This window comes from Gossypium hirsutum, chromosome D09, assembly GCF_007990345.1.
Source record: "Gossypium hirsutum isolate 1008001.06 chromosome D09, Gossypium_hirsutum_v2.1, whole genome shotgun sequence".
NCBI classification, from domain to species: Eukaryota; Viridiplantae; Streptophyta; class Magnoliopsida; order Malvales; family Malvaceae; genus Gossypium; species Gossypium hirsutum.
The window spans coordinates 9,751,954-9,824,042 of record NC_053445.1 but is presented as its reverse complement, the minus strand read 5'-3'; the positions used below and the strand labels follow the sequence as shown (position 1 = coordinate 9,824,042).

General features: G+C 31.4%; 3 protein-coding genes, 2 long non-coding RNA genes and 2 other non-coding genes across 11 annotated transcripts in view; 4 read left to right on the top strand and 3 right to left on the bottom strand.

Moving 5' to 3' along the window:
• The window catches only part of LOC121221136 (uncharacterized), a 2,812-nt gene extending 2,131 nt beyond the window's left edge, over positions 1–681 (top strand). The window contains exon 4 of the long non-coding RNA XR_005918523.1: positions 494–681. This is a non-coding gene — a long non-coding RNA (uncharacterized lncRNA). The remainder of the gene's footprint in view (positions 1–493) is intronic.
• Positions 682–23,918: 23,237 nt separating this feature from the next.
• On the top strand, positions 23,919–27,755 carry LOC107892246 (uncharacterized). 4 transcript variants are annotated; one of them, XR_005918522.1, is made up of 3 exons: positions 23,985–24,606; positions 25,275–26,563; positions 27,488–27,755. XR_005918522.1 is itself a non-coding variant. In XM_016817269.2 (2 exons), exons 1-2 carry the CDS (start codon positions 24,544–24,546, stop codon positions 26,370–26,372), a joined length of 1,164 nt encoding a protein of 387 aa, XP_016672758.1. In that variant the 5' UTR covers positions 23,919–24,543; the 3' UTR covers positions 26,373–27,486. The 4 variants fall into 4 exon arrangements, 2 of the variants coding, with proteins under 2 accessions (XP_016672758.1, XP_016672759.1); XR_001682543.2 differs by having other exon boundaries at positions 23,988–24,606; positions 25,272–26,563; XM_016817269.2 differs by lacking the exon at positions 27,488–27,755 and having other exon boundaries at positions 23,919–24,606; positions 25,272–27,486.
• Positions 27,756–28,109: 354 nt separating this feature from the next.
• Positions 28,110–31,546, bottom strand: LOC107892748 (NAC domain-containing protein 8-like). The gene is made up of 6 exons (NM_001398515.1): positions 31,240–31,546; positions 30,211–30,343; positions 29,935–30,121; positions 29,045–29,526; positions 28,660–28,959; positions 28,110–28,578 (listed from the first exon to the last, which is right to left on the bottom strand). The coding sequence occupies exons 1-6, from the start codon at positions 31,245–31,247 to the stop codon at positions 28,525–28,527; spliced, it is 1,164 nt and encodes a 387-aa protein (NP_001385444.1). The 5' UTR covers positions 31,248–31,546; the 3' UTR covers positions 28,110–28,524.
• A 1,070-nt stretch (positions 31,547–32,616) lies between these two features.
• On the top strand, positions 32,617–32,688 carry TRNAD-GUC (transfer RNA aspartic acid (anticodon GUC)). The gene has a single exon. It is a non-coding gene; the product is annotated as a tRNA-Asp (tRNA).
• Positions 32,689–37,524: 4,836 nt separating this feature from the next.
• Positions 37,525–39,713, bottom strand: LOC107892247 (uncharacterized). 2 transcript variants are annotated; one of them, XR_001682545.2, is made up of 4 exons: positions 39,307–39,701; positions 39,091–39,229; positions 38,287–38,729; positions 37,525–38,204 (listed from the first exon to the last, which is right to left on the bottom strand). It is a non-coding gene; the product is annotated as an uncharacterized lncRNA (long non-coding RNA). The 2 variants fall into 2 exon arrangements; XR_001682544.2 differs by lacking the exon at positions 37,525–38,204 and having other exon boundaries at positions 38,235–38,729; positions 39,307–39,713.
• Positions 39,714–40,081: 368 nt separating this feature from the next.
• TRNAD-GUC (transfer RNA aspartic acid (anticodon GUC)) lies at positions 40,082–40,152 on the top strand. Its single transcript has one exon. It is a non-coding gene; the product is annotated as a tRNA-Asp (tRNA).
• A 2,200-nt stretch (positions 40,153–42,352) lies between these two features.
• On the bottom strand, positions 42,353–45,533 carry LOC107892248 (serine/threonine-protein kinase STY13). Its single transcript, XM_016817272.2, has 6 exons — positions 44,853–45,533; positions 44,609–44,741; positions 44,296–44,488; positions 43,778–43,905; positions 43,541–43,699; positions 42,353–43,180 (listed from the first exon to the last, which is right to left on the bottom strand). Exons 1-6 carry the CDS (start codon positions 44,981–44,983, stop codon positions 42,869–42,871), a joined length of 1,056 nt encoding a protein of 351 aa, XP_016672761.1. The 5' UTR covers positions 44,984–45,533; the 3' UTR covers positions 42,353–42,868.
• Between the last annotated feature and the right edge of the window lie 26,556 nt (positions 45,534–72,089).

Below are 72,089 nucleotides of genomic sequence, written 5' to 3'. Positions count from 1 at the left end.
ATGCATTTTGGGTAAGTATAAATGTGCTCTATTATATTAGTTTGATGTACATATATATATGTATATTCGATTATAATAATTGTTGAGTATATATGTATAAATATGCGTTCGATTATACGCATTTGAAGTGTAGGTGTATTCGGCTCTAAGTATTGATAGCAATGTATGTAATTGATTTTAAGTAAATGATAAGTTTATGTATTTGGTTGTAAGCTCCTGATGTGTATTTAAACATACAATTGGTTGTATGTATATAGAGTATATATATACTCATTGGTAAGCATTCCACGATTACATATATTTTATATAAATAAGATGACTATGCATTTTAAATATTCAGTTAGTAAAATATGTGGTATTTGTGACATCTATAAATGTAATCAGGAAATTATATAATATTTATGTGTTTTATTTATATGTTGTTTTAGTTATGCCATAGACTTACTAAGCTAAATAAGCTTACCTTGTTCTTTTACGTCTCTCTGTTTTATAGATTTAAAGATCAAGCTTCAAGCTCGAGGATTGTCAGAAAAGATCATCACTCTATCTATTGTCTCGGTATTAAAATGTTTGAATTTTAACTTAGGGTATGTACAGGCTAGATAATGTTATAAGAGCGTACTTTAATGTTTTGTAAATGAGTTTCATAGCTAGCGAAAATGGCTTATTTCCTTATAGTCTAGTTGGATTGTAATGTTTTCGTTCTGTTTTAAATGACTAAAAGAAAAGCTTAAAATTTCGCATGTTTAATATTAAACCTAGCTTATCTCATGTAACTACTATAATTATTCAACTTTAATGAATGTCTGTTTTGAGTTGTATTTTGATTAGTAATGCCTTTTAACCCTAATTCGGCGACGGATAAGGGTTAGGGGTGTTACACTTAGTCTTTCTTTTATCCATTTATAGTCACATTTAAAGTTTATTACCAACATTTAATTCATTTTCGCCTATAGTAAACTCTAGTAAAATCGACTCGGATACACGGGACTCCTCCACCACACCAAAGAGAACTGAAGTGCCAAACTGTAAGATAGCGCAAACTTTCCTCCACCATTCCAAAATGCTCATAAGAGCATAAACTACACTACACAAAGATGTGCATAAGTGCAATGCCCAAAGGCGATATAAATAGCACATAAGTGCAAAATTTCCAATAGGACTCCAACATGCTATAGCCCCTAATTGGCATGCCAACCATATCCTAATATTTCACTAAGTCTACTAGGGAAATTTACAATTATAATTAAAAAAATATCCATCAAGACCATTAACACATGCATGTACACATATCATATAAGGGCACCTTAAGTGTTTTCACATATTCATGTTCAAATTTATATCAATAAAGGCCCTTTGGGCATGTTCATTTCCATATGTAGACACCATAGGTTTTTTACAAATACTTACTCATTTTCACTTTTTTTTAGACATTATAAACATATCCATTTCAAATAATAGTTCCCAAAGTGAAAATTTCATATTTCCATTGTTCTTTATCTTTTTCATATTAACTATCATATTTTAACATGATACCGATTAAAAGCATAAATTCACTAATAACAACCAACTCATGTATAAACTAATAAATCAACCATTCAAAACCTCACCAACTAATTATTCACACTTAGCTATATACATGACCATTCCATCTATTCCTACCAAAATGCCTTCAATTTCCAACTCAACACAATCATCTTACTAATTGAAAACCATCAAATTTAAGAGATTGACATGAATAAGTCAAAACATATACCAAATTACAAAACATACTTATCATAAACCTTACCATTTCTACAACATTATTTAGCTTGCTCAATTCAAATGGCCTAAATGGTAGTTTAACATACCAAGCCATTCAAAGGTAAATTCATCATTCATACAGTATCAAACTTAACCAAAACGTGTACTATCAATTTATATACCAAAAGATACATCTAACATTAAACTTCACCACAAGCACATAATGCCATCCACTTCAAAATAACCACAAGCATACTAGGACCCATATGTACTTGCCACATAATCTAGATTCAAAATGAACATATAGCTAATTTCTTTAGATAGTATGTGCTTCCTAGTTGATCTGACTTGGCAGTTTCGCAAGGTGTAAATCTACAAGGAAGTAAACAACTAAGGTAAGCATTTAGAATGCTTAGTGAGTTCAAATGGAAACTAAAACATACCTTCATCATTAAGACATAGTTAAATAATCTATTTGGCAACCAACTTAAGGCATAGTTAATATAAACTTACCTGATCAAAATACGCAAAGTGAATATTGTAGGGGCTAATCTGTAATTTTAGCTTTTCCCCGATCAATTCCACTTCGCTCCAATTCTTGATCTAAACAATTATGCGTATCATCAATTAATACCAAGTATTTCTATTCTATACTATGATATGTGTGAACCTATATAATTTGATTTTTTGATATCCCTAAAATTTATATTTTATTTAATTTAGTCCCTAAACTCGGGATAGTTATAACTTTCAATTCCTAGCCTCGGATTAAAATTCAATTTCAAAAATTCTCACTAAGAATCTTAAATTTTCTATTTATAACATAATTTCTTAAAAAATTTACATTTATTCAATTTGGTCCCTAATGTAACAAAGTTAGCAATAAGCTAAATTAACTTTACAATCTAGTCCTTTTCTTATTCTAAGCTTAAATCTATCAAGCTTAATTCATCAGAAAATCAACAATGGCAAATTTCAAAAACTTTAACAGTTTTATAAATTGGTACATATGCTAGCTAAATCAAGCTCCTATGACCTCAAATCTATAGAAATTACAAGAAAAAGACTTGAAAACACATACCAAATAGTTGTCGAATGTAAAAAGCTTTCAAATGGTTTTCTTCTTTAGTTTCAAGGTTGGTACAGTTGGGAGAGATGGAGAAGATGAGCAATTCCACTAACTTAAGCCTTATATACTATAATTAAATTCTTAATTACCTAAATTAATTAACTTAACCATGTTTTAATTAGCTTAATCTACTTTTAGTCAACATTAGTAGAATCTTCCATCATCATCGACCAATTCTTATACCGAAATGATTTAATTATCATTTTGAACCTTTAGCTAATTACCATTTAAATCCTGGAGCTTTTTAACAGTTAGAACTCTATAGCAATTGGACTTTTACAATTTAGTCTCTAGACCTTAATTAACTATTAGTTCGACAAAATTACCAGACCAAACTTTAATTTATTATTATAAAATCCTTTAAAATATTAATATTTAATAATTACGAGCTCAGTTTATGGAAATGGGATTCCAAAATGCGCATTTTTTGGTACCACTGAAAATCGGGTCATAACACAGTACATGTTTTTCTATTTCCCAAAATAGATATTATTTATTAAATTAATTTTCCAATTAAATAATTTTCTCAACCTAACAGTAATTTTGTGTAAGTCGTGACAACTTTACCGTAAAAGAATCCATGAGAAAATATATTTAATTTCTACATTCAACTAATTCACAATGACCAATTAATTTAATTATATTTTTGAACTTCAATTATTTACTTAAATAAGAATTCGAAAAACTTAAATTAACTCTCAGGTCATTTCCATACTTAGTGAGAAACCACATTCATTTCCAAATGTAACATATTTCTCTAACTATATCATTTCTATCAATTTCTGTTCATTTGATTCAACATGCAATTCATTTCTTGTTTCAATGAGCTAGCAGAGGGACCAATGAACATATGTAATTAGGGCTCAAATGATTTAATATTAAGTTCCAGCTTTTCACCTATTAATTATAAACTCATTTAGTCACGAAGTCATTCCACTGTTGTATCCTGACTGAGTTCTCTCTAATAACATAGCATTACAAAAACTACTAGATCAATATTCATCCAATGACCTTGTTATAACTATGTTACCCTTATAGCATATCCTTAATCTCTTTGGGATAAATTCTTTCTCCCAATATGATCATATTTTATCTTATGGTAACCATTATATCTTCCTTCATGAAAAGTCAATTACTAGATCAATGAGAGGATATCATTTACCCATTTCTTCGGCTATGAATTCCACTATTGTGAATGATGTTACATACTACAAAAGTCGTATACCCATCGCACCAACTTTCAGTTCCTTATCTATTTGAACTCAGGCTTTTACTTACATCAAAGTATACGAGTCATACATACATACATAGTCCATCATCCACTCAGGATTAAGGTATGACATACTATGAATGTCAGAAGTGAATAAATCCATAAACGAATCAAGATATATTCTACTTGGGTCCTGTCCAATGTACTATCAACCTAATCAGTCACATCTATGTCTCTATCTTGTAGAAGTCATCCGCTTCGATGCCCAAGAAAGTATTTCCCTAATTGGACTTGATAGACGACATATTAGTCTTTCAATCTATTTGCTCATTTTCGATTAGACTAAGGACATATTTAGGCTCATCTACTAATATAAATTGTATTTCTATATTACGATCTAACGACGAAATACCGCTTAGTATTAGTTAAACATTAGATAACCAGTGAGCTAATATTTGCTCCAATTTTGCTTTGCGTGCAAAAATCATTTAGGACAATATACAGAGGGTATTAATGTAACTCATGAATAATTTTATTAAACCAATCTGTTCAAAAAATTACAAGTATATAAACAAATATACTACACTTAAGGCACCAAATCCAACAAAAAGGCAATGTCTGATGGAACCCTTCGAAGAAACACTTCAACAAACTCCACCAAAGGCTCCAACCAACCCTCCAAGAAGGAGTTCTTGGCAAATCAAAGTCTGAAGAATAAGCAACACGATTTTTAAAGAAAAAATCAAATTGAAAGCACTTCTAAGAAATCATAAGAAAAGAATCTTGCAAAGAAATAATCTATAAGTTTTATTAATCAAAGAATAAAAAGTGAATGGTGTAAAAACAATAATGGGCATGGTTGCCTTATATAGGCAAAAAAAAACTAGGGTAAAGCTAAGTTTTTCTAAATGGATTAGCAGTTCAAAAAGCCTATGGGCAGCAGCCACAATGTGGGCTAAGTGTTTAGCCTTAATACTTAATGACTGATAAAAACTAAGTATAAAACTTCACTAATTCACCCAATCTTTTATAGAATAATTAATAAATAACATAATTGAGCTTAATAAAATTGTTCAAATGTGCTAAAGATAGATTAAGCCAAACTAATGCATAACTAAGCCTAATAACATTTAAATTTGCTCAAATTGGGCCAAAACTCCACAGAAGGTTATATAGATTGTTGGAGCTTGTTTTCTTCAAGTTCTTAACTCCATTAAGCTCATAGATGATTGTCTAAGTCCCACTTCAAGAAATTCATTCTTGAACTAAGATTTCCAAGAATTGGAATCTTGATTTTCTTTAAACTTAAAATGTTTAAGTATGTCCATTTTAAACTAAGATTTGGTTTCTATATTTTCTTGAAACTAAGATTAAGATCTTGATAATCTTGCTCAATGCCAAGGATCCCAGATCCTATCCAAAGTTGGGCCTTATAGGATATTTTAGGCTTATCAAATGGACTTTTTAGAAGGTTAAGCCCAAGATATTCTTGGGCTAAAAATTGAGCCTCATACTCAGATCATGATTAGACTTATCCAAGGATCGAGTAGCCTCCTCGGCCCAGTAGGCCTGATTCGACTAGAGTCGGGCTTGAATAAAAATTTTCGCACTTCAGGCCATTCGGTTCAATTTAAATAATAAAAATATCTTTTAAAATTTAAATTTAATTATAAAAGTACATAAAATATCAATTAAAATATATTTTTTATTATTTTATTATTTTTGAATAGTGAAATAGTCTTTTTGAGTAGGCCAAACAAGTCTAGGCTTGAAAAGTTTTTTAAAACTGGACCTCAACCTAGCCCATGAACACCTCTAATCATGATTTATTCTTCACTGTTGATTGACCTCTATTTTGTTGTTTTCTGTTGAATATATATATATGTAATGATTTATTCTCTACTCGTCTATTAGATTAGCACTGTTTGATTTTTATTTTATTTGTAAAAAACGAATTCGCAGTCTGTTTTCCATGTAAATGTTTTCTATTGAAACTAAGTGGATGAAAAATGTGGTCTTTCCCTTTTTTACGTCCACACTGGCGATTGAAACCAAACTACAAAATAAGATGGGCTTTGTGCCTGAAAATAATTTTTTTATTAATTTTTTCAAAAACCAAACATCCACCCACCTCATACCAAAATTTCAGAATTTTAAATTAATTAAAACCAAAATTAAACAAATTCTAACTTAATTTTAAAATTTAGGATACAACAACTCAACTTAACTTAGCCCTTATATAATATAAAAACAACCAATTACAATTTTAAAATTTAAGCTAACAACAACTTAACTTTAAATTAAAATAAAAAAAATCAGGATAAAATTAAGTGTCTACATAAAACCATAAATACCCAAACCATTATATATTAATGAAAAGATATTTGAAAATTCATAAAGTCCTACGAATATATAAATTCGATTCTTAATACAATTACATAAAATCAAGTTATCTTAGGTCTAACTCCCAAGTTTTTAAATTTGTACGAAGATATAGTTTCAAATCAACTCGATATCTTTATAATATCAATCGATAAAATCGTCTTTATTAATATATATTAACAATTAATATAATGATACATTTTATTAATTATCAATAATATATATAATAGATTATAGTATGGTAACATAATATTACATAATATATTAATACATATTATAGCATCAATAGTTATGTGTAATTATAAAAAAAAATTAATACATATTATTCTTAGCCTAGTAACAAGAGCATTATGTTGTAGGCATGAGAGATTGGGTTCAATCCCAAACAACCCCATTTTCCTCACCTAATTATAAAAAAAAATTAATATATTACGTATTACTATTACAATGTGATACAATATTACATAATATAATCATATATTTTAAAACTATGAATACATATAAAAGATTAAAATGGCCTATACTCTTATTAAATTTGGAATTTAGTCTATGTGCTTTTATTTATAGGAATTTAGTTCCTTTGCTTTTCAAATTTCAAAATTCAAGTTCAATTGTTAACATTGTTAAAAATTATTTTGTTAGGCTCATTACAACATTGTTTTTTTAGCTACACCAACAAATTTAACAAAAAATTTTAACGGTATTAACAATTGGACTTAAATTTTGAAATATGAAAAGTAGATAGACTAAATTCCTGAAAATAATATGGACTAATTACAAATTTGGAAAGAGTACAGTGACCGATGACATATTTTAACCTATATATAACTATTAATTGGTCCAAAATCAAAACTAAATTTACCAATCGATTTGCTTGAATTGGCTTGATTTGGTCAGTTTTAATTGTTAACCAAAATAGATTATATACTATTACATAATATAATAATATAATATATAGCTATGACTTAAACTATTAATTCATGTATATACATATAACTATTATTATATTATAGATTATAATAAAAGATATAGTATCAAGAATTATTGTAACACCCCTCACCCGACCCGATCGTCGAGTCCGAGCTACAGGATGCCACATTCGTTGCGGACCAACTACAGTAAATTACACAGTAAAACTGTAGGACATGTCATGTTGTTATTTGTTCTTCATTGCATGTGTTACTTCTCATACTAAGATTATTCCTTAATTTGTTTGAAATTGAGCCTTTGATTCCTATGCTTAGTTAATTCAAATGGTTGGGTGATTCATGAATAATTGCTCATTGCTTAGTTTGATTGACAAGTGTTTTGTAGAATTGAAAATATTGTGGTTAAATCAACATCCCATGAAAATTGTTAGTTCTTTAAATTTGCTTAATAAAAGTATTCGTATCTCATTTTATTCATTTTATTTTATGTTAATAAAATATATATACTACTTCGTTGATGCCTTAATTATGAGTGAAATTTCATAAATGTGGCCAAATTGAGTAACTAGGATGAGGTGTTTGGGTTGTCATCTCATCTTGCGTAAAAAGATTCGACTATGTCCCAAACTTGTTGAATAATTTGATTGAGAACAATTGCCTTGCAAGTTTAATTAAGCTTTAATTTAGTGAAACGGTTGATTTTGCATATTGTTAGAATTTTATAAAACACTTGTTGGTTAAACTGAGTAAATCCTTATTCATGCTACACCTAAATTCTTTGCATTGCGATGACTATTGAATGAGACTTGATTTCAGGAAAAAATATTGAATGTTTCTAGTATGGGAATGCACATCATGCTTGAGGACAAACACCGACTAAGTAGAGGAAAATTTGATAGCATGTTAGATTTATATGCTTAATGTACCTAATTTTGGTCAATTTTTTAATAGAATGCTACTAAACTTGTGATTTCTTACTTAAATTTTATCAGGGATGCAATTGGAGTGTCGAAGTTCAAAAACAAGCAAAAATCGGGCTAAATTGGAACAAAAAGCAAGTTGGGGGCTGAATTGAAATTTGTAGAACTATTTTTGGGCTGATAAAAATATCAGACTTTTGACTTTGACAAATTCTATATTTAGAAAAATCTGATATAGTGGTTGGTTGTTAAGTATGATTCTAGGTGTATGTAAAGGCTTGTAATTGTGGCATTAGGACAGACTTGAATTTAAAAGGCAATTAGTACATTCTTGCATCAGTAGCATTTGAGCATTCTACCATTTCTTTTCTCTTTTTTATATTTTGGTGCAATTGCCTTTTTAGCTCCCTTCTTCACCTGTTAGCTTTCATTAAAATACACTCTTATAATCCAATCAAGTATGATTAATTTCATTCTCAACTAATCTCCATTTAGCTTTAGGTTGGTTATCATTCCGGTCGAGAATCGTGAGAAATGAACTCGCGTTAAAACTTTCCAATACGATATTCATTATCTTTCCAGAAAATGGGATAGTTACAATCGTCCCTTAAAGTTAATTCAATTTCAATACAAAAAGCACGCATTGGGTTGGATTTATTTGGCGTACAATTGGAAAAATGAGACAGTCGTCCGCCGCATTCGGGTTCCCGTAAACAAATTGGCGTATCCATGTAGGAAAAGGCCAATTAGATTCTGTCAAGGGAGATAGTGATCAAGTTTAAACGACCCACGCAGTTGAAGCTGTTAATTCGAGTTGAACTATTATAAATTGTAAGGCTGCTGAGATCTTAAATTGAGGACGCATGTTACGCGGTTAGATAGTCAGTAAGGGTTGGTTTGCAGGGCATCCCGAAATCAACTACACAAGGAAGAGTTAGCAGTTAAAGCATCCTTGATCGCTATAACCAGCTTACCATTTGGAAGGAAAAATTCACTTATAAGGATCATGAGAATCGTGAAAATACCGAGTCTAAGGCTAAAAATTCGCATATTTGATATATCTAATTTAATTTTGGTTATTTAATTTTATTTTACATTTATAATTCAACTATTATTTTGTTCTATTTATTTCTATATTTCTAACCCTAATCAAGTAAAACCCCATTCGTTTTATTTCAGCATAGCACGTTACAAGTCGTGGACACAGCAGCTATCATGACTATAGAATTTGGTCACGCAAAAACTGATATTAGGAATCCTAGTCCTTATAGGATTGACCTTACTTCTCTATACTACTGTTTACTTTACTAATCCATGTTGAGGTTGAAACACTTATAATATGAGGCTATAAATGCCAATAAAGTGATTTTTGTGTCATTCCAAGTTATTTATTTGGGTTATTTCAAGTTTGAGTTGTTTTGGATTGGAAAACTTTTATTAAAAAGGGTAAACTACAAAAATAATTACTTATGTATGGTTCGAATTACATTTTAGTCATTGAACTTTAATTTATTATGTTTTGGTCACTAACGTTATTGATTTGTAACATTTGGGTCACTGTGCCGTTATCCGGTGTTAGTGGTGTAACAAAACTCTGATGTGGCTCAAATTGTGCCGTCAAATGCTGATGTGTCATCCACGTCATCACCACATAATTTAAACATGTTTTTTTAAATTAACTTGTTTATTTTATTTCCTTTTTCTTTATTTCTCCATCTTTTTTTCTTATTTTTTCTTCTTCCCATCATTGTTCTCCCAACTCACCCTCTCTAGAACATTTTTCCTCTCTCAACGCTTCATTCACGATCATTGGTTACCTATTTCGATGCCGTCACTGACATTTCCTCCGACAAAGATGGGTTGAACTGCTCCCTCGATTGCCTTTCTACAAATCTCCAATTAGTTTTCTTCAAAACCCACTAAAAATCCTTAGATATAAAACCTAACTTTTGGACTACCTAAGCTCGAATCTACATCATCTATCTTTAGATCGACTCAATTTTTTATATGTGCTCATTCTCACCAATACTTCTTTCTTGACCATCAAGATCGGCAAGCAAGTCGTCGAAGTACCTCCAACCCCATGACCCAAATTTGACCCCCCTTTTTTTTTTGCTTTGATGTTCTCTTCTATTTTTGACACATTTTTCTTTGTTAGAAGTTTGATATTTGGCTCAATATGGTTTTTTTTTGTGCTTATTGATTATTTTTTGCTTGGGGTTTTGGTTGATTTGAATATAGGTTTATTTTATAAGTGAATGATGTTGTTGGGGTGCTGTGAATGAGTTGGGAGTAGTGGTGAAGGTGACATTGTTTGAGAGGTTAACTAGTATCAGATATTAGGGAATTTCATTGCAAATTCAAGTTGGGTTTGTGACTATTGCTATGATAAATTTGTCATTATTTTGTTTTTCTCTTGTTTGGTTTGATAGATGATGAGAAACTTATTAAATTTTCTTTCTTTTTCTATAGCTTCAAGAAAAAAAATGAGATTTATTTTTTAAACTTATATTCAATTAACTTTTTGAATCATATCAATTAAAAAGTATGGATGAAGCTTGAGAGAAAAAGTGTGCTTCAGAGAGGATGAGTTGGGAGAGACGAAAGAATAGTGAGAAGAATGGAAAAAATACGGGAAAAAAAGGAAATAAGGAAAAAGGAAATGAAGTAAAAAAAAGGTAATTTTTTTTAAAAAGTATTTAAATTCTGTGGCGATGACATGGATGACACATCAGCATTTAACAATACAATTTATGCCACATCAGGTTTCCGTTACACTACTAACGTCGAATAACAACATAGTGACCAAAATGTTACAAATTGATAACGTTAGTGACCAAAGCATAACAAATTAAAGTTTAATGACCAAAACATAATTTAAACCATACATAAGAGCTATTTTGTAGTTTACCTTATTAAAAATTAAGACATAAATTTGGAGGAGTAAAAAAGAAAAAGAAAAAAAGTTAATCCAATAAAATAGATATTTAAAGGTTGGAAATAGAGGAAAATTTGTTTGAAAGAGCTAGGCAACTTCCATGCACGTCCACTAAACCTAATAATAAAAGTAAAGACATGCCAAAGACGACCAGGTAACTTAAAACCTTCCAAATCTGGTGGCTGATTGCTGGAAAACAATTGGAATTTTTTAAAAACAAAACTCAAAAAAAAGGTAAGATTTTGAACAAATTTGATGACTTGATAAGGTGAGAAAAATCACACAATAATAATTCTCGGCTTTTATTGATTCCGGCAACCTTTCTATTTTAACAATTCAACTGACATAATTCTAGCTCAAATTAATTCATTTTCTATTCAATCACCTAATAACTACGATATATACTGGTAGCTATGTGGTTGAGAGTTTGATTCTCGCTTATGAAAATGGAACGCATCTTGTAGTCAACCCGTTTATCTCTATGAAAAGCCAACGGTACAAATATAACTTAATCGTTTGATAATATCAAAATTTTGATTTTTGTTTTTTTTTTGTATACTTCATATCTGTTTTACGGTTCATACTTAGGGTTTGTAGTTGTCCCTCCCAACACTACCGTCTCTAAGGTTTGAACCTGGATTCTCTCCTTGGGAGCGCAATGTGCCTTATCATTGCACTCAACTACTTGTTGGTATTTTTGTTTTTTAGTCTAAATTATTTTACATGATTATTTTAGATTCGATAATTTGTTTATAGGATAATGTTATGGAAAATTATTTAGTGTATTGTTAATGGAGTTTTTTTTAGTAAGGGTCAAAGTCTACTAGGAATCCCTATATTATCTAAAGTTCATTTTAGTCTTTCTATTAAAAATTGCTTCAGATTAATCTTTGTATATTAAAATTTTATTCAAATCATGACACCCATTACAATTTACCGTTAAATTTCTAATAGTTTAAACAAAATATATCATAGCCAACTGATTTACCCATGACTGAACGCAACCCATAGAAAAATCCAACCATCCCCCCCCCCAAAAAAATATTTTCATGTACTCGTGAAGTTTGTATTTTTCAACCATAAGATAATTAAAAAATACATGGATTTTTTTGGTTAGAGGGGGGATGATTGGGTTTTTTTATGAATCTAGTTGAGTTATAAGTAAATCAGTTGGGTATAATATGTTTTATCTAAATTATAATTTAACAAAAAATTGTAACGATAAATATTTAACATACAAAGACTCATCTAAAGCAATTGCTAGTAAAGAGATTAAAATGGAATTCCGATAGAGATTGACCATAATTAAGCTTAAGGGTGGGTTTGGACGGGCAATGCGTTTACCTTCTGTTAATATAAAAACAACGGTGATGATGAAATTAAATACTATAGAGTAAGAAAAAAGTAAGCTACACAGAGCACCTAATCACCTATCCAAAACTACCCTAGGAAAAGATAATATGGGAAGTGGTGGGAAGCATCCTTTTCCCTCTCTATCAAACCTTCCAAAAGAAAAAAACAAGATCTGCCATTATTTGAGGTAAATTCTGATCAATGGAATTGGAGATATATGCTTTTTAATGATTTTATTTTTATTTGTATTTATTTTGTCCATATGAAAATGTTTTGTTATTTATTGACTGAATTTTCTAGGAAACTACCTAGAAAGTAGAAAATCACTATACATTTGATAAATTGCTAATGATATACTGTTTTTGTTATTAGAAAGTAGAAGGTTTAATATAATATTTGGTGTCTAAACTTTGACATTTTTTTAAATTTGGTATCTAAATTTGTTTTGGGTCTAATTTGGTATTCAAATTTGGTACTTAAACTTGACACTTTTTCTTAAGTTGGTACTTAATCTTTTTGAGGGTTCAATTTAGTAATTGAACTTGACTTTTTTTCTTAATTTGGTACCTAATCTTTTTTTTGTTCGATTTGGTACTTGTCAAATGTTTTACAAATTACTCCAATATACTAAAATATTTTTTATGAGGTAACAAAAATGATCAATGTATAACCAACATGTGATAGATGATATGATAATTTTTTGTATTTTATATGTTCAATTACTTTTAGTTTTATTTATTTATTTATTTATTTTATTAATTAAAAATAATGGATTTTTTTTAATTTAGGGTTTTAAAAATACTTCTTCTTATTTAATATTAATTCGTAAAGCATAGTTTAATATCCACTTTTTAACATGAATTTCCTCTAATACTAACAATATTTTTGTGCATAAAAAAATTAACATTGTTAATATTTTGCCTAATTTGTACAACATTTAATAAATTTAGGTACCAATTTGAACCTAAAAAAAGCTTAAGAACCAAATTAAAAGAAAAAATGCCAAGTTCATGTACCAAATTTACAAGAGAAATAGTTATTTTTTTCTTTAAATCAATATCCACCAAAAAATAACTTTATTTTTCATATAATTTAAACATTTTTTTTTTCAAAATTTAGTGTGTTTTGATACTAAATAGTGATGCAATTAAAGGATTCCAAGTACATATGAACTTAGCTTTCAAAGTTAGTTTCATCACTTTATGCAAACCAATAAGGATTTGAAAGAGTGTGTTTAAAAGACATATGGCAAAGGTACAAGTGTTTCACAACTATTCTTTTTTATTTATCTTATAATTAATATTATATCAATATGACGTGGCAAAAAAATTATTTTACAGTAATAGTTATTATGGCAATTAATATATAATTGGTGTTGTAAAATGTTTATTTCTAAAATATTTAACTTCATTTTTTTAATTATAATAATAGGGTAAAGTCTGAACAACCAATACGATTAGCGTAACTCGAAGTTAGGTCATACCTGGGGCGATGAGCACTCTTGACCATCAAGCTATCACATAGAGTTCAACATAATTATAAATATAAATTTGAGTAAATAGAATATAAAATCAAATCAATACAAAACACAAATAATAAAGAAGATCACGCATGACAATTACGTGAGTAAAAAAAAAGGTATATTAATAATAGATTAAAAAAAAAGTGAATTAGTCTGTAGTGGAAAAAGAACTACGTTGTTATCTCATATTGGAAAATTAGATGATCCCCACCACCCTCCTTAGGGGAAAAAATATAAAGCAATAGGAGGTGCTTAAAAAATTTGGGTAGTTTTTTTTTTTAAATAATTTTTATTTTTATTTTAAAATGATAAAAGACACAAGCATTCATTTAAGCAAATATCTGTACTTTAAATATTTGTTTTTTTATTTTATTTTAAGTTTCATTGTGGATTGTGGATTGTGGATTGAGTTTTAGCTCGACTGATATAGATATTATTGTCAATGCAGAAGGATGTGAGTTTGAGTGTGTTGAAGTGCATTATCCTCCTATTTATAGGTTGATGAGGGGTTATTGGTAGTTCTAAGCATTGCGTTAAAAAGATTAGATATGGCTGGAACTTATGTGGATTGATTTTTAACTGCAAATCTAAATAGGAATTTTAAGTTAACATAGATAAAATACAAATATATTTTTAGTAGAAAAAATACAAATTTGCTCGAGCTTAACTATTTTTTTAAAATTAAATAAATAATTAACTTTAAATTTAATTAGGGATTTTAAGTTAGCATGGGTAAAATACAGTTTTTTTTAACAAAAATACAAATATCTAAGTTCATAAACTTTGCACTATCAACTTAATTATTTTTAAAAAAATTAATTAAATAATTAATACTGTTATTGAGTGATGTTGAAACTGGATTAGATTCGTCAATTAGTTTGGCTGGGTCAGGAAGCAGCCAGTGCAACGATTTGAAGCAAGACAAAAAAAAATTAATTGATCCGTGAATTGATGTGAATCGGTTGATGTAGACTAAAAAATTAATTAAACAAAATTTTATAATTTTTAATATTTTATTTAATTTTGATCAAACTAACTAAAAACCAACCGCATGATGAATTCGACCACCAAAACACACATATATATATATATATATATATAAATGTAGTAATGACTGGTTGAGAAACAAAGCAATTTAGGACCATAGCATAGGATTAAAACTTTATTTTTAAAGGAAAAGGATAGGTACTTTAACTAAAAAAATGTGGCCATTACAATAATTGAATGACCTCATGCTTAAAATAAAAAAATGTGTGGAATCACCTGGTCAGTGGTCACCACCAAAGCATTCATAACATAATAAATTATATTTCTTCTATACAAGTTAGTGAAGTGTTGCGTATAGGAAATCAAACTATATTAACTAATAATTTATAAAAAATAATTCTTAACTAAATTTTTAATTGAGTTAGCACTAATTTAATTAATAATTTTATATTAGGTATTGACCAGATTATAATATACTCACTATGAGACTGGTTAAAAAAATATGGATAAAGAATTATGTTTTTAAAAATGGATTGTATTTTCTAATTTGAGTAGACTTTTATTTCATTACTTTAAAAATCTTTATAAAAATTTATTCTCGATTGAGTTGACGTCATTGAATTAAGTAACACAATACTCAATTAATATTATTTTAGCATTAAAATTTATATCACACTTTATAATAGCTGAATTATGAGATACTCATTATATGAGCGAAAAAATATATGTAATAAATTTATAAAAAAAAAAATTTGACATAAAAAGTAAATATGACCTTAGTTAAAATGATAAAGTTGAGGGGATGAATTTTTTTAGGACTTGGCATGTATTTTTCTAAATTGTTTATAGAAAGATAAAAATAAAAATAAAACTCTCAATTTTATATTTGTTTTTAATAAAAATATTGGGCTTTTAGTAATTTCACAACTGAGATCAATCAAAACTTTAAATAATAGTATAAATAAACTTAAGGGAAAAAAATATACTTAAAGAGCGTTCAAATCTACATCCATCTAGTTATTGCAATAACAACAATCAGATGCAAATCTAGGGGGCTGGCACCTTAAAATGTAAAATTGTTATTTAGGCCTTTAAAATTTTTTAAAAATTTAAATTAGTAAAGGTAAAATTACACTTTGGCCCCCTTAAAATTATAAAAATTCGATTTAATCCTTTAAAAATTATAAAGATATAGACTATAAAAAATTAAAATTTTATCCGACCCCCCTAAAAAATTGTTCTGGCTTCGCCCCTGACAACAATATAAACTAAATTAATTTTTAGTATGTTGTTTAATTAGTATCATTAATAAAAAATTAAGAATATTTTTTACTTTAAAAATTATATTAATAATATTTTATAAAATATGAAAATAAAAAACTATATACATTTTAACCATTATATTTCTGATGTTCATAATAGTAGTAATAGTTCACAAACATTCAAGGTTTAAATATATTGGGTTAAACTTTATACTCAATAAAATTTTTATTTGATGAAGATTTAAAAAAAAATTTTAATGACATAAATTATATCTAAAGTAATTTTTAATCTATTATTTTCATTTTTCATTTTTAATTATTTTCTAGCTTTTAGTTTAAACATTTTATTAATACTGATTTATAATATTTACTGAAAAATGTAAAAGTACAAAAATATCTATTAAGAAATTGAAATCAAATAAATGATTGATGAATAAGTTGATGATATTTTGTAGAGGAAAAAATGAGATTGAATTTTTATTATTGTTGTTAAAGATATTTGACCCAATTTTTTGTTAAAATAAAATATAAGTGGTAAGAGGCCCGAAGGCTGCAGCTCATTGTAGATCCCCAATAAGCAAAATACTGAGTTGGTGTCGCAACCGGCCGGAGGCCCCTGCGGTACGGTACAGGTTGCACAAGTGAAGTCTCTATAGAAGTATACTACCTCTATTCGATGTTGATTAAAATAATGTGTTTTAACCTTACTGCATTACTTCTATTTGATTTTGATTAGAATATGGTTTTACAAACTTATAAATAGACGTAGTCCTCTCTCCTCTTGTATGATTTGAATTTGACATAGTAAATTTTATTCTCCTTTGCCCGTGGTTTTTTTCATGTAAAACCTATGTTTTCTACTTTTCTTTTTTTTTATTTGCGATACATTGTCATTATCGACATTCTATTATCACAAATTTAAAATTCATCTAGTTATATTTAATTCATCATTTATGTTAATGTATTTAATTATTTTATGTATTTGAACTTTTAATAATTAATAGCATAATAATAAAATATTTGGAAAGATGTAAAATTTATATGATAAAAAAATTTAATATTATTTATAAAATAATACTAAAAGTTGATTTTTTTAATGCTACTTGAATAAAAATGCTTTGTTAATGCGTATATTTATAATATTAAATCTTAGTTTTAATTATTATATAATTGTAACATTAATTAAGTAAACGTGGATCCAATGTTTAATGAAGTGATAATAATTGTAATATTAATAATGAAAAATCATTAATAAAATATATAATTAAAAATATATTATATTTAAATTAATATTTGTTTATTATATTTATTTAAAAAGAAATATAAAAGTAAAAATGGCATGCACCGTTATTTTAGTTTTACATCCTTTTGTATATTTTTGTGAGATTAATATTTTAACGATTTAACCTTTGAATTTATTGGATATAATTGCATTTTTCGTGCATGTAAATTTTCAAACATATCCGATATCTCTATCATATTGATATAAAATATTATATATGTTAATAGTTATTGAATAGTAGAAAATATTTTACGTAAAACATATGTGTGTTTAAAAATAATATATAATAAGTGATGAAATGAATGGTTTGAAACAAATTAATCATCATAATAACACATGAAATATGTACGATATTAAAACTAAAAAATTAGATTAAATTGTGAGTAAAACGAAATTTAAACACATAAATACATCGGATTAACAATATTAAATGCACTACAATCATAGTGTTGTCATCAATTGTGAGTTACTGTCGAGTTGACTTGCGACACCAACTCAATCAGGAGTTTTATTAAAAGTTAATATTTGAAACACTAGCAATATATTTTTTATTATTTCACAAGCAATCCTATAAAATTATCATGTGTCTCTTTTTTTTTAAGTATTTATTTTTTAAATATTTTACTATATCCCTATAAAACACTTGTGGCTTTTTTTATAAAAGTGAAATCCTATAAATATTTTACTATATCCCTATAAAATACTTGGGAAGTGGCTTTTTTTTAATATTTATTTTTTAAATGACCCAACTTTAAGATTAATTATGGGAATAATTTAAATCTACAGCGCAAATCGGTGTCGCCACTTCCCAAGGTGGCACCACCCTAAAATTTCACCAAATCATCATCCAATCATTTAGTTAATAATTAGTTTTAAAAAAATAATTTTTTTGGGCTATCACTTTCTAAGACGGCACTCGTATGTGTTTTTTGAAATACTCGTATTTTCACGGGTATTCCCGAAGTAGAAGGAAAAGAAATTTTAATTCTAGTGACAGCTTTAGATGTGGCGACATCAGTTTCATTTTTTTTGGGTGTTGCCTCTTCACGTGGATGCACCAAATTCTGTATAAAAAAAATTCTTTTTGGTCCCAACTCCAAATGTGGCATCACCAGTTGTTTTTTTTCTTTTTTACTTTTTCAATGTCACCTCTTCAACAAGTTTCCCTTGGTGCCAACTCTAGATGTGGTGGCACCAATATTTTTTTAAAAAAAATTTCGATATCGTGTCTTCATGTGGAGGCACCAAAATTTATAAAAAAAAAATTTCCTGGTGCCAACTCCAAATGTGGCAACACCAGTAATTTTTTTTGAATTTTTCGATGTCGTCTCTTCATGTTGAGGCACCAAAATCTAATAAAAAAATTCCTTTGGTGCCAACACCAAATGTGGCGATACCACCAACTATATATATATCCCCTGTGCCAATTTAACAAGTTAAGGTTTTAATTTTTTTTTTTTTAGTTTTTGTTGTTATGTTGAAAGAAATAAAAAAGAGAAATAAATGTGTTATGTTGAAGGAAGGGGGGATATTTATTTTTATGGTAGTGTTTTACGGAGAAATTGTTTAGTTTTTAAAGTATGTTTGTGTTCACGTTGATATGGTGGCGTTTGAAGTGGCACACATTTTATTTATCGTGTGGGGAGTGCATCACCACCCTTATAGATAAATGACTCGTAAAACATAATATTATTTTTCGCTCCAACCACTATCGAAATACCCCATTTAACATTATTGGAGGTGGAGCTTCTAGTTGGTAGTGGTTACGCAATCAAAAGTTCCTGTTAGCAGTGGTTACGTGGTCACAAAGCAATATTGGTTATATTGTCAAAGGAACGTAGTTTTTTCCCCAGCACCAGAAGAAGATGCTTTGTAAACCCTTTCTTGAAAACCTGCTTTAGTGTTTGGGGCAAGAGGACTCTCAGGCGGGGAAGTGTTGGAGGAATGTTGTCCACCGAGAGCAACTAAAGTTGAATACCGTGGGGTTCCTAATTGACCTGATTCAAGCAGAAGTTCATGGAACTGGGCAAAATATTGATTTAACTAGATTATCAATTTCGTAATGTGATAATTTTAATTGATTTATCATTGTAATAGTTGAAATATTATTATGTTAAGCAATATTTGATCCGTTAGTTATGCATATAGAAATACGATCTATGGAAGGAAATTTTATTTAGATGATGAGAAAAATAATTGTGTTTTTCCGTATAATTAGATACTTAAATAAAAATATATTTGCTTTAGCAGTTCTTTTTTACTTTAAAAAAACTGTGATGTTTCATATAATCAGATACTTAAAAAACGCATTGGAGAGAAAGGAACAAAACTTATGAGAGCTGGTGAAAAAGTAAAATCAGAACGAGGAGGAAAGAAAATGAGGAAGAGAACAAAATGATAAATACATAATCAAACTAGAAATATATAACCAGGATGGAAAATAGTAAAGAAAAAAAAGTATATGGCAAATGATGAGAGCTTAATAAAACAAATCGGGGTGAAATAAAAAAGTACTAAAATGATAAAAGAAATGAGGAAGAAAATAATATTTGAAGATGATAAGAAAAATGAAAACTTAAATGAATAAGAAAAAAAATGATGTATTAATAAAATAAAATAAAGAGAGAGAAATGAATACAAAAAGAAATGTGTAAGAAAAAATGAATATAGAAATGAATTAAAAAAAATAAAAGAAAAAAAATGGGGAGTGGCTTGTGCGGGGAGGGTATGTGGCCGACGGGTCACATGCCACTCACCTCCACCCCTCTTCTTTTTCTTCTTCTTCTTCGTCTTTGGTCCCCCACCATCCACTATTGTTGAAAATGATTGAAGGGGAAATGATATTTTTTTGTTGTATTGTTTTATTATGTTTAAGTTTGTATCAAAAGTATGATTAGTTTATTTTATTAATATTTTTGTAGTACCTTATATCAGTTTTCCGTATTTAAGGTATGATCATATTTTTATTAATGTTTTTGTATTTTATATCCGTTTGTATTTATGGTATGTTATACCAAAATAACTTCTTTATTTTAAAGAAGGAATTTTAATTTTCCAAACATTACTTAGCTATTATTATTATTTTGGCATAACACTTTATTTGATATTTGAGTTTCACACATTTTTTTAAATGGTATTTATTTTTTTATAACAAGTATACATTTTAATACTTAAAAAAATGATTATATTATTTAATGTATGGTTATTTAATTTTATTAATATAATTGGTATGTTATATTATTTTAAAATAATGTTTAACAATATTCTAATTAATAAATGTGACAGAAATTAGGATGAGTTCACTTATCAAATTAGGCGATCACATGACACTAATGATCAATGCGACGGTAAAAAAATTAAGTATGTCTTACCGAGAAGTTAAAATGCTAAATTTGCAGGATTTTTTTTAGTTGATCAATATTTTTTAAAATGATAGGATGAGTATCACGTTTTGAAAGCGCGTAGCCATGGGCCGAGCTACCGTCCAGATGACCGTATAATGTCATACTCAGAATTCACTAGATTTGGATCAGCGACTTCAGTCTAGATGTTTGAGTTGCGACCTAACATAATATCCGCCTTGGTTGAGCGATGGCGCCCGGAAACCCACACATTTCATTTGTCGTGTGGGGAGTGCACCATCATGCTCAATGACGTTTCACTATAATTCGAGCTATCGGTAACGATTATGCGATCACTGGTTGCAGTGAAGTGGCGGAACCTACGACCTTATGCTACAGTATGCTTGTTCGCTCGTCGGGTGATGGGGAGAATAGATTAACCAGTTTGAAATTTTCTTGGTTAAAAGAAAATTTTGAAAACGTATCGAGAAGTGCCACGAAATCAAAGCTTATGTGTTAGATTTACGAGCCACCCAGGCTTACAGTTGGGGGTCGAGAGTATTGAAAACACTATATCGTGAGCTATGTCGGGCTACAAAGCACGATACGTAAGACATAGGTGGTTATCTAATACTACTGTAGTCATGAACGTTGTATAGAATGTCGTTTTTGGCATCAGTATAGCCACCAATCACCACTATGACCATTTGTAAGTAGGTAAGTAAATATCAAAATTAACCTAACCAACGATTGAGTTCTTTTACACAAAATTATTTGTTAACAGTTTTCCTTTGTTGATAGATGGTCTACGTGCCCTGCTATTGGGAGGTCCGCACAACTTGGGGTGTATCGTCAGACAATCGAGGCGTATTTTGGGGATGAGGTGAATTTTTTATAAAATTGTCGATAAAAACCGTGTCATGTTATTAAATTGATTACACTATTTGGTCATGGTAGTATAACCATGTTAAATATTTTGTAGTTCGTATGGATGTCATATTCCATGTCGGATTTTGTCTCTATTATTCCGCAATGGGCTCACGCACACTCAATCGTGTGGCGCATCAATGCTTCGGTGTTGAATTTCTTGACTGTTGAGTGGTATAATAGCGATCAAGTTCTTTTGCAATTCGACCGCAAACAAGATGTTCTGGACAACCCCATCAACTTCGACGCCATCCACGGTATTAATAAGAGGGGGAAGAAGTCAAAGAATTGGGCAATTGCGCATCAACAATTTATTGCATTGTGGAATGCCTAGTTGCAGTGGAGGTCTCACTTGAAGACGTGTTTGTTTGACTTTAGGCCCTTTGTTCACTACCAACAATAGTATTTGGAGAACGGGCTGCCATATTTATTCGATGGATATTTGAGGGTAGTCACGTGACACATACACCGATGTAGGAGTCAACAAGGTGGACCGATTCAACCACCTCGTCGTTGAGGCCACCAAAATGCTGCTACCCAACCACACCTCGAGGTCAAGCCCGAACCCCAACCTCTGCAATTTTTGATACATTCTAAAAGTTTAAATACTCAATTAAGTGAAAAAAAATTAGAGCTTAATTGTTTTTTTTTTAAGTTTGAAGGCTTTTTTATTCATTTTGAAAGTTTAAGTACCTAATTGAATGAAAAAAAAAACAGAGGCTTAATTGCTTCTTTTTTAAAAAATTTAAGGACTTTTTACACGCTTAAGCTTTTAATAAAATGACATATTAATCATTTCCTAATCAAATTGGTATCTGATTAACTCGTGACACTAACTCAATCAATGATTTTATTAATAGTATAGAGTAAAAAATTCTTAATAAACAAAAGTGATTTCTTTTCCGATAACTATTAAGGTCATTTTGGTAAAAAAGAAAATCGCAGAACAGAGATTTTGACTTTAACCACGTTTAATTAGCAACGGCCTACATTAACAGATCAGCACTTGTGTTTCACGAAATAATACAAAACACCTCAGCATAACAATAAAACTTAAATTACACTTATACCATTATGCCTTCAAAAAAAGAAAAACAATAAAACTTAAATTACACTTATGCCATTATACCTTTTAGTATTTTTTTCAACATCATTTTATGTATGTATAATATATATCTAAAGGTGAATATAATTTATTTATATATATTAATGAGTAATTTTTTAAAATATTTTATTTTTAAAAAATAAAAACTATATAATATTTTTAAAGTTATATTACTGTAATTTTTAAGGTTTTCAAGTAAATTCATTAATTTAATAATTCTTTAAATAATAATACATATATGAATGTAGATATGAATTTGATTTTTTTTTTACTTTCTAAAAAGAGGAATTTAAGAAATATTTTAAATTTATTATTGATGGTTAGGGTGTTCATCGCTCCAAGTATAACTTAGATTCGAGTCGTACTAATCGCGTTACTGTTAAGACTTTGCTATCCTCTTACAATTGAAAAAAAGAGTTTAATATATTTATTAATTTTTATGACACGTTGAATTTTAAATAAATTAAATATATTTAAATAATGATTTAATATAGAATAAATTTCAACATTGAGAAAGGGTATAAAATCAATTTAAAAAAATTTTGAAAATACAAATACCATGATAAATTTAAACATAGATTTTTTTTTTATGAAACAATCTCGTTACAAGTTCTTATCAAATTTGTTTTTTTACACAATACCTAAAATTACTATAGTCCCATCCTAACCCATAAAAATAATAAGGCGCTTTAGCGTACTTAAACCTATATCCTCCATTGACAATAATATTTATACCAATCGAATTAAAACTCAATCAACAAACATGGGTTTTTAAAACATTAATAAAGAAAAAGATTTTATATCATAATAATTGAATTTATTTTATAAAATTATATATTCAAAATAGAGAATAAATTGATGTAGGAATATGTTATGATATAAATGGTCGAGAAAATCTAGAACTAATAAGATTTCCAATATTAAAAGAAAATTAAATACTACAAAATATCCCTATTTATTTTCTAATTAAAATGATACTATAAATAAGATTTTCTTCCTCGTTTCTACATTCAAATATTTTACAGTTCTGCTATATTAATCAAACGGCTAATCGAAAAGTGGAGGAGAGAAATTTTTTTCAAAAAATCGAAAATTTTCTAATATTATCGTTATTTAATCATAGTTTTTTTTTTATTTTTGGATTGTGGAGGTTCTTTTTTTGGGTTATAAATCCATATCTTTGTTCTCGGAATCTGTTGAAAGATCGAAAAATAAACCACCAAACGGCTATAATTGACGTTACGAGGAAGAGGAAGAGAAAAAGGAGAGAATTTTTTTTTTTTGAAAAATCATTGCTAAAATTTTACTGGGGTTTCGTTTTTCTAGATTTTCTCTGTTTCAAAATTTTGACCTTTTTTTGCTTTGGGGTTTATTTTTCTGTTCTTTTTTTAAAAAAAAAATTATGTAGACGACTTTGATCTGAATTCTGGAGAACTTGAAGACTTCAACAAAACATTTTTTTATAAACAATTTATTGATTAGGAAGTGGCAATCTTTGTGGGATTTTGTAGTCATGTCTGATGGGTATTCTAATTTCAAGAAGACTGATGATATTTGTGAAGGCGTTTGTGGAAAGGTAAATTTTCTTTTCTCTGAATTCACTTTCAAAAAATTTGTTCATTTTGGGGGGCGGGGGTTGATTGATGGGTGCTTTTACTGTTTTTCCTTGAATTTGTTTAAGATTGAAGGTGAAGGTGTATGTGTGTGTATATATATATATTTGCCTTCATCTTTTCTTACTGTTAATTTCTTTGCTCTTTTTCTATTATATTTTCTTGGGAAAAATGTTTCCTGTATGGTTTTGATTTCTGGATGGCTGATGATCCTCTGTTTGGTTGTTGTTTGAGATTAATGGAAAATATGGGAACATCTCTTCTAATGGAACTATTGAAGAAATTGCTTTATAGTTTCCTTTGACTTTCATTGTTCCATACATTCCCCCCCCCCCCATTTTGAATGTTTTTTGGTACGTCCATTTTTCTTTCCTTGAAGTGATTGATTGACAACGTATTTGCAAGGAATTGGAAAACTATTGATTTTAGTCATATGAACATGAGAATGGAAAATTAAGGAGAGGTTTAACTATATATACATATGTGTGTATGTATATGTTTCTAATGTTGTGAAGTAGGCATAGTTGGTGTTTTATGGGAATATGATGTGGTTCATGATTTGTAAAATGCTTTATTTTTGTGCTTAACCTTGATAATCTGATAATGTTTTTCATTTTCTAATCTGCAGCAGGGGTCCCGTGCTGCATTGACCATATCAAGATTGCGGTGTATGTTGCGAGGGTATGATATCAGGACTTACATTTTTGTGTTTGTGATTATCCCGCCAGCGATTTTCGGCCTATATTTGCATGGACAGAAGATCAGTTATTTCCTAAGACCATTATGGGAATCACCTCCTAAGCCTTTTATTGAACTCCCTCACTATTATCACGACAATATCATGATGGAGACTCTCTGCAATCTTCATGGATGGAAAGTTCGTGAATTCCCTCGACGAGTCTTTGATGCAGTGTTGTTCAGTAATGAGATAGACATGCTCATGATTCGTTGGAATGAATTGTATCCATATGTTACGCAATTCGTGCTTCTTGAGTCCAACTCAACATTTACTGCCTTACTGAAACCATTGTTGTTTGCTCGCAACAAAGATCAATTTAAATTTGTAGAGCCTCGCTTGACATATGGGACCATTGGTGGGAGATTCAAGAAGGGCGAAAACCCTTTTGTTGAGGAGGCATATCAGAGAGTTGCATTGGACCAGCTTCTTAGACTAGCAGGTATTGAAGATGATGATTTATTGATAATGTCCGATGTAGATGAGATCCCTAGTGGGCATACAATTAATCTATTGAGATGGTGTGATGACACACCACCTGTACTTCATCTTCAGTTGAGAAACTATTTGTACTCTTTTGAGTATCTCATAGACAACAAAAGCTGGAGAGCCTCGGTTCATAGGTACAAGAAGGGCAGGACCAGATATGCTCATTATCGTCAATCCGATCTCATCTTAGCAGATGCTGGGTGGCATTGTAGCTTTTGCTTTCGGTATATAAGCGACTTTATATTCAAGATGAAAGCTTACAGTCACACGGATCGAGTGAGATTCGCTCATTTCTTGAACTCCAAGAGGATTCAGGACGTAATATGCAGAGGGTCTAACCTATTCGACATGCTTCCTGAAGAATACACATTCAAGGAGATCATCGGGAAGATGGGACCTATCCCTCACTCGTATTCAGCAGTCCATCTTCCTGCGTATTTGTTGAATAATGCGGAGAAATACAAATATCTTCTGCCTGGTAACTGTGTGAGAGAACGTGGCTGAGTCTAGAAAACCGGTGTGCTATGGAGTCTTCCATTACAAGTTTTGTTGGTACCGGAAAGGCCTGCCTTGGCAATTTGATGGCTATTGCTGTAGCATTGATAGAAGTATACCATTTATCCAACAAAATCTAGGCATATGGAATTTATGGTTGTGAGGGGAAACTTCATGTCCTTAATGAAGCGGACAAAAAGGTAATTTCATCAAAAAGTATTTTTCCAAAAACAAACAGTTTAAAATCTCAGCTTAAATTAAGGTTTGATTTGAAAAACTACTTGAAATCACGGTTGTTCCTTTCAACCTCAATGGCATACTCTTAATATTTCTTTATATTTAAAACACAAATTTAGAATTTAGAATTTAGAATTTAGTATAGTAACTTTATCATATTTTTGTTGATTACAATTGAAGCATGCCATTAATTGGCAGTGGTATTTGTGGTTGTGAATCGAGTCACATGTACTTGACTGCAACCATAAGCCAAACCAATCACAAGATCTCATGATATTACTTGGCATCTTTCCTTTATCTTTTTAAATAATTAAGAGGATTAATCATTTTTTTTAAGAAAAAAGATACAATGTTGATCATTAAGCCAAATGTTTGGAGTCTGATGCTGTCATTCTTTACTGCATTCATATAGGTATCACATAAAACAGTGTCAAGGTATATTTGTGTTTTATAATTATAAAGGTTGAGATTTCGAGTCTCATCATATGTTATTATCATGTGTTTCTAATTCTTAATCCGTAATTTATTTGTGATTGTGCATACATATATTTATAAATATATGATGTTTGAAAATAAGAGGTTGAGAATCGACAAGTGTGAAGTTTGGTTGTAGGAGAAATAGAGAATTTGAGAGAGTGGGGAAGAAACCATAGATTTTGCACTTGGCATGAAATGCATGAATGCTTTTTTGTCAAATGCACCTTTTAGTGGTGGGAATGGGATCCCATTATATATTTTTGGATCATTTTGACAATCAAGTGTTTGTATTCTTAAATAATGCTTTTTTTTAGTTTTGGATATTGTGTTTTTCAAACAATATTCGAATTTTGATATTTCTTATGTGATTTTATTTGTACTGATAAAAAAATTGAATTCGTTGTGTTTAGAATGGGATAGAGAACCAAATGTTCTGGTGTTGGATAATGGAGGAAGTAAACTCTCATGAGATCACGATTTACCATCAAAATAATCGGCTCTTTGCTCCATCCTAAACGAAGTAAAACCAACCTTCACCTTATTTGATCCTTGTATTAATAATTTTTTGTCAAATTACTCAAAATAGATTGAAAAGTTATCATTTATTAACTTTGTTGACACGTGAATTGTCATATAGATGATATTTTAAAATTTTTAGAAAATAACATTTATATTTTTTATTAATTTTTAAATTTTAAAAATAATTTTTATATTTTTAAAATTTTAAAAGAAATTAATCAAATGCTAGGATGTCATCCATGTAACAATTCACATATATTAAATTTTCCATCTATTTTAAGATCATATAACATACCAACAAATAAATAAATAAAGAGCTAAAATAATTATAATAAGACAAGAGAGAGAGAAATGAAGGTCGGAGATTTGATTGGAGCAGAGAACACAGAGCACTGGAGCAATGATATATTCAAACAAAGATTTCTCTTTTTTTCTTTTTTAATCCCCATAATGCATGTAAACGACCTCGTTTTAGTATACCGACTAATGATATATTCAAACAAGACATTAAGAGACGGAAGCAAGGAACCTCAACATTTCACACAGAGGAGTTAGAATTATCTTACATAACATCATCATCAAATGCTAAACATTTTTCCCCCCAAAGAGGAAAAACAATAGCTCAGATTGTAATCATTTTCAATAGTTACAAATTTTAGTTCCAATACAAACATCAACTGTTTTGCGTTTCCATGGAAACAACACCTACCATCTTTCTTCACACAACCAGCAGCTTTTATTCGGAAACACAAGCTTCCGACCGGGATGGAACAAGCGTCAAATAGCCTTGAATGAAGAAACCGAAGATCAAACAAACTCACTATCCCCCCCCCCCAGAAAGCAAAAACAAGTATTGTCTAGCTTCGGGGAGACAATAGACAAACACAAAACTTGGGACTTTGTCATCGGGGAACACTCTGCATCGTGTTCATAATCGGTCTAACCACGAAAGAATGCTTTCCTGAGAGCCAAATTGTAGATCCTGCACCAAAATGTCGAATGATGATAATTTGTAAGATAACATTTCGAGAGGCAAACACATCAATGGTGGAAAGAAGCTTACAGCTAGGGTTACATCAGGTGGTGTATCGAACTCCAAGTTCTCGAGCTCAGAAATTCCGCAGGACGCATCGTTATTTCCTTTCGTCTCAATTGCAGCACCGTCAGCTTTAGGGTCGTTGGTCGTTGGCAGGGAAGAGGAATCCAAAAGCTCATTGCATAGCAAAAATTCATCAAAGCCATTAAAGTCGGGATTTTCCACAGCCTGAGATTCCCCAGCCAACCATGCCGGGTAGTGCGAATTATCCTCGCATTGAACAGCATCCGTATGTACATCAGATCTTTCTACAGCAAATTTTGCTTCCTAAACCACAAAAATGAACTTTGATGAGGATCATATGAAAGAACATATATATTCATATATGGATCTAATTGTATATCATGAATACCTGGTGCATATTTTCTTCAATGTCATCAAGTATCATAGACTTCCATGGCCGAGGTGGATCAGGAGCAATTGTTTTAGGGGTCCTCGGACTAGTGCGAATCATCAAGTTATCCGGTTCTTCAGTCATTGGGCTATCATCGTTCTTCTCAGTTTGTTTCTGCTGTTGATAGAAAATCTTAGAGACCACATATTCCCCATCGTGCTCATCTTCCGTATCCCCTAGATGGTATTGATGCATCACCCAATTCGACTTTTCGGGTTTACACCCTTTCTTTGTACTTTTATAGAGAACCATTATCTTCTTCCACCCCTTATGAACTCCATTTTCCGTAACAGGTTTAGTCTTTCCCGTCTTATGCCAACGAACATGCTCCTCGTTTGTGTTATCTTGATTCTGGATTTTCCGGCGCTTCCGCTGACCAGTCGAATAAGCATTAATCGTTCGATGAAAGAAGTGGATGCTACTTCCATCCTTTCTTGCACCTACACAAAATCTAGATGAAGTGATGATATAATCCGGCACAATCCAAATCAAGCAGCAATATAGGTTTCCCATTACCATAAACTGCAAATTTCCTAAGATTAACCATGAATAGTACCTCGGCGACGTAATGTAACCGAGGAGTACTCACCTACTTCAAATAACAATGAATGCATATACCAACAATTCATCCTACATATGACAGCAATGTAAAAAACAAAAATATAGTATCCAAATCAAGCTGCAGTGTATATTTTCCATTGTTGTGAATTCCGAACGTTGCAACATGGATTCGATTAATGCCAAATGCGTAATACCCACAAAATGGGCTAATATGGTAAATCGAGTTCATCCTACATGTGACAGCAATGTAAAAACAACAAAATTAGTTCATCCATAACCACATTTACCTGGAAGATTCTCAGGATGAGTGTAACAAATCCCCTGACACTCGCAGAGCGTCAGAATAAACTCATCGATAAACAGGTGTTCTTTCGAGTCTCCGACACCGCACTTAGCGGCTAAGTGATCTAAAAGCTCTGAATCAGATGGATCAAATTTCACTCCCACTGGAAGGCCAGGCCATTGAGGAAACACCTGCAAATAAAACAGCCCCCACACATAAGTGTAAGAAAACCATAAAAACCTTAAAAAATTCGATTGAAACAATGATGTTTTCCGCTTACATCGCTGTTATCGATACGATAATGACAGTTGGGACATTCACGATTCGCTCCGCAATCAGTGATTTGAACGGAAGAAGACCATGAAGCATTTTTTACTTTCTTTGCTATTGCTCTGCTATCAACAAGCCAGCTCCTGCAAAACAACAATGGTTTTTGTTATGAGCAAAATAGTCCAAAAACAAAACATACATTGGAGAAGTGTAAAGAAACAGGTTGTTTTTTTAAGGATGATTTTCCATTAATAACAGTTGTAAGAAATCATGAACTCTCTCAATGAACCTCATACTGGATGAAGAAACAGTTGCACTTGATGACCCCCACCCAAAAGGTACCACAAAATTAAACTCAATGGGAAAATAGGGGGTTAAATATAAAAACCAACTCTATTTATGGTAAGTTTTTATGTAACTTACAAACCCCATTAAATCAAGAAATAAAATAACCCAGATGTGAGGGATTTATTTTCTTAAAAGTCCATAAATTTATCCAGAAAAGAATTCCAACCAAAAATCAGTTAACTCTACCCACCATGCCTCCTATGTCTAGGTAAATTTAAAGGAAGCTTTTCCATTAACAACAGTTTGTGCAGTAATGAAGAGCTTCTAAGAAAGGATGATCATCAAATAACATCATGTAAACTCTCTCAATGGAGCTCATAATGGATGAACAAACACAATCACTCAATGAATGACAAAGTCCCCCCACGTCTTCAAACTCAGGTGAAATTAAGGAAAATAGGGGTTAAAAAAAAACCAACCCCCTTTACAGCAAGTTTTTACTATACCCCCATTGCCTAAAAAAAGTAACCCAAGAAATAAAAAAAGGAATTTCATGGTAACCCAGAATCTTAAATCACGTATTTCCCCCATAAATTCAACATCAAAACTTCAGTTGAAAATGGGGATTTCAAGTTAAAAGTCCAATTTTTTTCCCAAAGAAAAAAGAATCCAACCCAAAATCAGTCAATTAAACAATGAAAATATTATCATTAAATTCATTATTTTTTATCATTAATTTCTTTAACCTTACCTCGCCATTAACAAAGTAAAGAAAGGGGAAGAGGAAGAAGAAGAATGATGAATAGAGAAGAGAGTATAAGCGAAGCTTTTAAGCTCTCTAAATACTTCTCTTTCCCTTTGCCCTTTTTCTACACTAGGCTAAGTAATCGAACGATGAAAGGAGAGAGAGAGAGCGGGAAATTTTGCTTTGGAACTCATATAATAGGCTCGGAAACTCAATCTCAGCTTCGGAGAATGACATCAGAGCGGAAGTTTGTTTTGTTTTTTTCATTTGTAGGTCCCGTAGTTGACTAAACCTGGACCCGAACCATTTGGTTCGGACACGAAGTTCGGTTCCTTGTCTGAAGAATGTTTAAGCACTTGGCAGCTTCGAATTTCGAGCTTCATGGCATTTTTCGTAATTATCTTCAATCTCCTACTTGCCTCCCAAGCTTGACAATGGGAACGTTGGTTCATTGGAACACTTCAAATTGTTGGTCTAAATTCCATCTTCAGTCCCTGTATTTTACTAATATTATCAAAAATTCATTATTCGACTGAAATAATTTGTAAAATAGATTTACCATTCTAAAGGAAAACAATTTTTTTTTTGCTTCGGGTTTTCTAACAATTACTGTAATCAAGTGACAAAAAATTTAATGGTGCTAGTGAGGACATTAGTAACGGTAGAATTAAATTAAAAATTATGAACTAAATAGGTAAACTGAGTATAATATAAGGATTAAAAGTAGAATTTAACCAAACTCAATTTTTAAATTTTTTAATAATAATTGAAAAGAAAAAGAGAACTTTTTTACTGAAAATTCCACTGTTTCCGACGCGGCTTCCTTTTTAATTGGATACTAAGCATTATTATCATTAATTCTGTAAATAAATCTAAAAGTGTATTATGCTTTAAATAATTTGTGATTGGTAAATCTTATGAAAACCTTGATTTTGTTAGTAAATTATAATAACAGGATAAAGTTCGAACAATAAATGTGACTAGTGCGACTCAAATCCAAGATACACTTGAGATGGTAAACACCCTGACTATTAGGTCATTACATGGGGTTCAATGAAAACATTCTTTTAAGTCATGAAACATTGCAACTTTATAAGAGATTTAAATTGGATAAAATTAAATACAAGAATTGAAGTAATACAAGCATTGTAAATTTGTTTGTGTTTAGAGCAATTTGAATACGAATGTGATTTTGATTTGTTGTAAATATTTACTTTCAATCATAAATAAAAATGTCATTTTTAATTTTTATATTTGAAAAACGCTAACTCAACCTCACATAATTAGGGAATAACAGTATATAATAACATATAATTTTTTGAAAAAGGACATTTTATCTGACAAATATATGAAATTTAATAAAACTTGATCATTAAGCATCTAGTCGTTGTAGTATAGTGGTGAGTATTCCCGCCTGTCACGCGGGTGACCCGGGTTCGATCCCCGGCAACGGCGATTTTCATTGTTTTTATTTTTTTCATTTTTCATTGGTTATGCGTTAAACCGGATGCCAATAAAATGTAAGAAAGATGGGTGTTGAGAGACTTGGGGGCCCATGATATTACAGGCCTGCAGTTAAATACATAATGCTACAAATCAAGCCCAATCTGTTCAAAAAATCAATGTTAGCCTCTCTTTTATAGGATTTATTTTTACAAATTATTCGAATATTATTATCTAAATTCAAATTAAATTTTATTCTTTCTCAAATATCCGAATTCACAAAAAAATAATTTTAAAAATTTTAAAAATATTAAATCCGAAAAAATCAGAATTTAAATATGCTAAAATTTCTTAATTATCTGCATTCAAACAGTAAATTTACTTAAAATTTTGAAGCTAACATATAGTGATGGCAAAATTTTCACTGTCAGGTCCTTTTTAAGGTTTTTTTTTAAAAAAATGATACTGAAATTGATTTTAGTGAAGTTAAAAATAACGATCATGGTAAAATTAGATATTATATTAAAAAGATTAAAATTGGTGATTTAATATGTGTTTGGATTAAAACGTAATGATAGCAATAAAGTGAATTATTGTAAAAAAATAAATATATAAAATAACTGGGGATGATAAGAAGGCGAGGTGAGACGACACAGATTTTTACTTCCCCCGACCTAACATTACATATACTCGACCCCGCATAATTAGGGAATAAATGTGTAGTATAATAAACAATTTTGTTACCTTTTCGTATAATTTTGTGAAGGCTTAAATAAAAAATTCTCATGTTTTTATTAAAAATAGATTACTAATTTTAGCCTAAACCGTCTGTATGGTTAAAAGAAATCTCAGCCATTCAGAGCTTGACACGTTGTATTTTAATTAAATTTATAATAGAACAGAATCGAATTTAATTTAATAAATTTCTTTCTCTCTCCATCGTCTTCCTCCTCTCTTTGTTTTCCATAACCACCCACCGTCATGACTGCTCCTCGCCACTGTTATTGCACCACCGCCACATGGTTGTCACTCTGGTTAAAACTAAAATGGAGTCAGCCCTACCGAAGTCAACCTTCCCTATCATCCAATAACCAAGAGCAAACTGAATGGATAACCTTATCCAACAGAAACTTAAAAAGTGATAAAATCTGTAAAACTTCCCAAATATGAACAAATTAGATGCGAATGCGATTTCCCAATTTTTTAAAGTTTTCAACTTTCAACAAAGATTACCGCAAAAATCATGGATACCAAGAAACACCAGAGGTATACAAATGACATTGTAGCCAACTCAACACTGTTCATATTCAGACAAGAAAACACACTTGATCTTTGCTTACTTCAGTTTTGTGTTCTATTTGAATAATGGGTCAGGGGTGTTCGTGTTTGACTTGTCTTTTTTTGGTCTCTCTTACTACAAGTTGACCAGTTAGTTGTAATATTATGTATGGTAATATTTTTAGTATTGAAATATTATGTTTAAATTTATTTATCGTATTTTTAATAAAATTTATAAAAAAATTTATCCTATATACATATAATCGGCGGGTAAAAAAAATTAGTTTTATGTGTATATATGAGATTAATTAAATTGGATTAGCTCGCTTAAGATACCACATTTTTTCTTTTCTTAGTAGGGCACGTTTCTTTTCTTTGGGGTTTTAGGGTTTTGAGAAGTTTGATTTGGACTGTTGGGGAGGTCAGTGGTGATGGAAGTAGAATTAGCAAATATGAATCTTGCGGATGAGGAGGAGGAATCGGTTTAGTTTGATAAGGATCCAGGTGGGGCTGAGGAAGCCTATCGTTTCTGTTTAGTGGAAAAGGTATTGACGAATTGTGTGGTTCATTTTCCTTTTTTAAAAAGAACTTTGGCTAGTTTATGGCATCCGTAGGGAGGAGTTTCAATCACGGATATTGGTAAGAAGAGGTATTTATTTCAAATTTTCTATGAAGTAGATATAAAGAGAGTAATAGATGGTATGCCTTAGTCATTTAATAGGCATCTTATTGTTTTTTATCGACTAAGTAAAGGGGAAGATCCGTTGCAAGTTCCTTTAGTTTATACAGATTTCTGGGTCCAAGTTCAAAATCTGAAGGTTTGGCACGACAGTTTAGAAATTTTATTGGACTGTTTGTTCAGTATGATACAACTCTAATGACGAGGGGGATAAGGAGATTTATGCAAATTAAAGTTAAAATTGATGTGAGAATGCCTTTGAAGCGAAAAAGAAATTGGCCTTGGGACAAAATAGGGAGGGGTATACCTATTTCCAGTACGAGAGATTAACGGTATTTTGTTTTTTTGTATGGAAAGTTAGGCCATGGTAAGGGCTTCTGCCCGGTAAGGATGACAATTGGAGTTCAGGATGTATCATTAAAGGTACAGTTGAGAAGGGAGGTTTTGGTGGGTAGTAGGTGGCTTAGGGAGGAGGGTTCAGATAGTTTCTAAATGAGTGGTAATCCGCTTGGAATGGATGTGGATGGGCGTATTGAGGGAATGAATTTTGGTAATACTCAAATTGTTAATTCTTATCTGAATAGCTGGGGTAGAGATGGAGTTGTGACTAAACAAGGAGATTGGAGACAGAAGCAATTGGGATCTAACTCTGAGGATAGCCCAATTGAACTATGTAATGGGAAGAAGAGGTAACAAACGTAGAGAGGGAAAGCAATTGGTTTTGGTACTACTGTTTCATTGGATGAAACTAATGAGATATCGACGACCGTTGGACAGCAAGCCGACCGGAAGCAATGAAACTCTTAAGTTAAAACGTTTGTGGATTTGGGCATCCACATGTAGTTAATCGCCTCAGGAATAAGGTGAGGCATGAACAACCCCAAATTTTGTTTCTAATTGAAACAAAGTTAAGTGAGAAGAGAATGGAACGTATTCGTCTAAAGTGTGGTTTTGTTAGTGGAATACATGTGGGAGTTTTTGGTTCGACAGGGGCTTTGTCGCTGGGGTGGAGGGGCGAGTATGGGGTTCAATTGAGGAGCTTTTCATCTAGTCATATTGATGTGGAAGTTCACGAAAAATAAGGCATGCTGGCTTGGAGACTTACAGGGTTCTACGGAGCATCGGAGAAATAGAAAAGAGGGGAATCAGAGAATTTACTAAGTTACGGAGTTGTCAAGAATTACCATGGATGGTAATGGGGGATTTTAATGAGGTTATGTTCTTGTTCGAGAAAAGGGGGGCCAATTGCGAAATGAAGAAATATGGCTTGTTGTAAGGAGGTTATAGAGGAGTGCGATCTCAGTGATTTAGGTTTTTAAGGGCGATGGTTCACATGGGAAATGGGTCGTTTGTCGGAAACAATGTTCGAGAAAGAATTGACAGAAGGGTTGTTAACATGGCTTGGGGCAGAGTTTTCTAGGATATTATTTAAAGTACTTGCCTCATGCTTTTTCTGATCATTTCTTGATTTTGATTGATTTAGGGGTCATTCGTAGAGGTAGTGTGATTCGGGGGAAGGGGGTTTTAGGTTTAATGTGAACTAGATCTTAGAAGACTATTGTAAGGAACATGTGAGAAGTTTTTGGGAGGTGAATATTGATGATGTTCCGATTAAGTTGGAAAAGCTAAGGAAGGTTTTTAAGACCGTCATGGGACAAATTTCTTATGGTAAAAGGTGAGCGTCAACTGCTTTGAATATGCGATTGGCTGATCTAAGTTCGACTGATCCGGATGACGAAATATTAGCAGAATTGGAAGAGGTTAAGTTGACTTTGAATTTGGAAGCTGATAAAGAAAAGTTGTTTTGGGAACAACGTGCAAGGGCGAATTGGCTTTGGTTTGGGGGTACAAATACATCTTTTTTTCACAATCTAGCAAATCAATGAAAAAAGAAGAATACTAAGAAGAAGCTGAAATGACCGAATGAGGAGTGGATAGAAAGGGAGGAGGAGATGGCAAGGGTAGCGAGTGATTATTTTAAAGGGATGTTTACTATTTCGCAAACAACGAGTTGCGACAATGTGTTGTTTGGGATCCTGATTTGCATTCATGAGGGCATGGACAGTGAGCTTATTGCGAAATTTTGAATTAAGAAAGTTCTGAAAGCCATAAGAAGTATGGCACCGTTAAAGGCATCAGGTATAGAAGGTTACCCTGCGCATTTTTATCAAAATTACTAGCATATTTTGAGGGGGAGATATCTTAGTATTGTTTAGATGTTTTGAATGGAAGAAAGGAGGTAGAGGTTATCAATAGTACTAGTATTATGCTTATTCCAAAAGTAAATTCCTCGAATAGTATGTCGTAATTCAGGCCGATCAGTGTGTGTAATGTGGCTTATAAGATTATTTCTAAAGTAGTGGTTAACAGATTCAGAACTGTGCTGGATAAATATATTGATGAAGCACAAGCGACTTTTGTTCCGGGAAGACAAATCACATATAATGCGCTTATTGCATATGAGGTATTGCATTCACTTAAACAGAAACGAGTTGGGGCACAAGGGTATTTTACGTTGAAATTAGATATAAGGTATATGATAGGGTGAAATGGAGTTTCATAGAAAAAGTGGTGCATCGTATAGGGTTTTGTGATGAATGGTGTCACTGGTGATGGGGTGCGTTAGAACGATTAAGTATTTGATTTTGTTCAACATGGTTCAACGATTAAGTATTTGAGTTCTTATTTATTTTTTATTCACGAAAAATATTTTTCTACTCTCCTTAAAATGACAAAGGTTGAGAGGACCATTAAAGGTGTAAGGGTCGACCGAAGTGGATTGTCTTTAACTCATCTGTTTTTTGAAAATGATAGTATCTTGTTTGGGGAGGCAAGTCTGGATGGTGCGAATTCTATTAAGTCAATTGTGACAGAATATGAAGCGGTGTCAGGATAGCTGATCAATTTTGAAAAGCCTTTAATTTTCTTTGGTAGTAATATGTTAAGCGACATAAGGAAACAGATTGGAGAGGTGCTTGGGGTGAGAGTTTCTTGTAATTCAAGAAAGTATCTTGGTTTACCGACAATGGTTGGTAGACGAAAGAATGAGGCTTTTGCAAACTTTAAAGACATGTTTATGAAGTGTATTGAAAGCTGGAGTGTTCGTCAATTGTCGCTTTTATCAAGTCAATTTTACAAGCTATTTCAGTTTATACAATGCAATAGTTTTTGTTGTGTGTTACTCCATGTCGTGAGTTTGGAAAGTATTATTAGTAATTTCTAGTAGGGGAATTCTATAACAAAGAAAGGGATCCATTGGTGCGATTGGAAGATGATTTGCAAGCTGAAAGTATTAGAAAGGTTGGGTTTTAAGGACTTAGCAAAGTTCAATATTGGTTGCTTGCTAAATAGGGATGAAGGCTAATAATGAAACCAGATTATCTATTTGCTCGAGTCATGAAAGCTAAGTACTATCCAAATAATGGCTTTACGAGTGTCGACTTAGGATTTCACCCTTCGTATACTTGGAGGAGCGTTTGGGGTGCTCGAAGACTTCTGGGACAAGGTATGGGGTGGAGAGTGGGAAATGGCAGATTGATAAACATTTGGAATGATGCTTGGTTACTGGGCCCTGAACAAAGAAGAGTAGCAATTCAGAACATTGATATTAACTACACAGTGGTGGTAGATCTTATTAATACTGAGTCGGCTACCTCGAAATCAAAGGCCTTGCAAGAGCTATTTGATGAGGAGCAAGTGAGCAGAATAATAACCATTCCACTTGTCGTAATTGAGCTAGGGGATGAGAGAGTTTGGAGAGGTGATAATACAAGAGTATATTCAGCAAGGAGTGGGTATAAGTGGCTACTAAATGGGGATGTGGTAATACCTACTGGGGAGGGGGTACATTAGGAAATGTTACAGACTTTTTACAACAAATTGTGGAGACTAAGAATTGCGAGTAAGATAAAAATTACAATCTAGAAATTGGCTAACAATTACATTCCTACATTTGATAATTTACAACTGAGAAAGTTGGTGGTGGTAAATTGTTTCCCCTTCTGTCATCTAATGGTCGGTGAGCCACATTTGCTGGGACTGCTCGTTCACCAAGCGGATCCTGCTGGGGGTGGGTATAGATGTCTTACCCATTAACCTGGGGTAAAGTTGGAAAATATGGTTAGCAAATTTATTTGTTAATAGTGGTGAAGAACAATGTAAATGGTTAGCTATTGTTTTCTGGGCAGTATGGCATCATAGAAACAAAATCTATCATCATGGTGAAAGATAAAATGTGTTTGGCCTCGTTTCTTTTGTTAAAGCTTACTACACAGAGATTAGTAATGTTGAAACATCTATAGCAACTAACATTGTTTAGAATGATAATGCATGGTATCCATCGATGACAAATGTGGTTAAAGTTAACTTTGATAGTGTTTAACAAGCAAGATCATAGTTCGGTGACAGGGATAATTTTTAGAGACAATGAGGAGTATATTCTGGCAGCATGTACATACCCAAATAATTTTGTGTCCGACCCAACTACGGTAGAGGCAAGAGCCTATGTACAAACGGTGATAGTGGCTGAAGAATTGGGATTTCAGAGATTGGTGGTGGAGAGGGACTCCGTGACCGTAGTTAAAAAAAGTGCAATCACTGGGGGAGGATAGATGAAGCATTGTTGTGTTAGTAAAGGAAATTAAAGAAAGGGACCAAAGATTCCAAGAACTCACCTTTAGATTTGTGGGTAGATCGGGGAATCAAACGACGCATGCTTTGGCGGAGAAAGAAAAACAGTGGTCGTCGTTGAGGGTTTGGATTGAGGAGGCGCCGCCAAGGGTAGAAGCAGAGGCCGAAAGAGACAGAAGAAATTTGAGGTGAAGGAGTTGAACGAGTTAGAGAAAATGATTATTGAGGTCTCTGACGGTTCAGATCTACAGGTTCCATTGTCGTTCGCTGAGTGCTACTGACCTTAGGGAGCAAAATGGTGGCTGTAGCGACGTTGATGAAAGAATCCAGGGCGGTGGGCTGCTATGTTTTTGTCTGGTTGTATGTTCTTTTATTCTTTTTTCTGGTGTGTGAAATGTCTGGAGAAGATGGTGGGTTTTCTATTAGTTTTGTTGTGTAATCTTTCTTAAGTGGTTTAATTGGTTTTTTGCACTTTTCATTAATTAGGGGCAGCCACTGTGGTCTGTGTCACTTTCTTGGTGACAATTGTAACTCGTGCAGTTTTTGCATTTCTTCATTTCATCAGTTTTCAATAAAAAAAATTAAATTGAATTAAATACAATAATACAAGTAATTAAAGCCTTTCTATTTACATTAATTTGTTGTAAATATTTACTTTCAATCATCAATAAATATGTCAACCACACATGATTAGGGAAAAAATGTATATTATAATAAAAACTATTCTGTCACGTTTTCATATAATTTTCTGAAGACGACATTTTATCTGCAAAATACTAAAATATTGAAAAAGACAAAAACTTGATTTTCCAGCATCAAGTCGTTGTAGTATAGTGGTGAGTATTCCCGCCTGTCACGCGGGTGACCGGGTTCGATCCCCGGCAACGGCGATTTTCATTTATTTCATTTTTGCAACCGGAACCTTGGGTTGGATAAAAATTGAAGAAAACGGCTAGTTCGAGCCCAAATTGTCCTGAGGACCGAACCAAAATCTGGGCTTGAGAGACTTAGGGGCCCATAATTTTACGGTCCTGCAGTTGAAAACATATTGCTGCAAATCAAGCCCAAGGTTCAAAGAAGTTAGATATTTGAATTCATTTATTATATGTTAATTATCCCACTATTATTATCTAAATTTGAATCTTAATTAAATACTATTCTTTTGTGGAATCTCTTATTTAGCTTTAAAAAAATCGAATATTTTAATCTGTATAAATTCGAATTTGAATGTGTTAAATTTCTTTATACAGCCAGTCCTTTCTATAACAACTACATGCTATAAAAGTATTTCACTGTAACAACTAAATTTATAATAGAACCGATTTTTTATATTTTATTTTAGCTCTTTGTACCTATAACAGCAACAACTTATTGTCAAAAAATTTAAGTCAAATTTTAGTATATAATCTATTAAATAAAAATAATCTTAATTAAAATATTATTTTAATAAAATGTTTAAATTTTGTATAAAAAATCTATTAATCATATTTTATTAAATGAAAATAATTAACAGAATTAGATATACCAATTTAATATTCTACCATGAATTTAGATCATAAAATTATAAACGATTACTTGAATTTAATAACTCATAATAAATTATTTAATTTAATTTTAAACTCATTTTAATTAGTTAAATTTGTTAGATTACGAACTTCATAATTATTCATATGAAAAAATGTAAAATAAAATATGCATAAGAGCAATAATGCGCGCACCTGTTATATGTCTTTTAATTTTTAATTTTGTTGATTTGATTCCTACTTTCATTTTTTTAATATAATTCTCACTGTTTTTTTTTTTGATGAAAAGTTATGATATGAATTTTATTATAGGTTTATAACAATATGTTGTTATAGGTGTATAATAACCCCCTCTCTATAACATGCAAAATCTTGGCTAACAAATAGAGCTGTCATAGAGAGGATTGGCTATGTATATAATCACAATTATAAGCATTTTGTTACCAATAGATTCAAGTATTTAAACCTTAAATCTCGTCCATTATCCAAATAAGCAATGCAAATTCAAATAATGAATATACTAAGTACCTACCTACATCCGTTCCGAATCAACAAAGATAGTAATTTTAAAATTCGAATTCAAATATTATTTGAATCCACAATAAATGAATATACAAAAAAAATCAAATTGAATATTGCAAATATCCAAATATGTAACATGAATTGTCATCCCCTGAATGATTTAAAAACTGGACTGGATCTATTGGTTCAATTGGTGAAATCAAATTGTCCAATGGATTTTACATTGATTCACTTTGAATGGAGTGTATTTTTCTTTTTAAAAATGGGACATGGTGAATTTTTTGTTTTTACTTGCTCAACTTGAGTCCACTGTATGAATTTATCATTTTATCATTGTATATATATATAATTATTAAAAGGGTAAAAATATAATTATGTTGTAGAAAATTTCATATCCTTTATATAATTTTTTTTCCAAAAATTGAGTTTAAATATTTTCTTGCCTTTAAAAATATTATAAAAAGGGTAAACTATGCTTTAAATCTTAAACACTCAACTTCAAAAAGTTGCAAAAATTATCAATAAACTATTCAAAAGTTTTCATGCAAGTCAATGGGTTGTTAAAATAATTGATCTATGGTATTTTTTGTTTACATCATGCACCAATTGGAAGCTTTCTTCTCTTTCTATTTTATAATTCATTTTTTTTAAGAAATAACTTCGAACGTCGCAAATTTGAGAACCAAAATCTAAACATTTTTCTTCTTCAATCTCTGACATAGACTGTCAAATTTATTTAAATTTAAAGTATGTTCTTTTACTTATCAATGGATAGTAATCCACTAAACCAATCATCAAATCGACGCTTAAAGCCCGCTAGTTGAGCTTTAAAACAAAACTTAACAGTTCGATAACTTAAATAAAAACTTTCAAATAGTTCAATAACTTAAATGAAACCTCTCAAATAGTTCAAGGATTATTTTGTATTTTTTCAAAATTAAGTGACTAAAATATAAATATACTAATAATTTAGTGACATTAGATGCAATTTACCCTTAAAATTATTAAAGATAATAACAAAAATTAAATTTAAATAGAATGAACGTGTAAAAATTTTCAAAAATATACATTCATAATGAAAAAAACTTGTACCAACCATGGAATGATGATGAATTTAGCATCATCCATCTTACCCTACCCCATTACCACCACTAGATTAATACAATCATCTTTTAAAAAGTGACATCCAACAATGCCGATCCTAACATCAACAACCCTTTTCTTATCTCGAAATGCATCTTCCACATGAAATCATGCAAATTGTAGAGAGAGAGAGAAAAAAAAAGGAGCAAAGGCATTTGGATGCACCTTATTTACATTGATAATTTTTTTCATCACAGCAACCCCTTTACATCCCACAAGCTGAGGATCCCATCTTATATCATCTTCTAAAGTTAAATGTAAAGCAGCAGTATGCAAAGTTAACAAATCCATCGGATTCTCATCTAACTCTACTAATCTAAGCTAATTAGAATTTTTCCCATTTTTCCCCTTATTGAACTCCCCTAAAAAAATCATATATGACACCCTCGAAAAAACCGGATTTGAAATTTTCGAGGGATCAACAACACCAGTTAAAGCAGAAGAAACCTCTTGCCCTGTTTTCTTCGGTGGCCTTCGGGGTTTCCCCTACATCATCTCTTGCACCCATCAATGAACTTGTACCAGGTGACTCCGGTGGCAATACAGCATTCTCGGATGTTGTTCTCTTAGGAGGAATAACCTGCTCCACTGGTGAAATGATCGAGAGATAGCGTAATAGCATCTGTATGATTTGGCTGAAATTCGGCCGAGCATTTGGATCTTCTTGCCAACATGAGGTCACGATCAATGCCAAATCTTCAGGAAGGTCATCAGCACTAGGCCTAACATTCTGAAAACAACAGGTGAAGAAACACAGTCATAAATGAGTTTATTCTTGGTGAGATTAATTTCGAGAAACTGCATTGTGATTGTAGGTGGGCATAAAAAGCCCCCATTTTGACACTTTTGAAAGTAAGAATTACTTGAGTTGGACTGATGGTATCGTTAATGGGAAGGCTAACCTATCAAGATTCAAAAGTGGTCATATATCATTTATCATTCACAACATACTAGTCTTACTGTAAAATGACACAAGGGTGGTTTTGCAGATAGTTCTTTCAGCATCGAGTGAGCTTTTCAAACGCAGACAGACATACTCGAGAAATCATCCTTTTAAGTGTTACTCTAAAACAAGGCTCCAAATCATTACCTTAAAAGCAGCTGCATATGCTGCTTGTAAATTCGACATGCCTTCAAAAGGCAACTTGTTATGAATAAGTTCCCACAACACAATAGCAAAGCTGTAGGCATCCACCTTATGGTTGTAATGCTTTTTCTCTCCGTGCCTTAACGTAACTGTGCTATAAAGCTGTTAGAATAGGTAAATGTGTCAGCATCTTAAAAAGTAAAAAGAAAACCGAAGATAATAGATAATTCAGCATATTACCTCAGGAGCCATCCATCGGTACGTCCCGGTTTCAGCAGTCATCATTTCTGTTAATGACTCTTCTCTGGCTAAACCGAAATCTGCTAGTTTAACCGTTTTATGGTCCTCGGTCAAGATCAAGTTCTCGGCAAAAGGGAACAATTTATCAGGATCCTGCAAATATTGCATAAAGTTTACTTAAAAACCATTATTGCTTTCAATTAATTCAAGTACGAAACTATGGATCCGGCAAGTAGAAGCATAAAATCCAAACAAAAGATAGGACCATATTTATGTCACTATCAGTTTAACTTAATTCAAGTCACTATGGCCTCCCACAACATATAATGTTTAGCTTGGGCCCTGCTCGGAATCGCGCCTTCACTAGCAGTTTAACAAATACGGAACACAAATTCATCACTACCAAATCATTAAAAAGCTTACTACCCTTTTCATAAGTAAAAATTGCCAAACTTTTCAAAGAATGCTACTTATATAAGCACACCAAGAAAGGTTATATAGACATATAGTCATACCCGGTTTAAGGTCCCGATGAATGATCCCATGAGAGTGTAAGCATTCCATTGCACGAGCAATGTCGAGTGCGAATCCAATCACAACACGCATGTCCAAACACTTTGGCCGCATATTAAGAAGGTATTTACGTAACGTACCGCCTAGTAGAAGCTCGGTTACAATCACCATGATAGGTTCCTTGCAAGCTCCAATAAACTACACAAACATGATAAAACTTCATGATTTACAGGTATTCATATGAACAAATACAAGGAACATAACAAAACTAAGCAACAAGAATCAATGGTATAATATATATAATTTATTCAAAGTAACCTTCACTAGATTTTTATGTTGAACTCTGGATAACATAGCAACTTCCCTAGCAAACCTTCCTTCTCTTCTTGCAATCTCTTCAGGGGTTTCCCCTCTTCTAACAACTTTAATGGCAACTGTCTGATTTTTATATCTAAATGCATCCAATGGATTAAAAAGTACACTTAGAAAAAGAGAGAGCTAAATTGAGGTCCAAAAGGAGGAGCTTGAATTGAATTCAATTAATTAGAATTTTTAGACTTACTTTCCTTCATAAACTTTAGCATGAGCACCTTCTCCAATCTTGGGACCAACAAAAAGCTGCCGAGGATCGATCAACCACTTAGCATCTATACTGAAATCTTGAGTTGAAAAAAACCCATTTTTAGATCCCATCTTTTGGAATCCACCTTTCTCAAAACATGAATTTAATCGAAAAATCCCACATTTGAAGTAAACAGAAAAAAGGGTTTTAAAAGCCACAACTTTTCATAGGTGAAAAAAAATGGAAGTCACCAAAGACATGCCTTTGCCTACATTAAAGTATATACAAAACATAAACCCATACCCAAAAATCACGGATTACAGATCCAAAAAACCATCAAGAACTGCTCTTTAATGGGAAGCAAAGAATAAAGACCCACATGTTTTTCCACCAACAAAAACAAATTAATTAAAAAAAAAGCACAAAGACCCTTCTGTAATGAAGCAACCAGCAAGCTCTGACACAGGAAAGTTTTTTAAAAGAAAATAATGGGAAAGTGAGGTTAGTAAGCAATAGAAATATATAAAGGGAAAAAGGAAAAAGCATTTAATGGGGGAGGCTTGATTGTGAAGGGAGTTTTGCTCATGAAATATGGCGGATGGGAAGTGGTTACTGGTTTTTGAGAAAGACAAAGATGGTTGTTTTCCACACGGTACATTGTAATGGATACTCTTTTTCTTCTTCTTCTCTTTATAAGAAAAAAAGAAAATAAAAAAGTTGAAAAAAGAATTTTTATTTTCATTGGTTTCTTGTGTTTTTTCTTGGTGAATCTTTGTCAGAAACAACAGTGATTTTATTGCTTCTTTCGTCCTTTTTCATTGTTTTTTTCTTTCAATAATAATAACACCATTTTTTTGTTTTATTTAATGTCGATATTTCATGTTATTATTCATTTAGAGTGTTTATAATAATAAAAAAGCGAACATAATAAATTAATTTATTGTTTAATAATAATATTATATTCACATTATAATTTTCTCTAAATTAATCAATTTATTATTTTATAATATATTTTTATTTAATTAATTGATGGATTTCATGTGTTAGATATATATATATATATTTTAATTTGGTATTTTTTAAAATTGTTGTAGGATAAGGTGGCAAAAAAATCCTAATAAGATTTAGCTAAATAATTTTTCATAATTCCTTAGAATTTTTTTTTTAAATGTAGCATAAAAAAATTCGCAATAAAGCCGACCTTATTAAATTTATATTTTATTACGTCCTTCGGTGATTAATTAACTTTAATTAATGAAACATAAGACCGTTGACTTTCTTTATAATAATATCTCACCGACATCTTGACCTTTGACTACGTCATGAAATAATTAGCTGCCACGTCCTCATTTGATCGTACTGTTTCCCTCGGCTTTCCTGATTTACCCTTATTATGATAACGTGTCAAATTCCCATTTGTTGAATGATTACAGGGTTCAGCTCCTCTATTTCCCTAATTTTTATAATGTTATCGCTTTCCCTATTTATAAAATTAAAAAATTCAAATATATTCCAAGTTTTTATAATATATGAATATTTAGAATTTAATCAAATTTTTCGAATTTAAAAATGTAAATTTAATTATTAAAATAATTTTCTTTCTGTTAATAATTAAATTTGGATTTCAAAATATGAAAAATAGAAATGTTAAATTTCAAATACACGAATAATATAAGAATTTATAGTATATTTTAACTGAAATAAAAAAAATTTTAAACAATCTACATGGAAAGTGCCTGATGAATAGTAAAAAAAAATATGTTAAGAAAGGTGAAAAGATTTATTTAGATTGTAAAGTGATATTTACTTTTTTGACTTCAATATTTCCCCTAATCTTAGCTTAAATAAAAGAAAAGATATTGGAAGACTTGACTTTAATTGGAAGCTTATATTATGATTGAAAATAACAACTACCCCATCCAAATCCAATTAGCTAAGATAAACTTTCAATAATATTATAAATCTTAATATTAGATTTTCGAGTTAATGAAGGAGGACGTAGGTTTAAGTGCGCTAAATCGTATTATCTTCCTATTTATAGGTTGGAGAGGAACTATGGATAGTTCTAAGTATTATGTAAAAAAAATAAAAAAAAATATTTTTAGAACTTATAGTAAGATTGATGAACAAAATTATTGAATTTTATTCCAACCTTAAAATTAATCAACTCTATAATGTAAGCTTAAAATATCTAAATTTATCGTAAAACCATTCATTGGCATTACATGATACTTTTAGTACACTATTTCTTCAAAAATATATTATAAGAAATAAAATATTACATACACTTTTTAAAAAAATGATAATTGCATTTTTTTATTTTGAATTTTTTTAAAAATAAGTATTTAAAATGCATTAGTTTAATAATTACATATTATTATTCATAATTTTTTTTTCAAAAAAATCCCATCATACTAACAAAACCTTAAATACTACATATAAATATGTAATTAACATTTTTTTAAAGATAAATATTTTAAGATAATGATAATTGTTGAGGCAATTTTTAGAAGTCCTAACCATTGCACTTGACACGGCTCAAGTTGTATATCTTTCTTTATTTGTTAGCATGTTTGATCAAAGTATATTTTTAAAGATTTTGTGCATTAGTATAGTTGGAGAAGGGATTGGACAAAACAAGACTAAGTTTCAAGTATTTTTTGTGATCTGATTACTTTATATATTGGGATATGTAATCCAATAATATATGGGTTAACTTTACGAAGGTTTATCTCAATCTTTTGTGTCTTTGCATTAAGGATATTTAATTTGATAAGATTCGAGTAGATCAAGTTGAATTGAAAGTTACTTTATGAAGTTGTATTTTTTGCTTTAAATAGTTGCTTCACGCATTGCCACAAGTAGTGCCCACTACTCTTGACATTACGCAAGTCACATAATTTGTCTTATTTGAAGTTTGACAATCTTTTTAATAAAATTAGTTAGGCAATGACTTAAACTCTTACATATTAGAGGCTTGTGTAAGTTAGAACAGTGTAAAGCTAAGCACTTAATTTGTTTGTTAGGAATTCATTATTGTGAGTGCATTTTGTAAGTGAACAAATGAGTCACTTAATTTACACGCTAAGTTTTTAGGGAAAAAATTGGAGGGGAGTATTTTAGATCTTAGGTGCAAAAGTGATATTACTTTATCAATACGTTATAAGATTTAAATTACTTATTGTATGAGATTGAAAAATAATAGACTACCAATATGGGTTAGGCCTCACGAACAGAGGGAAATTAAATTGTGTAAACATTTTGTTGTGTTCTTTTTTTGTTTTCTATCACAGTAACACTCCCATTCGGCACTACTTGTAACACTGCTCCCTTGTTCTTGCAAGTTTCAATTAAATTTCTAACAGTAATTTTTAAGGGTTTTTTAATAAGGTGGTAAGTTCTTTTATACAAGGTGGATGATTTTTTTTATAAAATATAATACATAAAAATTTAAATGATATAATTACTCGTATATATTATTATTTCATAGATTGTTTTTAAGGAGTGAAAAGTTTTTGATAAATTCAATGATTAAATTTATATCATTTAACTCAATGACATCTGTACTAATAAAAAAAATTAGAAATAAAACAATATTTAGTCCATAAATTTGGTAATTTTCTTCAACTATATTACAAGGATATATAATATATGTAATTATTCTTAAAAAAAATTGTACATTTGTTCATCCTTAATGAAATTTTTTAAAAATAACTATATTACATGAAAAAAATCCAAGTTCACAAATTAATTTGGACAAAAAAAATTCAAGGATAAGTTGGCAAAATCTATGGGACCAAGTTTTGTCTCCCAACTCTGCAGAGGGCCCCGAGGGTTCATGGAGTGGGAGAGACTCGATTGGTGGAGAGAGCGCGTAAATGAAGGACACGTAGATAATTAATCGATGAAGCGCACGCGACGTGGTTATGCCTTGGTTGGTGGTTTGATTCACATCGCATGCGCTTCATCGATTAATTATCTATGGATCATTCATGTACGTACTCTCACACCAATCGAAGCCTTACTCTATGAACCCTCGAGGCTCTTCGTGGAGTCGGGAGACAAAACTCGAGTCCCGAGACAATGCCTATGATTATTGGGGACCATATCAACTACTCAAAAGACGACAACTTGGAGACTTCTCCCGAAGGAGTCGATCCCCCTCAACAAAGTCTCTTTTCCTTGCACCAATATGAACCGATCTTCTTTTGGGGTTGATGATTTGAATTCTAAGTTAGGGTTGAAGCCTTGTTTGTACTTTGCAACAGGGTTTTATAAGAATGATAGTAATTGTAGATTCATTCATGGAAATTGTGTTGATTCTACAAGCAAAATGAACGAGTTGGAACCATAACACATGAAAATGAAAAGAACTTTAAAGCCTAAATTAAAAGAAGTTATCAAATTGAAGGATTAAATATTAATTTATCCTAATATTTTATAACAGTATAAATTAGGTCAAACTAATTTTTTATTCAGTTTTGCCCCACAAAGGGATTAAAAAAGCTTGTCGGTGGGCTGCAAAAAAGGGTTGATGGAGCCCACTACAAATTATGAAAAGTGGGTCCTAAAAACAAATAAATAATGTGTTAACCATAGTTTTTCTTACATTAGAGTTTTTGAATTTCATAAAAAAATAGATCTCGTGAGGGTTTTTCAATGATTTAATTTTAGTTTTAGAATTTAAAATTTTTTATTATTGATTTATTAAATAATTAAATTTTTAATCGCTTTAAATTATTTAGAGTTTTTGTTAAACACCCGTTTAATATTGATTTAAAAATAAATTATTGTAAAAAATAATTATAAAAAAATTAGGTTGCTTGTAAATTAGGTGATAATTAAATTTAAAAAAATTATAAAATGGTTACATGTAAGTATATAATTGATTAGATAGGGCAAACCATGAAATTATTGGGGTTTTTATTTATTTATTTATTTGAAATATCATTGGGAATTTTAGTTTGATATAAATTTGAGAATCCATGTGATGGAAATCTTGAGACATTGCATATAAAAGATAAAGTGGGGTTGGCCAAGAGATTGCTTCTTCCACATTCCATTGCCTTTTCTTAATGTATATACGAACGTGTTAAAGGATTGAATTAGTGGTTAATATTTGATATTTTGTAAATACAATATTTTATTATGTTTTTATCCGATTTACAGTTTGGATATAATTTTATTCGGATCGAAAGTGATATTTAGATAATGTTCTTTTAATAATAATAATAATTCTAAAATTCGAACTTAACCCAAATACCTAAAGATATATATAGGGACGAAATTACATCACTTTAAAGATAATTATAAGAAACCAAAGAAAACATGAACACATGGATGGAGAAATCCAATACCTTTTCGTCCTTTACTCTTTTTTTTTTCTATCATCAAATCAAGTATCATTTTTTAAAAGCAGTAATTGGATTTGTCCATGTCTGAATTGAGATTCCATCTGTTTTTCTTTTTTAATTCTTATCCAAAAAGTCTACACATGTGAAATAAAATATTTAAATAATAAAATAAATTGTAAATAAAATTTTAGGAAAAATAAATATTTTGTTTTTATTGAAGTAATAATTAAAGAGAAAAATTATGATGTTGGGTGGTACTGTACCTGTAGTACTATTATTTGTACTATACATGTGAATGTGCATAAATCAATACATATTTATAGTAATTGTGGGCTTAAATTTTGGTTATTCTTGTTTTTTTTTTTTTGGTTTTCGTATGTTATATATTACAGTTCCCAATATTGATGTCAATAAAATATATATCATTAAACAAACGCTATTAAGAAATGTACATGTACATGGCTCGAATTCTTAGATTTTTTTTAAAAATTTTTTAAAACGAGTTTAATGATTAATCTTACGTGTTTTGTAAATTCATTAAGAACATAGATATTGATCACGAATTAAATAGAAAAAGTTACAAGCAATCAAAACCAAAGGCCATTTTCCATATACAATCAACAAAAACAAATCGTAAGCATTTCAATTTAGATGTCAACACAGGATAAATTAGAAATTGATTTGCACAAATCGAAAATTATTAAGCTTTCGACAACTTCTCCTTTCTCTTTGCCTTAAGTTTTGTTTCTCGTTACTTTTCAAAAGTGTTTTTAGAATCATGAATAATGTTAAACAAACAATTTTTGAAGTCAAAAGTGCTTTTGAACCCAAAAGCAAAAGCAATTATTTTTCTATTGAAATATATTTCAAATATATAACATTCTATATTTTTAAATTTATAAGGGTTTATTTTAATCATATTTAAATAAATTATTTTTTATATTGTTAGTAAAATATCATAATATTAATGAATTTAAACATTATTTGAATGCATATTTTTACTTTATAACATTATGTCTAAAATGAATATTTTATTTCTCCAAAGCATTTTTTGATAGCAATACTAAACACTTAAATTTTATACCATGCTTTTCAAAAGCACTTTCCAAATAAAATGAGAAACTAGTCCTTAGAACTTCTCTTAGCTTCTTTTTCCACTATGGGAGCCTTCCATTACTTCTCTCCTTCATTTCAATCATTGACAACTCTGAGCCCTACACAGGTGAATCATTCCAAACCCCAGCACCTTCTCTTCTTTGCTGAAATCTTACATCAACATCTAGTACGGTGAGCACTCCCAAAGGTTGTCGAAATCACTTGTGCCGATTCACAATAATTTTAGATCTGGAACAAATCAATTTCTTTTCCTCCTCTTTATTTGAAGCTAGCATCTAATACCTTGAGCCAAAACATGATTTATCCGTGTTTTTGATGAAACCCGTTTGACGGGGGTTTCAACATCCAATGTTATGAGAAAAAAAAGTCTGTGAAAACACCTACGAGGGTGTATGTAATCCCTTAGGGGTGTAACCTTCCGTATGCATGTATATTATATTTCTTTTAAAAAAAGAACCCACGAAAGGGTACAAGAAGAAGCTACAAGAGTTACACCCCCATATGTATATATTATATAAAAAAAATGAAAAAGAACCAACGAAGGGGTTATATGAACCCTACGTGGGTGTTAAACACCCCCTTATGTATATATATTGTAACAACTCAATTTTTAGTGATACTGAAAAATGCAGTGTCAGAACCCCATTTTAGTAAACCAATTTACGGGGATAATATAAAAATATATTAAGATTGGTCTAGTAATTTTGTTAAATTAATAGTTAATTAGGGTTTAGGGATTAAATTATAAAAGCCCAATCGATATAAATTTTTAATTGACAAAAGGCTTGAGGACTTGAATGACAATTAACTTGTCACACCCCACACCCGACCCATCCACCGGATCTTTTGAGCTACTCGCTCACTATAAGTCCTACCTTTAATCGGACTCTCCACTTGACCGTACCCTGAATTCCTCGTAATTTCAATAGGTCCCAACCTTCTCGTCTTTTCCTTCCTTTCATAAACCCACATTCTAGGTGTCTATTGTCCTTTATCTTATTTGGCTGAACACAAATCTAACATCTTGTACCTCTGTGATAGCTCTCACTAGTCTTTTGCCCAAAAGTCCTTAGGTCGCGCCTTCCTTGGCAGACTTCCTTAGTCAAACCAGTCCTCAGCGAACTCCCTCGTTCTATACCATAGTTCTTTAGGTCTTATCTAATTTCCATATCGATCGATCTTACAGTGGACCTCGCCACTCTGACGAACCCATTCTTATTTCACTTTACTATTTGTAGTGGGGGATTACTTCCAGTAATCTGCCTTTCACTCAAACTTCTACTTGGGAACTCTCTTGTCCCACATGCGAAGGTCACTCTATCCTGTTGATCTGGAAGGTTATCATTCCTGCGTCTATATAAGCTTTCCATCTCATTGCTCGTTTCCTTCCTACTGGTTATCATTGCAGTGGTGTACCTGTATTAGACTTTCCTCAAAGAAGAATACTCTTGACTGACATTTTGTCTCTTAACTTTTCCTACTTAGGCCGACTTCTGCACGGTCTATATTTCTCTATTTCTTTTTGGGTTTTCGCCCATACTTTGATCTTTATTACTTTCATCTTTTGGCGGATACCTCATAACCTGCTTGCCATACTTGTACTTTCTTTTAACTCTTTTTTCACCTGCGGGATCCTTATACTTGGCGCACTAGCCGTGTACCCCTCACTTGAGGTCCTAGCAAACTCTCTGCATCTGTTTCTTGGCGGATTCTATGGGATGCCGTAGTCGAGCTATGGTCTTATACCATTTTACCTCTTTTCTTTTATCCTAGCGGACTTACCCCATTTTTACTATCCCGGCGGACTTCATCTCTATGGATTCCATGGAGTATTTCATCCATTATCTTACACCTATCTACCATACTGACGTACTATATTATGATACCGTGGTGTAATAGCCCAATTTCAGTGATGTCGAAAATAGTGATTTCGGGATCACAACTCTGAAAAGAGAGTTATTATTTTAATATTTATTTAATGTCTATAGGGTTAATTTAAGGTTGTATTAAATTTTTGTTAAGAAATTTTAAAGTTTAAATGGTTAAATAGGTGAAAAGGACTAAATTGAAAAAAGTACCAAAGTTGGATTCTATTAGTTAAAAGGATTAAATGATTATGGAAAGGAAGACTAATGGACTTAAGAGGTAATTATACCATGTTATATGTTAGTGGATGTTTATGGATAGGTCTTAATGAAATTTCAATAGATTTTAAAGGTTAACTTGGTAAATTAATAATTAAACAAAGTGTTAAACAAAAGAAAAGGTAAGAATTCTATCATATTTCTCATTTTGCTATCCTAAAATTGAATAGCCATTGAAGGAGGGGAGAAAGCTTTGGTTTTGAATTTTCCTCATGCATGGTATGTATTTGAGCCCCGGTTTTATTGATTTTTATATTTTTGAGCTCATTTTAGCTTGAAATACTTAGCTCGGGGGTTAATTTGCAACATTTTTAAGGTTGAAAGACTTTAAATAGTTGAGTTTGAATGTGTTTTGATGTTAAGTGATAGATTATTAATCTTGGTTGTTATAAAAACTTGTTTTGTTAAGTGATTTTTGATGAATTTAGGATTAGGGGTTAAATTATTGAAAATGTAAAATCCATTGGTTTTAATGTCAAATGTTGGCAATTATGGGATGTTCAAGATCCCTAGTAAAATCAGCTAGCAAGTATTTGTTAGAAAAATGACGAAATTACAAATTAAGAATTTAGGGACTAATGTGTAAGAAGGTTAAAGTATTGGGTGTAAAATTTTAAATTTATGATGAAAGAGTTTAATTGTATAAAATTACTTGTTTGATTGCTAGAATTATAATAATTGAGTTAAATTATTATTTAGATCAAGAAAATAATCAATTGGACTTAAATCAGGGAAAGACGAAAGCTTTGGATTAGTCTCCAACTCTACTTTTGTGACTATAGTTATCGAGGTAAGTTTGTATGAATTATAATCTTATTAATGGCAGTTTGATTGATTATCTGTTATATCATGTTAGTTATAAATTGATTTGAATATATAAATATATCGACGTTTTGAATAATTGACGGATGAATAACCCCTTTTGAACCTTAAGGATTCTTAGGATACAAATGACATGTCATTAAGGATTTCATGTTTTGGGTGCTGGTCTTGAATGTCCTACCGATGGCTGAGGTCCTGCATTTGTTGTGGATTCTCTACAGCTCATGTGAGCATTATTGAAAAGGAAAGGTTACGGTTATATGGAAAGGCACACTATGTGTGAGCATTCTGGAGTATCCAATGTAATTCTAGATGGTTCAACGGGTAAGTAAAGGTAAATGGTAAGGCATGTATTCAAATGAATAATTGTTCATAAACTTATGAAAGGTAAATTTGATGAATGCTGATTAATTGAAGGGAACTAAATGATTATGTGATGAATGATATGTTCATGAAGATTCATTTGTGATAAGGTTGAATTTCTATATGTGTTATGTATGAGCTTACTAATTTGTAAGTTTGGTGGTGATTGTAAGATTGTATTAAGCTTATGAGTATGGTAATGATGTTATGCATATTTCATAAAATGAGTTTAAGAAGGGTAAGTTTATGTTTGAATTTATACGAGCTTACTAAGCACTAGTTGCTTACGTAGTTATTTTTTCTTTGTTTCGTAGATTGTCAGAAGCTCGATTAGTTGGAAGCTTGCCTGAGTTCTATCACATTATCCAACAATCTTCGGTAGTTTTTGAGTTATCTTGGTCAATGTTATAAATGGCATGTATAGGACCTTTTTATAATGAATGTCTTTGCATATGTTAATGAACATTTTGGTATGAGTATGTCTTTTATGTAATCACTTTGTTGGTGTGAACTTATGATGTTTTAGCAAATTTTATGTCCATTGGTGTTAAAATTTAAGTATTTTGTAGTATATGGTGTGGTTGATTGTGCCATATAAGTATGGTCATTTTGGCATGTTTTAATGATAGGTGATTGGTTTGGCAATTGATGTCATTAGGTAGCTAAATTGACTATGTTTGAGCTTGAGTTATGGTATTATAGACTTGTTTTGATTGAAGTTGTTTTGGTACAAATGAGGTGTCTCTGAATGGCATATTGGTTAGTAGAATTAGGTTGATTGAATTGGTATGTTTATTTGAAAGGTGTTTTGGTCTATTGAATGTATGCATAAATGAAGTGGTTAATTGGGTAAGTTTTGGTCTTAAAGTAGTTTGTTTTTAGGGGCCATTTATGGAGCACACGGCTTGAGATATGGGCTGTCACAAGACCGTATGATACAAACAGCCTGACTACACGGTTGTGTGTCATTTATTATTTCAGGTGTGAGTATCACATGGCCTAAGACATGATTGTGTGTATCAAGTCAGAGAGTTACACGGTCTAACACACAACCTGCGAAACAGTCGTGTGACCTAACTCAGTGAGTTACACGGTTTAAGACATGGGCTGGGACACGATCGTGTGTCCCATTGTTTGATTACCACATTGTCTGGACTACATCACACGGTCGTGTGACCCTTGTTTTCACATTTTTCAAATTTTCCCTAAAGTTTTTGAATTGATTTAATTTAGTCTCAAATTGTTTTTGAACTATTTTAGGGCCTCGAAGGCCTGATTTAAAGACCAAATGTATAGGTTTGATAGGGTTTAATGAGTTTTAAGTAATTAATATTAAGTGACTTTGTTGTTTTGATTTCTACGGTAATGCACCGTAACCCTAATCTGATGACGGAGACGAGTTAGGGGTGTTACATTTAGTGGTATCAAACCTATGGTTTATTCGGTTCTCAGACTTAATGTAGTTAGTATGGAGTATAGAATACATGCCATTTATTAACCAGTGATAGTGTGAAATATCCTAACTTAAATTGAATTATGTTTTGTATATAGATATAAGATGTCCTCTAGCCGAGCTAATTTTGATGAGGTTGAAAGTAATGTGCAAGCCTTCGTTCAAAAAGCAACTAGTAGTGGGCTTGTAGCTGATGGAGGGGGAAATAAGGTGAAAGAAGCTTTCTTCCATATGATGTCCGAATGATTTTCAGAATTTATTAGAACGAACCCAATGGCTCAATGACCTCCACCCCCTCCCGTACCCCAACCTATTCCCTCTATTCCTCAAGGTTTAGAACATGTACGAGTGAATAGACCTTCGGTAGATAAAATTCGTAAGTATGGGGCAGAAGTTTTTCGTGGTATTGCAGAAGATGATCCAAAAAATGCTGAGTTTTGGTTAAAGAATATTATTAGAGTTTTTGAAGAACTGTCCTGCTCTCCTGCTGATAGTTTGAAATGTGCGATATTGTTGCTAAAAGACTTAGCATATCAGTGGTGGAATACTTTAATGGCGGTGGTACCAAAAGATCGTGTGAATTGAGATTTCTTTCAAACTGAATTTAAAAAGAAATATATTAGTCAGAGGTATCTTGACAAGAAAAGGAAAGAGTTCTTAGAGCTGAAGCAAGGTCGTAGGTCTATAGCAGAATACGAAAGAGAATTTGTGCAACTTAGCAAGTATGCTCGAGGATGTATCCCAACAAAAGTTGTTATATGCACTTAGTTGGAAGATGGTTTAAACAAAGACATCAAATTGTTAGTGGAGGTTCTGGAATTGAAAGAATTTATGGTATTAGTGGATCGAACGCATAAGGTTAAAGAACTTAGTAAAGCTAAAAGAAAAGTAGATTTTGAGGTTCGTGGCACAAGTAATGATCGATGGGAAAATCATTTTCATCTCCATCGAAGAAATCGAAGGAATTTCACAGTCGTACATCCACTTTAACTGAATTTTTTGGAAGAGATAAAGGGAAGCAACATTCAAGTTCGAGACTTCAAGCTACTTCTGTAGCAAGTGTGGGGAGTGTTTGTAATAATGAACCTGAATTTCAATAGTGCAATAGACGACATTTTGGAGAGTGAAAATTGAGAGATGGATCGTGCTTCAAATGTGGTTCATATGATCATTTTCTTCGAGACTATCCTAAAAGGTATGAGAGAAAGCTCATAACACACGGTCGAGTAATACGTTTGTAAGAGGGAGGCCACCCAGAAACAGTGGTAATGCGGGAAATAATCGTAGTGGAACGAAAGATTCTACAGTTAGATTTGAGGCTCGGGCACTAGCCAGGTCCTATGCAATTCGAGCTTGTGAAGAAGCTTCGACACTTGATGTGATTACCGGTACATTTTCTATATTTGATACTAATGTTAATGCTTTGATTGACCCGAGGTCAACACACTTATATATATGCATAACTTTAGTGTCGGATAAGAAAATACCTTTTGAGTTAGGTCAGTATGTGTTAGTTGATAAAGTTTGTAGAAACTGTCCTCTAATGATTCAGGATTACAACTTTCCAGTTGATTTGATGTTATTACCATTTGATGAGTTTGATGTGATTTTTGGCATGGATTGGTTGACTTTTCATAATGCTGTTGTAAATTATAGACGAAAGCAAATTTTATTGAAATGTCAAAAACGATGAAATAGTCCGGGTTGAATTAGATAGATGTGAAGGTTCGGCTAATATCATTTCAGCTATGTCAGCCTAGAAATATGTTAGGAAGGATTGTGAAGCGTATCTAGCTTATATACTTGATACCAGGCCTATAGAATCGATATTTGAATCAGTTTTGACTATTTGTGAGTTCTTGGATGTGTTTCCAGAAGAGTTACCAGGGTTACCGCCAGTTAGAGACGTTGAATTTGCTATTGAGTTAGTACCGGGAGCTTCTCCAATATCAATAGCTCTGTATAGAATGACACCTACAGAATTGAAAGAGTTGAAAGCACAATTGTAGGAATTGACAGACAGAGGGTTTGTTTGACCTAGTTTTTCTCTATGGGGTGCACCTATATTGTTTGTTAAGAAAAAAGACAGGTCAATGGAATTATGTATCGACTATAGACAGCTTAATAAAGTCACGATAAAAAATAAATATCCATTGCCGCGTATCGATGATTTGTTTGATCAATTGAAAGGTGCAACAATGTTTTCAAAGATTGATATCTGTTTTGAATATTATCAGTTATGAGTTAAAGATTCTGATTTACCAAAGACTGCTTTTAGGACCAGGTACGGACATTATGAATTTTTAGTTGTCATTTGGTTTGATAAACGCACATGCTGTGTTTATGGATTTGATGAATAGAATATTCTGGTCGTATTTAGAAAATTTTTTGGTTGTATTCATTGATGATATTTTGATTTATCCCCGAGATAAAATTGAGCATGCACAATATTTGAGAGTAATATTGCAAACTTTGCTCGAGAACAGTTATTTGCTAAATTAAGCAAATGTGAGTTCTGGTTACGAGAAGTTGAATTTTTAAGACATGTTGTATTGGCGGATGGTATTAGAGTGGATCCGAGTAAAATATCAACTATTGTAGACTGGAAGCCTCTGAGAAAGGTTTCAGAGATCAGAAGTTTCTTGGGTTTAGCCGGGTACTATTAGAGATTTTTTAAAGGGTTTTCGATGATTTCTACACCATTGACGAAGCTACTCCAGAAAGATGTTAACTTTGAATGGTCTGAAAAATGCTAGCAAAGTTTTGATTAGATGAAAGTATTGTTAACCGAAGCTTTTGTGTTGATTTAGCCAGAGTTCAGTAAGGAATTTGTGAGCTATAGTGATGCTTCACTTAATGGATTAGGTTGCATTTTGATGTAAGAAGGCAAAATGGTAGTTTATACTTCTCGTCAATTGAAACCGCATGAGAAAAATTACCCGACCATGATTTAGAACTTGCAGCTATTGTGTTTGCATTAAAGATTTGACAACACTATTTGTATGGAGAAAAATATCACATCTTCATGGATCACAAAAGCTTTTAGTATTTGATGTCATAAAAAGAATTAAATTTGATACAACATAAATGGCTGGAGCTGCTAAAAGATTACAATTTGATCATTGATTATCTCATCCAAGAAAAGCTAATGTTGTTGTTGATGCTTTAAGTAGAAAGTATTTATTTGCTTTGTGAGTTTTGAACACTGGTTTGAGGTTGATTGATGATGGTTCCATTGTAGTGGAATTAAAAGCTAGATCAACATTTCAGCAACAGATTTGTGAAGCTCAGAAAAGTGATTCTGAGTTTATTATTAAACAAAAATAGATTGAGAATACGTCTAATTCATAATTCCATGTTAGTTCTGATGGTATTTTATATTTCCGAAACAGAATTTGTGTTCTGAGTAGTTATGATATTATATAAAAGATTTTACAGGAAGTTCACAACAGTAATTTTTCGATACACTCTGATAGTAACAAAATGTATGGTGATTTGAAACAAATATATTGGTGGCCCGGTATGAAACATGGAATTTCAGAGTTTGTATCTAAATGTTTGATTTTTTAGTAAGTCAAAGCCGAGCATCAAGTACCTTTTAGACTGTTACGGCCTGTGATGATTCTAGAATGGAAATGAGAATGATTTATGATGGATTTTGTATCAAGGTTACCCTTGTCTCCGCGGACATGAGGATCATCGTTCGAGAACTCGATAACAAGTGTGTGTTCTTTTATGAAAAAATCAAGGTAAAACCAAGCCTAGCATAGACCACACGACCAGCGACACGGGCGTGTAGGCCACCCGTGTGGACTACACGGCCCCTGCACACGACCATGTCCACCCTAAAACCCAAGGGAAATCGCTTCTCACACGGCCTAGGACCCCTTACACGGTCGTATACCCTTCACACTATCCAAAGCTTCCCACACGGTTCGGTCACACGGCCGTGTGTCCCCTGCTTTTGAAAAATTACAATTTCACCAATAATTTTATGATTTATGCATATTAGTCCATGAATGGTTCCTGAACTATTTTTAGTAATTTATCTTATTCAATTGAGTCCCTAATTTTAGAATTAATGCTAGAATCCACGACTGATTGATTAGATTATTACTATATAAGTATGCTATGTGATTTATACATGCCTTCTATGACTGAATTATCGATAAATTATTATTATTACTTGTATAATCAAATTACTAATTGCATGAATCACATGTTTACTGTATTGTTGTATTGAATGCATGAAATCCATGCCTACTACTACTATTGATATAAACATATGTTAAACATGTTTACTATTTTTGTATTGTATTGATGCTCACATGTCATACTACGTTGCATGGGGAGGGACGCGTTGAAAGGAGGAAGCATTGGCAGTTTTAACTACAAACACTGGTGGTTTATCCATAAATTATTGGCAACTTCCATCTACAAAAATCGTTGTGCATTCATAACTACTGGCAACGTATTAACCTACAAGCACGCGTGGTTTATCCACAACTTATACTAGTAGCTTTCATCTGCAAAAATCGTTGTGTATTCACAACTATGACAACGTATTAACCTGCAAGCACTCATGGTTTATACACAACTTATACTGGTAGCTATTATTTGTAAACTGGTTGTATTATATTGATGCCTGCATGTCATATTGCATTGTATGGGGTGGGACGTATTGAAAGGAAAAAGTACTGACAGTTTTAACTACAAGCACTGGTGGTTTATCCACAAATTACTAATAGCTTTTAGCTGCAAAAATTGTTGTGTATTTACAACTATTGGCAGTGTATTAACCTGCAAGCACTCGTCGTTTAGCCACAACTTATATTGACAACTTTCATCTGCAAAAATCGTTGTGTATTCACAACTACGGGCTGTGTATTAACCTGAAAGCACTCGTGGTTTATCCACAACTTATACTGGCAACTATTATCTACAAACCCATTGTGTATTCACAATTATTGGCAGCGTATTAACCTAAAACAATAGTGGTTTATCCCTAAACTAGAGTGTCTAGGATATAAGAATTTTGGGGAATTCTTACTGTGGAGTGGTGGGGTAAGACCTATTTATACTGTTAAGATGAAATTGCTAATTATATTGCATTATCACACATTAACATGCTTGAATGAATTGTCAGTTTCTGCTATGTTATATGATTCCTAATGTAATGAGAACTGTTACTACATGTGCTTGGATTACTATTTGGCACCAATTTACTTGTGATGGAACTCACACTGACGTCATAGCTCACTTCCCCTTTAATTTTCATCCTTACAGATAACCCGTCAGGTTCGGACTCGGATGTGGCATCCGGTGGGTCTCGGCTCGATTTCTAATATCAAAATTATTTTAGGTTAATTATATGATTTATTATATTATTCGAGGACTGTAATATTTTATTTTGTACTGTGGCATGGGACTTAATATTTTGATTTTATTTTGCATGACACTTAATTTTACTTTAGGGAATTAAGAGATGGTTATTAATAAGCTATGCATGAAACTCCAGTTTTTATTTAAAAACAACCACTTATCACTTTTTTGCTGCTATATCTTAATTAAGATTTGAAGATTAATAAATTGGTATTTAATTAAGTTTTTTACTAAATTAAATAAATGTTTTAAAGTGGTTGTTTTCAAAATTGCAATAGTTCACTAGGTCACTTCGGTGGCTAATGTAATCCTCCAGATTTGGGTCTAATGTTTAGGCCGGGTTGGGGAGGTTACATTAGTTAACAACCAAGTGACAAAAATGTAACAATTTGACAACATTAGTGACTATTATGTAACTTTTTAAAATAAGATGACCAAAATGTAATTTTAAATAAAGTTTAAGAACAGTTGGCATAGCTTACCCTTTTGTTTTGTATAAATTTTTATTTTTTAATGCATGTTATCTTTATATTATTTTTGTGGCACATTGTGTTTTGCATATGCTTTGGTAGCTACTATTTTCAAGAGAATAACTTATGCATTTTTTATGTCTAAATTAATCACATATTCTGTTTTATTTTTAGTAATGATTAAATTTAAAATAATATTTTCATTTTGTGTTTGTGTTTTTTTTTCATGTTAATAATTGTTATATGTAAATTTCGTCACATTTGTGTGTTTGAACCGTTTGTATGCTATATTGTGTTTTAATTATTCTATATTGTTTTCATATCATTTTTTAATTTATCTCATATTTGCATAATATATTATATTCATTTAATTTTAACTTCAAATTCATTTTTGAAAATTTAAAAAGTCCTAGATATTAAAAATAGCCCCTAAACTATAATAGTTTATTTGAAAAAGTTCTCTAAGTAGTATTTGAAAAATCACTTAATAATTAGATTTGAGTGTAATTACTTATAATTATACAAGAATAACACGTTTGAATAACCATTGTAATTGGTGGGTCCTATCGAATTGGGTGTAGTTGGAGCACTCCAATTACACTTTTTAATTATTAGGGGAGAGGGTGAGGATTGAAGTAATTACGCAAGTAATTTCACCTGAATCCAATTTTAAAAAATTATTTTTATACAAGTTATAAAAATTATATTATAAGTATGAACACGTATGAGTTTTTGAGATGGTCATGGAAAAAATTTCTTATATTATAGATCCTAAAAAATATATATTATAAAAGTAATTTGTGTATTTTATAAAGTTATAAAAAAAATTATATTATTTAAATATTAAAAAAAATCTAAAATTATGATAAAAAATATTATAATTTTTTTAAATGTTATAAAAGTACTATAATATATTTATTTATAAAAATTTATGGCCAATAAGTATGAACTTAACTTATTTATGTGTTCATACTATATATTATAAAAATAATATATTTATTTATAAAAACATTATAATTTTTATTACCATAACTTATTTATAAAAAATAACTTTCTGAAGTTATGACAAAAAATTATATTATTTATAAGAAAGAAAATTACTAAAAATATATAAAACATTTTCTTATAAAAGTTATATATTATAAAATTTACATTATTTTTATTTAATTTACATATTATAAAAATATATATAATCAAATATATAAGTCTTTCTCCAAATTAAATTTATATAAGTTTTTATAATTAAAGCTACAAACTATTTGGACTGTAAACCCAAATATTTTAAGGTCACTACTAAGTATGCAAATACAAAAGGTTTTCTTGCATTATATCACGAGATACGATACTGTTAGAGTTGTATGACCCAAATTCTAAGAGATTGCTTGTAAATCAAGTTAAACAAAATATATCTTATTTCTAGAAGATTTAGTATTTATGAGTATAATAATATATTTAGCATTTATTAGCATAATATATGTGACTTTGATTAGAATTAGGTTTTTTTCAACCTATAAATAGATGCAGCCGAAACTCCTCTTGTAATCATTCAAATTTGACATAGTGAATTTTCTTCTTGTCTGCCCGTGGTTTTTTTCCCGAAAGGGTTTCCACGTAAAAATCTGTGTTCTTTATTTTTATTTCTCTTTTCTTTGCAATATATTGTCATTATCGACGTTCTATTTTTACAAATTGGTATTAGAGTTTTCGGGTTGTTCATCTCGATCACGGTAATGACGTCTTTGAAGTATGAAATTCTACTGTTGGATCGCAACACTAGATTTGCGTTGTGGCAGATTAAGATGCAAGCAGTTCTTGCGCAGATGGATCTAGAGGATGCCCTGCTAGGGATAGATAAGATGCCTTCGAAATTAACACATGAAGAGAAGAAGTGTAAGGATAGAAAGACGTTAACACAATTACATCTGCATTTGTCTAACGAAATTTTACAGGATGTGATGAAAGAGAAGACTGCCGCTGCATTATGGAAGAGGCTGGAACAAATATGTATGTCGAAAACTCTAACCAGCAAGTTGCGTATGAAACAGCATCTTTATTATCATTGTTTGGAGAAAGGTGCGTCTGTGCACGAACACTTAACAGTTTTTAAAGAAATTATCTCAAACTTGGAGGCCATGGAGGTTTAGTATGATAAGAAAGATCTAGGGTTGATTCTACTTTGTTCGTTACCCCCGTCTTATTCAACCTTTAGAGACACGATTTTATATAGCCGCGAGTCTTTCACAATTGATGAGGTTTATGATTCTTTGACCTCGTATGATAAGATGAAGCATCTTGTGGTTAAACCTGACCCTAAGGGAGAGAGTCTCATTGTTCGTGGGAGATAAGAACGAAATGATGATGATGATTATAAAAGGACACAGGAACTGAATTGTAATACCCCCTACCCGTATTCGTCGCATAAATAGGATATGAGGCATTACCAGATTTTACCGAATAAATTTTTCATTATTACGAGTTAAATACTATTCATTTATCAAAACATGTCATGACGTCCCTTGGATGGGCCTCCGAAGCCCAAAACATACATCGGGACCAAACTAGGATTAAATCGAAACCATAAGAAATTTTTCGTAAAATCCCAAAGTTTTTTTTAACTCAATATAACCCCTTTATAAATATCTAATCTTCCCTACAATTTTAAACCGAGACCAATCCAACACAACCAATCCATTTCAACATATTTTCAAGATAGATTTAACGTATTCATAAGATAACCTCATCACATACTAAAACCAAAATTTGTTAGCCATACCAATGGCTAACCATACATTCATTTCACATGAACATTTACTTTACTAGCTTATACATGCCATTGATTTCCAAAATAAAGTTTCTTTATATACTGAGATCTTGAGGTTGATAGTGTGATGCGTCTCCAACCAAATCCAACCTCCGAGCTCTTAACACTACAACACGGGGGAAAAGGAAACAGGGTAAGCACTTTGTGATTAGTAAGCTCATGTAACAAGAATTATACTTACCTAATATTTTCAATACAATGCAATAAACATTCATACACCCATTCAATACATTATTCCCTTATCATGCACAAACTCAACATTCAAATTAGTCCAATAATTTCCATGTATCAATAATATATACCATGATTGATGAGCTCATCAATACCATGATTTCCATTTCCTTTTTATTTTTCCATATTTATCCAGTTGAATTTCTCGAAATTTCGATGGATTTTCAAGGGTACACTTTAGTGTACAAATCCGGGTCCATCAATTCATATTCATGTGCGCACATTTCCATTTCAGAGAGCACACTCCCGCGAACCTCATCCTTACAGCGGGATTACCAGTCCAGGCTAAATCCCCTGTAATATAAACTCATAGAGTATTGTCGGGATTACAGTCCAGGCTAAATCCCCTGTAATGACAATTACTCTAATGAGCTTGGATCTGAATTACCAGTCCAGGCTAAATTCAGACCCTAATTCGGATTACCCGTTTGGGCTAAATCCATTTTCCACATATTCTTCTAGAGGGTTATATCAGGATAGGATCACCCGTCTGGGCTAGATCCTTTTTACCGTCAATTCCTTTTCAGAGATCCATCAAATTTTCCTTCTATTCAACCGGGATTTCTTCCCATTTTTATCAAATATATCAATGTTTCATCAATTTTCATACAATGAACATTCAAATCATATTCACATCAATAACAAACATTTCAAGAATTTAAGAATATAATTCAAGTTACACGAACTTACCTCGATACTTGTTCGTAAACAAAAATTACTAATCCTGAACTTTTTCTTTTCCTCGATCTACCTTTGTATTTGAATTTTATGGATCTAAATAAATAAATTTAATCATTAATCTAATACATTTCATGTTCATATTTAACATTCTCTATAATTCCGTTATTATTTATAGTGCATTCAAAGCTGTCTCATTTAGTCACAGTCACTAAATTATTTATATCTTGAGCTACGAAACTCCAAATTAACATCTACTAATTTTCCCCAAACTAGACTAACATATCTTCTTACCATAAAGTTTTCAGAATTTTTGGTTTAGCCAATAAGTACAGTTTATTCTTTAAAGTTCCCCTATTTCACTGTTTGACAATTCTGACCCCTCTTCTCTAAAAATTAATTATCTCATTGTACAGAATTCGGATGATGTTCTCATTTGTTTCTTTTGAAAATAGACTCATTAAGGATTTAAAAAAATATAAATTTAAGCCCCTAATTATTTTTCTCCAATTTTTGATGATTTTCTAAATTCAAAACAGGGGAACCCAAATTCATTCTGACCTTATCTCACAAAATCTATTATATCTCATGATTTACAATTCCATTGCTTAGACCGTTTCTTTATAAGAAACTAGACTCAATAAGATTTAATTTCATATTTTATTCATCCTCTAATTCGATATCTAAAATTTTTGGTGATTTTTCAAGGTTAGACTACTGCTGCTGTCCAAAACTGTTTTAGTGCATGATGTTAATTACCATTTTTCCCTTAAGCTTTCAATAAATGACAATTTCATCCCTGCTCAATTAACTTCTCAATTGAGCTTATTTTCCTCAATTAACACTTTGTTCTATCACTTTAAACTATATAACCTTTGGAAATTAGAATTTTAGCACTAGACTTTAATTCCAAACTTTTTCACAATTAGGTCCTACAAATCAATTTCTATTGAAATTACCTAATAAAATCATATCATAAACAAATTAAAGCTTCAATTTCATGCTATTTCATCATAAAATTCCAGCACATATTCATAGCAACTTTCAATTTCATTCATAAAATCAAAAACTAATGAATTTAGTAATAGGACCTAGTTGTAAAAGTCTTAGAAACACAAAAATTACAAGAAAAAGGCAAGGATTAACTCACTTGGTGCAAAAATTATGAAGTACCAGCTTAAATAAACCTCTAGGACATTTTTTGACTGATGATAATGAAGAAAATATGAAGAGAATTCTAGATATTCCAATTTGGTCCTATTTTTATGTTAGTAAAATTTGTTATTTTCCTATTTTACCCTTATTTCACCAATTCTCCTGATTTTTCTCAGCTTATGCCGCCCAAAATATCTCTTTTTGGGCTTATTTACAATTTATGTCCCTCCTCATTTAACGAATAAGCTATTTAATCTTTCTAGTAACTTTTACACCTTTTTCAATTTAGTCCTTTTCACTTAATTGACTACCCAAACATTAAAATTTTCTAACGAAATTTTAATACCATATTACTAACATTTCAAAAATATTTATAAAAAAATTTTTGACTCGGGTTTACGAGATCGAGGTCTTGATACCTTATTTTTACCCAATTTCTTCAATAATTTCTTTTTCTAACTAACCACTAAATTGGTAAAACTCTTCTATCTATATTTTCATACGATTTTCCTATCATATCAATATTCATGCAAAAATATTAAAATAAATTTATTTTTAAATCAGATTTGTGGCTACGAAACCACTGTTCCGATAACCTTGAATTTAGGCCATTACAGGAATTCTCGCAGTAAATCTAAAGGTAGATCGAAGTCTTCAAACAGAGGTAAAACTTGTAACTTTTGTAAGAAGAAAGGGCACATTAAATTTGAGTGCTATAAGCTACAGAACAAGATCAAAAGAGAGGCTGCGAATCAAAAGGGAAAGAACCAAAAAATTTTAGTGAAATTGATGTTGTAGAAGACTATAGCGATGGTGAACTTCTAGTCGCTTCTGTCAACAATTCTAAAGTGAGTGAGGAGTGGATCCTTGATTCGGGCTGCACCTTCCACGTGAGTCCCAATCGGGATTGGTTTACAACTTACGAAATAATGTCTGAAGGTGTTGTTTTGATGGGAAATAATGCTTCGTGTAAAATTGCAGATGTTGGAACGATTAAAGTTAAGATGTTTGATGGGGTTTTCAGAACACTTAGTGACGTGCGACATGTTCCAGAATTGAAGATAAATTTAATTTTGTTGAGTACTCTTGATTCAAAATGGTATAGGTACACAGCTGAAACTGGGGTTTTGAAAATTTCTAAAGGTTCCCTTGTTGTGATGAAAGGGCAGAGAAAGGCTGCCAAGTTATATGTTTTGCAGGGTTCTACTATTACTAGTGATGCAACTGTCGCTTCCTCTTCCTTGTCAGATGATGATACTACTAAACTTTGGCATATGCGTCTAGGGAATATGAGTGAGAATGATATGACATAATATAGCAAAATAAGACTTCTTGATGGGTAAGGAATTTGCAAACTAAAGTTCTGTGAGCATTGCATTTTTGGGAAGCAAAAGTGAGTTCGATTCACTAGAGAAATCCATAACACGAAAGGAATGTTGGAGTATATTTATTCTGATCTGTGCAGGACATCCAGAGTGCCTTCAAGAGGTGGAGCTAATTATATGCTAACTTTTATTGATGATTTTTTTAGAAAAGTTTAGGCGTTCTTCTTGAAGTAGAAAAGTGATGTGTTTTCCGCATTTAAGTTTTGGAAAACTATGATTGAAAAATAGACGGGAAACCAAATAAAATGCCTCCGTAAAGACAATGACTTAGAGTTCTGTTTTGATGAGTTTAATAAATTGTGCAAGTCAGAAGGGATCATGAGACACCTAACAGTTCGTCATACTCCACAGCAAAATGGCATTACAGAACAAATGAACAGAACGATCATGGAGAAGGTTCGATGTATGTTGTCAAATACAATCTTACCAAAGTCATTTTCGGTCGAAGCAGCCTTTACTGTATGTTTTTTGATCAACTGATCTCCATCCATTGCTATTGAGAAAAAGACTCCACAAAAGGTTTGGTCTGGTAATCCTGTTGACTATTCTGATTTAAAGATCTTTAGGTGTCCTGCATATGCTCATGTTGATAATGGAAAATTGGAACCGAGATCCATTAAATGTGTTTTTCTTGGTTATACAGCTGGTGTAAAAGGGTATAAGTTTTGGTGTCCTGAAAATAGAAAAGTTGTAATTAGCAGAGATGTTGTTTTTGATGAAACTACTATGCTACCTAAATTATCTATTAAAGACTCTTCCAATAAAGAAAATCAAAAGCAAGTGAAGCATCAGATTAATCCATAATCTACAACAGAGTCGACTCCTTAAGCCAGTATAAAAATTCAGAATAGAGTTGCTTCTTTACCACAATACTCTATCGCCAAAAACAGAACTAGAAGATAAATTAAACCTCCAAAAAAGTATGCCGAGGCTGATCTAGTTGCTTATGCTTTAAATTTGGCTGAAGATATTAACGCAAACTAAGAGCCATCTAATTATTCTAAGGCGGTTAGCTGTGAAGACTAAAAAAAAATAGATGTTTGCTATGCAAGAGGAGATAGATCTTGTGAAACTTCCTAAAGGTAAAAAGGTTTTTCGTTGTAAATGGGTGTTTAAAAAGAAAGAAGGGACTCTAGGAGTTGAAGAAACCAGATATAAAGCAAGGCTTGTTGCAAAGGGTTACAGTCATATTCCTAGAGTGGACTTCACAGATGTGTTCTCCCCAGTTGTGAAGTATAGTTCGATTCAAGCTTTGCTTGGTATTGTGGCCATGAATGATTTGGAGTTTGAATAGTTAGATGTAAAAACTGCATTTTTGCATGGAGAACTTGAGGAGGATATTTACATGCAACAACCAGAGGGTTTTACAATCTCAGAAAAATAGGACTATGTTTACTTGTTGAAAAAGTCCCTTTACGGTTTGAAACAATCACCAAGACAGTGGTATAAGAGGTTTGATTCCTTTATGACTTCTCATGATTTCAAAAGAAATAGTTTTGACAGTTGTGTTTACTTTAAGAAAAACAGTGATGGTTCTTTTGTGTATCTACTCTTTTATGTTGATGACATGTTGATAGTAGCAAAAGGTAAAGGAGAGATAAGAAAGGTCAAAGCCCAACTAAATGAAAATTTGAGATGAAAGATTTAGGACCAACAAAGAAGATACTTGGTATGGAGATTCTCAAAGATAGAAAAACAAGTAAATTGTACCTAAGTTAGAAGGGGTACATTGAGAAAGTTCTTTGCAGGTTCAATATGCAGAGTGTTAAGCCCGTTAGTACTCCTTTAGCAGCCCATTTCAGACTTTCATCGGCTTTGTCTCTACAATCAGATGATGAGATTGGGTACATGTCACATGTTTCATAATCTAGTGCAGTGGGATCTCTTATGTATGCTATGGTTTGTTCACGTCGAGATTTATATATGCAGTGAGTGCAGTTAGTAGATACATGGCGAATCCTGGTAAAGAACATTGGAAAGCAGTTCAGTGGATTTTAAGATACTTACGAGGTACTACTGATGTTTGTTTACAGTTTGGAAGAACTAGAGATGGAATCATTGGGTATGTTGATGCTGATTTTGCTGGAGACCTTGATAGAAGAAGATCTCTCACATGTTATGTCTTTACAATCGGGGGTTGTGCAATCAGTTGGAAAGTCACTTTCCAAACTACAGTCGCTTTGTCTACCACTGAAGCTGAGTACATGGTGATTATTGAGGCTTGTAAAGAAGTTATTTGGTTGAAGGGACTCTTTAGTGAACTCAATGAAGACCTTCAGATCAGTACAGTATTTTGTGACAGTCAGAGTGCCATCTTCCTTACAAAAGATCAAATGTTTCATGAGAGAACAAAACACATTGATGTTCGGTATCATTTTGTTTATAATATTACTGCTCGTGGTGATATTGTTGTGAGCAAAATAAGTTCTCATGAAAATCCTACAGGTATGATGACTAAGTCAACTTCCTATAACCAAGTTCGAGCATTGCTTAGACTTGGTTGGTGTTCATTGTTGAAGTTAAACCCTGAAAGGGTTTTGTGGAAGAGGTGAAAAACTTGTTTGTTGAGAATTCGTGTTAAGGTGGAGATTGTTAGAGTTGTGTGACTCAAATTCTAAGAGATTGCTTGCAAGTCAAGTTAAACAAAATATATCTTCTTTCTAGAAGATTTAGTATTTATGAGTATAATATATTTAGCATTTATTAGCATAATATATTTGACTTTGATTAGAATTAGGTTTTTTCAACCTGTAAATAGATGTAGTCAAAACTCGTCTTGTAATCATTCGAATTTGATGTATTGAATTTTCTTCTCCTCTGCCCGAGGGTTTTTTCCTAAAAGGGTTTCCACGTAAAAATCTGTGTATTCTTTATTTTTATTTCTCTTTTCTTTGTGATATATTATCATTACCGACGTTCTATTTTTACAGATACCATTTGATAGAATAGTGACAGGCACAAGCACCATAGACAACTCTCGAACTCTTTAGTTTGAGACATTCAATGCTTCTAAATGTGGTTGAGAGACCATTTGTTATTCTAAAAAATTATTTCTTATATTAACATCACCTTAATATAGCATAAATAAACAAAGTTGGATCGTACTAACATGTTGCATATTTCATATAGCTTCAATCATAGATGGAATTGAGATGATTCATATTTCGAAAAATACACAGAAGAAGGAGATCTTGATAATCTTAATGATGCAATGGCATATGTTAAATACTAAAGATAGAATAACCCAAAAACTATGCACTAGAACAATTAAATAAAATTACACTTTATGCTTATTTTTCTTGTTAGTAATCGTGTTATCAACTACTTTTTTATACTAACTTAATAAATATGATAATTTGATTTTATCATACTAATAATTTTTTTATAATAATTAATATTTTAAAATATAAATTATGTAACTGTATAATTACAATTTGTACTATCAAACATGATATAGGGAATTACAATATAATTACACTAAGTAAACTAAACACGTCTAGAGAATTACAATTCTTCGTAATTACAAGAGTGTAATTACTTCTCTAATCTAAAACCCTAAAACCCTAAATCCTATTTTTTTACTTAAATAAGTCACATTCTTCATTACATACTCATAAAAGAACTTAGTTTTAATTAATTGGCATTATTTGATTACACAAATTTTAAATTGACAAAATTACATGAAATTATTTTTTCACTCGGACAAACACAAAAGTAAAAAAAAAAACTAATAAAAACTAAAGGTTTTTATAAATTGATTAAAGAATAAGGATTTATATAAGTGAAAAGAAAATATAAAGACTTATTTAAATAAGCTATTAAACTTTATGTACCCGTCTAATATATTAACCGTATAAATTAAC

Coding starts and splice junctions, on each gene's coding strand:
- LOC107892748 (NM_001398515.1), bottom strand. Junction 29,527..29,934: donor TCATCCTGAGAATCTTCCAG/GTAAATGTGGTT, acceptor GATTTTGTGTAG/GTGCAAGAAAGGATGGAAGT. Junction 28,960..29,044: donor TTGAAGAAAATATGCACCAG/GTATTCATGATA, acceptor TTTGTGGTTTAG/GAAGCAAAATTTGCTGTAGA.
- LOC107892246 (XM_016817269.2), top strand. CDS start 24,544: ATGTCTGATGGGTATTCTAATTTCAAGAAGACTGATGATATTTGTGAA. Junction 24,607..25,271: donor GTGAAGGCGTTTGTGGAAAG/GTAAATTTTCTT, acceptor TCTAATCTGCAG/CAGGGGTCCCGTGCTGCATT.
- LOC107892248 (XM_016817272.2), bottom strand. CDS start 44,983: ATGGGATCTAAAAATGGGTTTTTTTCAACTCAAGATTTCAGTATAGAT. Junction 44,742..44,852: donor GCTAAAGTTTATGAAGGAAA/GTAAGTCTAAAA, acceptor GGATGCATTTAG/ATATAAAAATCAGACAGTTG. Junction 43,906..44,295: donor CATTCATCGGGACCTTAAAC/CGGGTATGACTA, acceptor TGTTCCCTTTTG/CCGAGAACTTGATCTTGACC.